This window comes from Lactuca saligna, chromosome 6 (assembly GCF_052625555.1).
Source record: "Lactuca saligna cultivar CGN05327 chromosome 6, ASM5262555v1, whole genome shotgun sequence".
Classification (NCBI taxonomy): domain Eukaryota; kingdom Viridiplantae; phylum Streptophyta; class Magnoliopsida; order Asterales; family Asteraceae; genus Lactuca; species Lactuca saligna.
The window spans coordinates 63578368-63650456 of record NC_136422.1 but is presented as its reverse complement, the minus strand read 5'-3'; the positions used below and the strand labels follow the sequence as shown (position 1 = coordinate 63650456).

Here is a 72089-nt window from a genome sequence, read left to right as displayed (position 1 = left end):
TGAGCCTATCCTTGTCCCCCTCGGGACACTTGCCAGTGCGGAATGCGTTGGCTACGTCTTCCAACCATTTGGTACTACAAATGGGGTCTCGGGGCCCCTGGTAATTAGGAGCTCCACATGCCCTGAACTCCCTTAACGTGAGCTTGTACAACTCCATCATGGCCGACACCTCAGTGCGAAATGCACTCAATCTCTCATCCATCAGCTCCAGAATACCCTCCTTGATCAAACCGAAGATCACATGAGTCTGATCAAGTATGCTACGCGTGATCTCTAAGGAGATGAACTCCCTACTTTGCTCATCTAAGTGCTTAACTCCAGATCCTGAACCTGATCCCTCCTCGGCACCTGAACTGACCACTGCTGGTATAAGGCGCAAAACCACCATTCTGAAAACGTATAATGACAACGCTCACAATACTAATATAACTCAAGGAATCACATCTTATACAAGTTCCCTGGTCTTGTCTCGGCCTTCGTTGATTCGAGTACGGATCCTCTGCTTTCAGTAGTACGGGCCTATACTACCTTCCACATATATCTGTACTTTCCTCAAGAACTGCCTTGACTCCACCGAGTACCTTCTACTACTACTGCTCCCTGCTAATCTCATCCTAGGCTTGCCCTAGGGTAATCACCAACCCACTCTCCGCTATCGGCTGTATAAGAAGTCCCTACTACCTCCCCCTAACTAGCTCATGACTACTATTACATATCACTAAGACTAGATAATTCTTCGAATGTGAGATCCTACCCTACAACAGTTGAACTCAGAAAAGAGCTGCGCAATAGAGCTAGACCTAACCTTTTGAAACTATTTAATCTCCACAATATGTAACATAACATATTCATTTACTAGTTAGTAAGAGATAACTAAGACTCCTAAAAGCACAAAGCAAGTAGCATTCAAGCATCGAGTACACATAGTCAACCATATACTACTCTAGATATCATACTGACAATCTTGTACTAGCATGCGGTTATCATAAAGTTGAAACACATATAACATGCACATAAGGCATCATTCCTAGATCCATAGTCCTAATCTAGCATGTTGTTCTAATAAAGCTGACAATCATAACATAACATAAACTTGTATGGGTAATTTGGGAGTACTTGAGCTTGGCTGATTGCATGCACCACACCCTTTTCTCTTTTCAAAGTTCTTTTCTTTCTAAAAATTATTTTCACTTTTTCTAAAACTCTTTTACTTTGAAAACTTTATACCACTTCCTTAGTTTGAGTTCAGACAAACACAGAAGTGTGCTCGAATCCCTCAAACCAAGGCTCTGATACCAACTTGAAACATCTCAAAATGCAAGCCAAAAATTTTGTTTTTAAAATCATTTGACAAACATAATGTTATCACCATAAGATAAAATCATCAAACATGTATCTCAAAATCTTATAAACTCTGTTAACATATAAATGTCTCATATAAAATATCAGATTAAGCTCCCAGGCTAATAAACTGTGGTGTGTTCCATGCCATCAACTCGAGCCTTTCCCTTTGCTAGCTGAAGTACTTGAAACAAAAAAACTAAAAATGTAGGCACGAAGCTTAATGAGCTCCCCCAAACTACCACATACCATACAAGGCACATTTAACATATAACATAACTCTGAGACACTTCCTAAGTACATCAGGACGAATCTTGGCATCGGCTTATAGAGCATCGGACTCCTTTCCGGCATCGGGCTCACCCCGGCATCTGATCGCATCGAGCATCGGGCTTACCCTGGAACATATGCAGCATCACATATATCATAAACACATAACATAATCACTTATTCTGCATTAGGCTTGCCCCAAAACACATAATATATAGCATAATATATAACATACATCGGGCTTGCCTCGATATCGAGGTTACCCCGAAACATGTAACACATAACATGTAAACTAACATACATCAGGCTTGCCCCGACATTGGACCGAAATACGAAATACATAGCACATATCTTATAACCTGCATGAATCACAAAGACATCACGCATACTTAACTACTTCTCGGGACTACCCCGGCATTGGACCGAAGTCCGAAAACACATAAACTGCATCGGGCTCACCCCAACATGCTCTACTACAAAAATGGGCTGGCATTGGTGCCTTAGACCCGTTTCTACTGAAGGAAAACTCACCTTGTGTGTCTGACTGCCGAAACTCTGGGTGAGGAATCTCTGCCTGCTGCTCCGTCAACTCTCCGACTATAATTTCCATAAAGACACTTAGTCAAAAACTGATAACTAACATTAGGGTAAAGTGACCATTTTATCCCTATCTAAAGTCAACATCCTGGTCAAAGTCAACATCCACTTGACTTGACTCGTTGAGTTGGTATGCCAACTCATCGAGTCCCTATTCTTTTATCTGCCCCCAACTCTGTTGGATTAGTGTCTAAGTCCATAACTATAATTGGTATATACTTGACCCGACCCAACATGGTCCATTTGGGTTGCATGGCATCATGCATTTGGATAGACTAAAATGAGAGAAATAACACTTAAGGTCTATTAATATATAATACGTTCCAATATATTAATAAGATTATTTAATTAGTATTGATCAAGAATTAATCTAGAATTAATTAAGTGATCAAAAGAAGACTAATTAAATATATGGGTTGATTGTGTAAATCATCCATACTTATATAGTGGGCTAATGCTCCATGGATTATCAAGTTGGGATAAAACCCATAGAATGCTCCATGGATAGCATATCATTCTTGTCAAAATCGGCCACTAAGTCTATGTATGGAGGGCAAGCCGATTTTAAAGTGTTCTAATTTCTCTCTATGTTATTCTAAATGCACTTGATGTTATGTGAACCATTTGAGGTGTCACACTTAGGGCACTAGGCTCTCAAGCTATATGGAATCAAGCACCAAACAAGAGGTAAGTAATTCTACTAGAATTTATATTAAGTGTACTTTATATAATGCTAGTTAGAACAATACCTTGAAAATTCATATTTGCATGTATAATAGAGAAAACATAGATCCAAGGTATTTAGGGTTGCATGTACACCATAGGAGTGTTAGAATGCTCAAAACCCAACAAACCCGACTCTACTCATCGAGTCTAGCAAGAACTCGATGAGTTCTCCTTCAATCGATATCGGGACAATCTACTACTGACTCGCCGATTTCAACCTTGAAATCTTCGAGTTTATCTTCATCATAAGTGCTACTAGTCAGTGACTAGCCTAGTTGTATGAAAAACTTGTCGAGTCCGTCTTCATGGGTTGGGAGATTGCTTTGGACTTGATGAGTGTGTTCATACACTCGCCGAGTCCCATGGTTTCCAGGACCATAACTACGTCTACTTCGTTGAGACCTTCTTTTGGACTCATCTAGATCCCTTATAAACTCAATTGGATCCCTTAGGATCATAAAAGGTTGGATAACCAAACCCCCGACTCGCCGAATCCCAAGAACGACTCATCGAGTCTACTAATGTCTAAGTCTATAACTCGATTTCTGATGTGCAGATCTAATCCAAAAGGTAGACCTGGGCTCCTACAGTTGATATAACACGTAAAGTCATGAACTTTACGTGCATACATGGGACATTTGTGCTCAAAGGGCCAAAATTGGGGTTTTATTACATGCATGGGGTTCTCATGGCCATAAAGATGGCACCTTTATGCATTGAGGGCACTTCAAGGTTCCAGATCTGAAGGTGAATCAACTTGGGACGTCTAAGTCCCATGAATAAAGCTTCTTGGCCCAAAAATCCATAAAATAACCATAAGTAGATATAAGAAACCACAAGTCAAGTGTTAAGCTTTATTACCAGAACGTGAGGAGAAGATGATGTTGTTCTTGGATCTGCAACCTCCTCTTGAAGCCTTCATTCTTCCTCTTCTTCACACAAGCTCTAAATTACACAAGATTACTCAAAATTGCACAAAATAGCTCAAAAATGCTCACAGCTGCTTAGGGTTTTAAGGACAGGGCTTGGGGTGATGGAGGCTAGGGTGGAATCCTCATAAGTTGTTTAAATAGGGTGCAAGAGTAAAATATGAAGTTTGACTTGAATTTAAATGCATACCTGAGACTGGGTGTTACACTTTAGGTTCTTCCCTTTTGTACTGGAAGTACCTGAAATCATAAACATCTACTGTAAGCATAAATCTTAGTGAGTTCCCCCAAAATACCACATACCAAACATATAAACTAGGCATATCACTAGGGTATATTCCAACCTAGTAAACAAATATGGGCCCAACCCTAGGGCCCTGTCCTGGGGTTTATTTTAACCCGATAAAACGAAGTGGGGCCTATCCAGGGTTTTATTTCAACCCGATCATATTATCATAGGCCACACACTGGGGTTTATTTCACTCCAATCATATAATAGTGGGATCCTCCTTGGGTTTTATTTCAACCTGATCATACAAACATATATGTTACAGTCACATAACAGCTAGCATTTTACATAATAGAATAATGGGTCGGTATTGGTGCCTTCGACCCATGGATATAGTGAGGACACTCACCTCTAGCTGAAAATAGTTGAATCCTACATTCGATCTGCTACAAACATGGCTCCGCACACTAAACATAATCCAATAATTACCATAATCAATAATTAGGGTTTTAACCCATAATCAATGGACCAAGTTATCCTTTATAATATTAACGGCAAAAGACCATTTTGCCTTTTTGTACAAAACTCAACTAATCAAAGCCTAAAACCCCTAATGGCCCATGGCCCAAAATCAACCCAATGGAATTTCTCGGAGTACACCCGGCGTACTCCATATGATGGACAACGTCCCAACGTGTAGATGGACTTCACGTTCTTGAACATTACCATAATGACCACACATTCCATTATAACAGATGATGCTATAACTATATAAGAACTAATACCCTCGTGTAAATGGACTTCACGTTCTTGCTCTTAATTTCCAGCATCTTATAAAGATTATACATCATTACCTAAATCTTTTTATATAAATTTAAAACACTATAAAGTGATTGAGAAGGCACAAACTCACCTGGTCATTATGATATGTATACTACTCTTTTAATGCCACCATCTATGCTCCTAGTAACTCTTTAGTATTTGGTATCGACATTTCTAGTACCCCCACCATAATTTGCCTCATTTCATCATTGATCTTGAAAATAAAACCAAAAAAAGGAATTAGACCAAATTTTGATAGGAAAAATAGTTTAATTTGCTAAAGTAGGATATATTTATCGAAGAATACAGGAAGAAACAAACATGGACTGTCTATTGCATCTCTTACTGTAGAGGGTAGATTCATTTCAAAGTGGTTACCTGGAAGATTCATCTTTTTCTTTTAGTTTGGGACCTTTAAAAAATCCGTTCAACTACTGAGCTAAATGAACACATATTCTTCACAAAATTGGTCATAACTGGGATATTTCATATATGGAATAATAAACCCAAACAACTGTCAAAATAAATTTTATGTTTGAAAAGAAAATCTGAATACAAAAACATACCTAATGATATCTATTTGTGTCTATGCGATAGACGAAACCATGACAAAATATTAACTAATATTCCCAAAATAACTAGCAATTCCTATGCGCATGCTTTAACTGATTTCAACATGATGAAGAGGATTAAATGAAAAGTAAAAAACCAATTTCCTGCTTGATTTGTGTACGAAAGATGAAGAAGAGGGTGAGGAGCTACAAAGTTGAATTTATAAGGAGAATCAGTAGGTTCAGAAATCAAGGAAGACATTAATGGAATTGGTTTATCAGTTTGACCGACTTTGACATCGGCAACTGATATTGCTCTGCAGTAGGCTGTGGGTAGATTAGGGTTTCCAACAAAGAAGATAGAGGTGAGCAACCAGTGGGGTTTTGAAGGCTAAACAAAGAATGGTGGTGGTGGCGGTGAAGCAATGGCAGATCTGAGGTCCTGGTTGTTGGTGGTTCAGAGGGGGCGGCCACTGGGTCTTTAACTTATTAGCCAGAGGTAGATTACTAGTGGAGAGGGAAGTATGTGGTGTGAAGGTTGGTGGTTAGGGAAGATAGAATGAGGAGAGTGGTTGTGGTTTCCTTTAAATGGTGATAGATATTGTTTTGATTGTGGGACAATGGTCGATGAAGGTGATGATTAAATAACTAAAACATCATTTGTATGATCCAACTAATCTAAGATCGAGACCAACAAATCGATTGGATAAAGAGGAGTATGGTTTGAGAATGAGAGAAAGAATACGGTGGAGGTGGTGAGGGAAGCATGTGGTCGAAGGCGGCAGGTAGTCAACGGTGAATGAGAGAATGGGAGGGTTATATAAATGGTGAAGAAGATGAACTATCATATAGCATCACCAAGCGAAAGAAAGGGTGATATATTGGAGAGGTTGCTGGGCGAGATCATGAATGAGGACCTGGTCAACAGCCATTGAGGTAGAGGCCATATATAAGTGAAGGAGCACAAGACAGATTTTAAGCCAGATCGGGGATAAGAGTCTTAAATAAAGTTTGATTTTTTCAACGGTTACACCTGATAATATTCAATTACTTTGCAATGCATAAACTTGTTGTATATAATATTGATGTATATAATATTTTAAGGGTTGTACCTCTTAAAATTCAATATTTGAGGCTAAATATTTATTAAGGTATAAAAAGATATATATATATATATATATATATATATATATATATATATATATATATATATATATATATATATATATATGAATGTGTAAGAAAAAAAACAAAAAGATAAAAAAAGGTAAAATGATCTTTTTAAATAAATCTGGAATGTGTCATGCAATTTTTTAAACCACATGGATGCATCTTGTCGAATTTTCAAAACTTGGAGTAAAAGTGAAAAACTGACCAAACGACGGGAACCACAACTATAATTTGCTCTACGTTTTATGAAAAAGTTATTGTCAAAAATTTAAAAATATAGCATATTAGAAAACATTGTTTTACATACTTTTTATTGTTTTTAATTGCATATGTCAAACCACATGAGGTTTCTGCGCCACTCTCTCTCTCTTTCTCTCTCTCTCTCTCTCTCTCTATATATATATATATATATATATATATATATATATGATATAGATCCGGTAAGAAATTTTTTTTGGTAGGAAGGTAAGAAGTTTTTTTTCTACATACTTTTTTGACGAACAAAATAAATGAATCACTAGATGATTCATTTGTAAGATGATTCACAAGAAAAAATTCCCAAAAAAAACATCTTTATGATTCATTTTTAAGTAAATTAAGAAAAAATTCATTTTTTTGATAATTTTAGTGAATAACAACAAAATCATTGTATAAATGAATCATCGAGATGTTTTTTTGAGAATTTTTTCTTGTGAATCATCTTAGAAATGAATCATCTAATGATTCATTTTGTTTGTTCGCGAAAAAAATATGTAGAAAAAAAACTTCTTACCTTCCTACCAAAAATTTCCTTCTTATTTGATCTTGACTCTCTCTCTCTCTCTCTCTCTCTCTATATATATATATATATATATATATATATATATATATATATAATCTTGTGTTGATCTATATATAATCTTGTGTTTGTGTTGATATATATATATATATATATATATATATATATATATATATATATATATATATATATATATATATATATATATATATATATATATATATATCAACACAAGATTAATTGTAATCCCATCCTCCAGCTTTTGGTGGGCTTTTAAAGGAGGAGCCACCAGTGTTGATCTATGAACGATGTGAACAACAATGTGATTTCATCCATATGATATTAACTCATTCCATACTAGGCTAGTACCACGCCACAAGCACAAATGTAGAGCTCACTCCCAAAAGCTAGTTTGTAGGATGTAGGATCGTAACACTATCCCAGACAAGGGCTTCATTCGCAACTTTTGATGGGGGCTTAAAGGGTGATCCACCATATGGATTGCTCTTAAGACTCGATGAATATTATGGGGAAAAAAATTCATTCATATCGTTGTATTATATAGTTGTGAAGCTAGACTTTGAACCATCAAAAAATTTGTACAACTTCACGTTTATATAATTAATCAACCATTAGACAAATGACTTTAACATCAATAGAAATACAAATGAATCAATAACAATTACAATACACATTCACAAAGATAATTCAAAGGTTTATCCACTTAATCAACCCTAATATCTTGTAATTTTAAGGATTGTTTGAAACACAATTAAATAAATTAAATGAAAACACCCAGTACCTTGTTGATTCTGGGGATGACATTCCTAAACACATAAACACACTTCGAATTGCTCCCATTTTCGTTTCCATGTTTATATTGGGTACAGTTTCCTCACTATCCTAATTTAGCCATGAAACATTCATAGTATTTATTTCATCAAGTTCATCCACTAGTGAATTCAAATTCATCAAAATCATAACTAGACCCTAAAACATCCATTATAGTTGTTTCTTCAAGCTCATCTAGTGGTGGATTCGATTTCATCGGAATCATAAGTAAATCCTAAAACATCCTTTGTAGTTGTTTTATGAAGCTCATCCACCGGTGGGTTCTATTTTATCAAAATCAAAATTAAACCCTGAAACATCCATGGTAGTTGTTTCGTAAAGCTCATCTTCCTCCCATTTGGGATCGTGATGTGAGTTTCAGAACATAACCCAACAAAATTTATCAAATTCGATGTGACAACATACGATGTGTATGGGTACATGTTATTTTTCATGTTAGTTGTTGGAGAGAGAGAGAGAGAGAGAGAGAGATAGAGAGAGAGAGAGATAGAGAGAGAGGATGGATTTGGGAATGAGGGTGGGGTAGGGGTTAGGGGAGGTGGGAACCATCACTTATTTATAATCTTGAAAATTATAAATTAGTAAAAGAAAAAGAAACAATAAAAAGGGTAATTCATTCTTTTTATATGGACCAAGAGACCATCCGTGTAATTTTTAAAATTAAATTTTCAAAAGTCACAACAATATAACCTATCATGTTTTACAAGTGACCAAAATGAGAAATTGACCAAAGGACCATTAATTCAATTCACTATTATCAATATATAGAACAAATAGTTACAACTCATACCATGAACAACTAATTTAGACAACTTCAATCCTTCACGAACCTCAGGCCGGTCCATTGGTTTATGATGCCCAGGGAAAGATAATAAAATTTTCCTTTATTTTGTACCGAATAGTCCCCACATATTTATAATTAAAAAAACAAATATGCAAATAACTTATAAGAAGATGCATATTAATACAAACAAACACAATCCCAAATGCATAGTGTCATATTGATAAAGTATTTAAACTGATAATGGCATGTATGTGTATATAACGAGGTTTTGAGGCTCATGCGTTGCGATAGGTATTTTAGCAACGTTTTTTGCGATGTAGCATTTGAGTTATGTTAAAATGTGTGTCGCAAATTCATCAATAGCAAACAAAGATAACAAACCCTCAAGAACCATTGTTGTTGTCTATACTTTCTGGTTGTACTCTAGTAGCAAATAAAGATAACATACCCTCTCCATTATTCCGATGTCTTCCTAATTCTCATCATCATCATATTCCAATATATTTCGACCCTCGAATTCCCATTTCCCCACCCCTTATTTTGGCTATTTTCTAGTTTGATTTTGAGATGCTTGCTATTGGAACAATTTGGTTGGTTCTCCTGTAAATACTGCCAACCAATTCTATGCTGCAAGTGAAAACAAGCAAATGGATGAGTCATGATCTGAAAGTTGTGTATGTTATGAAAGATGCCATAGTCTTTGAGAAATCACCTCCAAAACATTGTACAACCCCATTTCATCTTGCATACTTTATGAACAGGAAACAGTATAGGGATCGTCATTTAAGAACCAAAGTTTCTAAACACAACATAGATGATGAAGGGCTCTTATGACATTCTATGATCAACATCTTCCATGGCAAGTTGTTGCGGTTTTCAAAAGAAGAATCTGAGTCACAAACTTAAAAACATGAATTTAAATACAATCACCACATAGAAAAACACAAAATCTTTTAAAAAAAATACAGTTTCAAAAAGTATTAGTATTTGGATATTATCACCAAAAAATTTAAATTTCAAACTTGTTTCTAGAAAACAACAGCTTAATAAAAAGTGGATAATATTTAATAAGGATGGACATAGAGATGCTTGTCAAAGACATCAAATTTGCAGAACAAAACATAAATTATCTTGAAATTACAATGAAGATACCTAAACAAGCAAGATTTACTGTGAGAATTGTCATGAATATTAGTAGATAAAACAAAATTTTACCTGAAATTAGTAAGAGTAAAACCAGCCATGATCAAATTTCAACATCCAATTCCCTTATTGACAATGTATTGCACGTTTCCTCCACTAAAGAATAATTCATGTACCTGATTTCATTTGTCCTTTCATCATCGAATACATAAATTACCATTTCATAGCAAATCTAGAAATCTATCCAAAAAAACATTATTTTTATATAATATTAATCGAACAAGTTACTCTTATGATTAGCAAAATAATTTCACCCAAAATCTGAAGAGGGGTTGACATTGAAAAAAAGTACTCATCCAATGGATTCATGAAAGGTCTGCCCACACTAATCAACATAACTATAGACAATTAGCTAAACATTGATTACTACATAAAGGTAGACAAAGACATTCAAACCGCTGGCACTCGATAATGTCGATTAATAGATGATAGGAGATGAACAAACAAATAAAAAATCACAAAAATTCTCCCAAACCCCATTACTTTCAATCACAATGAGATTTCCAAAAAGAATGAAAGAATTGATAACTTTAATTAGCCTAGGAGAACCTTGCGTTTCTTTAAGATACGAGATCAACGAGACCTTTTCTGAATCATTTTCCACAAACATCAATCTCCTTAGTCGCCTTGTCTTCTTAAGCTTCAATTATTACTTAGTAAGCGTGTTTCTCTGGAGATCAAGAAGTCATAAGCGTGCGGCGGGCAAGTTTAATAGGGTCAAAATTCTTAATAGAGGATAGGTGGTGAACAACACCAAAAAGAGGTCTCTTATAAGAGACATGTCCTCTTTCTGGTGTTGAAATCGAGAAACCTTGTCTTAGTGGTTGGGGCAGACATGTCTCTTATAAAGCATTGGAAGCCATTGAGTGATTGACAGGCTTCAATCCTGTCTCTCATCATAGAAATCCAAATCTCCTTCCTTTAGAGGTTGGATCACTCTCATAAACTTGGTCCATGGTAGCCTCCCATTTTTTTTTAACTTTACCTCTTTAAGTCCCATCTCAATATTATTGATGAACTGGATAGAATAAGAAGAAAGTTCTTATAACGGTTCCCTAAACTCAAAAATCTACGAGATTAGTTGGGATAAAGTTCTCACTCCCAAATCCAATGAGGGTCTCAGTGTCATCAATTTTAGGGAAACTAACCTCTCCTTACTGGGCAAATAGCTTTGGAGACTAGATCCATCATTGCTGTGGGCTAAGCTAATTTTGTCTCTATACAATATGAAGAGGTTTGGAAATTCTTCCCTGTTAGGCTGGGAATCACTGGTGTATGGAAAAACATTATAAGTCTTTCTAAAGACTTTCTCATCTACAACATCCAATTCACTGAGCTATTCAAAAAAGATAAAAAGATATGGGTCAAGGTAATCTGACATCGTTTTTCACCCTCCAAGGTAGAGATCTTTAAGCATGGGATTGTTGTACCTTTGACTCTATGTGTTTTTTGTGGCATGGCAGAGGAAACCGGAATTTATCTCTTCTTATAGTGTCGATGGGTAAAACAAATTTGGACTTTATTGGAGTTTTGGTGTCAAATAAGGATAAATGAGATTAATTCTCTTGAACAACTTCTATGTATCTCACACCGCTTCCTACAGTCCCCATTACAAAAGAAAATCACTCATGCGGTTATTCCAACCACTCTTTTGGTTCATTTGGCGAGCAAGAAACGATCGTGTCTTCAATTAGACTGTAACATCGCCGGTCAAAGTTGTTGTTGAAATAAAATAAAATGTGTTCCTTTGGGGATGGGGTTTACACTTGGTGTTGGCTTGTGGTTGTTAATCATGTTTATCTTGCTTGATCATATTGGAGTTCTCATGCAAACCTGTTGTTGCGTACCTCCGATGCTGTTGATCTTCGTGTTTTTATTTCTCTTCCTTTGTGATTTAGTTGGTTGTTTTCTTTATTATGGATTCTGCTCTAGCTTTTCTTTTTTTCTTTAGTTTGTTGTAATCTTCTGTGGTCCAACTCCCCGCTTTTTGTTGCTGTTCAAAAAACATTAACTGTCGTAAACAAATCAAATTTATTTATAACAAATGTTCCAAATATATTCATTGTTTCCAAGATTCTTTTGATTAAGAGTAAAATCCATAATTTCAACTTTCTCAACCGTCATTCACTTATTCACTAGCAAACATACTTCTCCGAAAAACTTCATTTTTGTAGAGTGTAGCATGTTTACAACATCAGTGATCTATTTGCAACAAAAAGTCATCGACTCATTTACTTTTATCACACGATACATTGTCTAATGTGAACATAACAGAAAAGATAAACATAATTACTTCAAGAAGATGAGCTCTTTGAGTGGGAGTCACGTCCTGAAGAATTGCTTTGTGCTGGTGAACACCTTTTTAAGGGTGAATCAGTGAAGAAAACAACATCCCTTTGAATGTTCTCATCAAATAAAGTGACATTTTGGGGGATCGGAGGCATGCTCACGTCTGAAACCCCTTCAAGAATCCGTTCCACCATACTCATGGCAGGCCTACTCCCTGCCTCATCTTGGATACACCAACACGCAACTTTGCAATTTCTTGTCGCTTCTTCAACACAAGCTTCCCTATTTAATCTACTGTCTAACAGGCTAAGGATATAGCCTCCCTCCATAAGAACATTTGCAACCAAACTTAGGAAGAATGTACTCCTTGAATCTTCACAATGCTTTATATTTCGCTTTCCGTGGACTAATTCAAAAAGCATCATTCCATAGCTATAAACATCTGCTTTAGACGTGATAGCCACCCCGGATATCCATTATGGCGCTAGATACCCTATTGATCCCCTTGTAGTTGTCAAAACCCTACTAAAGTCTCGACCAACAAGCTTTGCTAACCCAAAATCAGCAATTTTTGGTTGGAAATCAGCATCTAAAAGAATGTTATCTGGCTTTATGTCACAGTGAATTATACAGTCTCTGCACTTCTCGTGAAGATAAACCAATTCTTTTGCATTTCCATGTGTGATCTGGTACCTTGTTTTCCAGTTTACAAAAAGGTGTTTTTCGTTTAAAAGATGGCTATCTTGTCACACCTCGGCCGTTGGCGGAAACACCGGGTAGTGTAACGTCATTTTTCGTATCACAATTATATAACATACATTAAACAATACTTAAAGAAAATACACACCTTTATTGATGATTGAAAGTTACATTATTGTTTTTCCTAGTATTTATTACATAATATCCGACTATGACATACTTCTTAAAGATCAGAAAGATACTAGTAAAACTTCTCCTGGACGAATACATACCCGCTTTTCAAGTTCCTGAAAACACATGCATTTTAAAATACATCAACATAAAGTTGGTGAGTTCACAGGTTTTGACTCCATAAAATAATACATTTTTACACATTCAAAAGTATAGTTTTGAAAGTATCATTTTGACTCTCCAAAATTAGATATAATTGTATACTTATCAATTAAGTGTTATATCTAAACATTTCTTAATCTTAAGGTATAAGTAGTTGAAAACTTATACTTAACATTAATACTTGTATACAACAAGGTATAATGTTTCTACAATTTGCTACCATGAGCTTGTAACCGCTGCTATGACATAATACCTCTGATAGAACAATACACTCATGATTTACCATGAGAAAAATTACACTCATGATTTAACATGAGACACAACACTGTACGCTTCATCGATACCAAAACAATAGCAAATAAAAGGATAGTTCATCACTTGTTTTTGGTTGACTGTAGCTAACAGTCACAAGTGGGGTGGTCAGCCCGTATACTAATTATACACGACTTCCTCGCTCACACGGGATTAACAGTTACAGTTCAGAGGATTTCCACTAAGATCCCCAATCTTAGTTGATGAATACAATTACTCATGTAGACTTCGACGGCTTCCTATAGCTCTAACAACAAAAGCATCTTCATGTCTAAAACCTTAAGTTACTAGACTTTGCTTTTAAACATTACTCTTAACTTCATAATATTTAGGCAGTATAACAACTATATCTTGAAGTAAAAACCAGGTTTTATCTTGACCTAAAACCAATAATAACAACATATAACGTTTCTAGTTTTATCTTGACATAAAACTAACAATAACAACATATCCAGTTTTATCTTGACATAAAACTAATAACAACGTATAACATATCTAGTTTTATCTTGACATAAAACTAATAATAACAACATGTAATATATCTAGTTTTATCTTGACATAAAACTATTAATTGCAACATACTATATAATTTAACATATAAAACTTCCGAATATAACTTCGGAACTATATCGCACACAAAATATATATAGAATCCTAAGTATAACTCAAGATCTACATTAATATTAGTTGTATGTATTCAAAATGTTATATTTAGAACAATCATATCTCGATTATCATAACTATATACTATCATATAGACATAATAATAACATATATACAATGACTAACATGTGTTTTCCCCCGAAATATTAGAAAGTGGGGCCGTGAAACTCACCCTAGTAGCGTGATTTTATGATATCTAAGCAGAAACGGTCAGCGTGCGAGATTGTCGGGGCTCGAGATGCAAGAAGGGCTTCAGCAAATGAGAGAGGAGAAAGGAAATGGTGTAAGGAAGTGAATGGGTCGATCTTGCTATTTATAGTAGGATTTTATGACACTCACGTCGTGAGTGTCATAAGGCTCACGTCGTGAATATGGATCCTATCCTCTCGCAGCTTCTAGATTCCGAATTATGACTGAATGTCGTAAGTGTCATAAAACTCACGTCGTGAATTAGCTATTTTAGGGTTTTTAAAAGCTAAATCTTCGGAATGCCATAACTTTTGCATACGAACTCCGTTTTTGATGTTCTTTATGTGCATGAGTAGGTATTTATGAGTACTACAACTCTATTTTATACTTAAATAGCTAATTCTAAGTCTATTTTAAATTCCATTTATTATAGAGATTTATAGTGTTCGGTTTATCATAACTTCTTCATGTGAAGTCAGATTCAGATGTTCTCTATATTTTTGGAATTGTATGGATGTATACTTTGAGTTGTATCATAAAGAAAGTTCATATTTGAATTAGAATCTATCATGAACTACATAACATTCTTACCACATTACTAGGTTAACATAATCACATTACATGATTGGCATAATCACATGTGATTGTCTACTGACCTATTTTGACTAGTGTTACATATCTAGAGAACCTTGTTCCATGTAATCATACACCAATAACTTATTGTTTCCTTTTGCACAAAACCCACGAAGGCGTACAAGATGAACATGTTGGATTATACCCATTGTGCTAACTTCGCTTCTGAATTGCTTCTCTCCTTGGCTAATGCTTTCAAGCTTTTTCAATGCTACAATGGAGGAATCATGCAGTACCCCCTTAAAAACCAAGCCAAAACCGCCTCCTCCTAATTTTTTTGAGAAATTTTTGGTGGTTGTTTATAAATCTCTGTAGGCGAACGCCACCAATGATCCCTCCGTTGTCGTCTTTCCAGGTGAGATTCTCTTTTTTCTATAAATTAAAACTAAAATTAAACCCGCGAGAAAAACCCCACATGCAATGGAACCCATGATGACCCAATCACTCTTTTTATGATATGGAAGATCTTTAGAATCGATTTTGACATAGACTGGTTTCCCGCTATTATTGTCTTCCAAGAAGTTCAAGAGATCTCCATCCAAAGTAAACACTGATTGTCGACAAAAGTGTAAGCATTGCCGGAGCAATTGTTCAAACAGATTGTACGACATTCTCCAACACTCCCAACTGCAATAGAGTTATTCGGAGATGGGTTGTCGTCTTTAATCATGACAAAATCAGCCTTTTCCAACTTGCCACTACACTGCAAATCAGTTTTTCTCACACACCCACCAGAGAAATCACTCTGATCCCAATCAATCTCTGATCTAGGTTTGAAGCCAGTCAAGCAATTACAGAATTGGAATCTAGTCTACCTGCAAATCCCAAAAGCCCCACACAAAGCATACACATCACAACGTGTTTTAGGTTGAGACCACAACAAATTCCAGTCTTTGCCAGTCTCCATCCATGCTAGTTGCTGAACTTGACCAGAAACATCCATTACAAACCTAGTTATAATGGAAGGATCATCCACAAAATAAATGATGTAGCTCTCATTCTCATTCATATGGTAGCTGAAATTTAAAAGGTAATTCAGCCTCATTTCAGGGAGTAAGTCGAATGATTTCCCATTCCAAATCCCAGTCGTCCAATATTGTTGAGAGCCATTCCACTTGCTTAAATACTCGTTACTAGACCGATTAAGCTACAAAGAGAAGAGTCCTACACCAGGATCTTCATTGCTTCTCCATGACGTAAGACGATGGCTCTTTTTTGTTCTATTATCATAACCAAATTTAGCACCAGGCAACCAAGTATCAGTTGGGTGGTCAAAACTTTTCCAAATTACAGATTCAACTAAACTTGAGTGGTCTCTCAAAACTAAGTTTCCATCATCAAGAAGAACAGCTATTGCAGAAGTAGAAGTGGTGGTGATGTTTGTGGACCATATCTGGAACTTGGACTCATTCAAGAGCACTAAGTTACCATTTATGATTTTTAATTATGATTGGAATATATCAGAGACTGGTGTTTCTCGGTTAACCACCCAAACTATGGTGGGAGGATTAGAAAAGACCTTTTTATACCAAATTCCTATGTAATAATTTGAAGTGTTTCCCGCTTTGAAGAACCCAGCTCGAACTTTTCTCTTTCTGATATCATCGTTTGGTTTCCTGGTTGAGACTGGTTTGCAGATATGGTGTTGCCTCTAGTTATGGTAAGAGAGAAACACAGGAGGACCAAAATCCTCATTAAACTGTTACTTTCCGTGGAGCACATGACTTGCACAAAATTTTAACAAGGAGGTGGATAGAAAGAAAAGGAGGTGACAAATATAATATAATAACATGTTATCAGCAATATTAGCTTTTATAGAACTGATATTTGAGGAGTAATTAAAGTTCTTAGAGCTCATGTACAATTGGTTGATAGTGAAAAAGACTCTAACATGCTAAAGCCGCATGGAATAATAGCCATACAAGTCAGTCTATACAAAAAAAAATTGAAACATTCAAATAACTTTAAGAAAATACACAAATTGATCAACGGTGGAGCGGTTCATGATCAATTACCTACATTTCACGTATATGACAAGTCATATCCATGCACCCCTTCCCTCACATAAATGCAAAGTCAAAATTTCTACATGGCGGGACTATACATCCCTTTCTCGATCAGGTCCACGCAAATTTATACCTCGGACAATGGGTCATTGTTTACCACTATATGGGTATAGCAATGCGTTAACCCTCTATCATTAATCTTCAAAACCTTGTTGGGTTAATTGGTTCATCACCAAACAAATAAAAAACATTTTTAGTTCTACGGATAAAATAGGAGAGATTCATTGTAAAGATAAGAAGGATAAGAACGATTAGCTTGAATATTTCAAATATAGTTTAGTGATAATAGTTGTATTATCGGATCCATAAGAATAGGATCATATAGTTGTAATCATATACTATAAATAATATCATCACCCTGAGGGGTAATTCAAGCCAAAATACTCTTTCACCTGGTATCAGAGCGTCGATCCAAAATCGAACCCTAAATTCTCACCCGGTTCTCTTGGTCTCTTTCTAGAGAATTTCTTCCTCGGTTTTCTTCACTCTCGTTTCACAATGTCAGTGCCGGTAAAATCGTCCACCATTGCTACTGCTATTTCCTGCAAACTAACCCGCACAAACTTCTTGCTGTGGAAGGCTCAAGTTGCCATCTCGACGGCACTACACCGGCGCCGCCAGTCACCATTGCCACGAGCACTAGCTCCATAGACAAGGAATCGGTTGAAATTCCAAAGCAATCTCCAAATCCTGAATATAACACATGGGTTATTCAGGACCAAGCAGTAATCGGAGGTCTACTTTCTTCTATGACCGAAGAGGTGCTTCCCCAATTAATTCGGTGTACAAACACTGCTCAGCAATTATGGTCAGCGTTGCATACTATGTTCTCTGCTCAACATCGCGGGAACTAAATCCAAATCCGCACATAATTATCAACCATAAGGAAAGGAGATCTAAGCGCTGCTGAGTATTACCAGAAAATGACGGGTTTTGCTGATATAATGGCAAACATTGGTCAACTAATGAATGATGAAGAAGTGATTGGTTACATGTTGGCAGGATTGGGCCCAGGTCATAGTGATTTATTCACTGCCATTACTGTGCTTAGCAACGAACAAAAAGTCACACTGCCAGAATTTTACTCATACCTGATTGCACATGAAGCTCAAGCCACCGCCATGGGAAGCACGGTGGAGTTCTCGTCCTCAGCAAACAACGTCACACGTCAAGAAGCAAGCAATAACCATCCACCTTGTCGCAACTACAACAATTCTAATGGTTACACCAACACAGGTCACAGAGGCAACTACCAAGGAGGCTATCGGGGACGAGCCAGAGGTCGTGGTTGCAACGATGGAGGACCTCGCTACCAAGTATGTGGTATACCAGGACACACAACTCTTACCTGCATAAACCAATTCACTCATTCATACCAGGCAGAAGACTATCGTAGAGCAAATAGAGTGACGCAACCAGGTCATAATCAAGAATCAAATTGGTGGCTTGATTGTGGAGCCACAGATCATTTGACTAGAAATCTAGATCGTCTTACTGTTCAAGACCGTTACCATGGGAAGGATCAAGTGCAAGTAGCAAATGGTGCAGGTTTGTCTATTTTCCATGTTGGTCATTCAATAATTCCCAGTGTAACTTGACCTCTCCATCTCAAAAATGTTCTACATGTCCCACATATTAATAAAAATTTGTTGTTTGCCTAAAGACTTGCTGCTGATAATCATGTATTTATTGAGCTTTACCCTAATGTTTTCTTTGTTAAGGACATAGCCACAAAGAAAATCCTTCTACTAGGTAGAAGCAAAGGAGCCCTCTACCTAATTCCTATCAATCATTCTAAAAGTATTCTGCAACGTCAAGGTTTAGCAAGTGTCAAGGTCGCATTGTCTCAATGGCACCAATGGTTTGGTCACGCCACATCAACGGTTGTCAAGACAATATTGCATTCAAATAAGTTAGGGTATTCGTCTAGTAATGAGTCTTTAGTATGTGATGTGTGTCAACGCGCAAAGAGTCATCAACTGTCTTATGATAAATCTATTCGTGTCTCTACTTTTCCTCTTGAATTGATTCATACTGATGTTTGGGGACCAACTCAGACATCTAGAAGTGGTTTAAAATATTATGTCAGTTTTTTGGATGATTATAGTAGATACACTTGGATCTATCTTATCAAAAATAAATCTAATGTTGAACAAGTTTTTTATAACTTTCAAAATCATGTTGAAGGAATTTTGAATACTAAAATTCACAGTATTCAGTCAGACTGGGGTGGGGAGTATCAAAAACTCCATCGATATTTCCAAAAAGTCGAAATCTCTCATCGTGTGTCATGTCCTCATACTTCTCCCCAAAATGGAGTCGCCGAAAGGAAACATCGTCACATAGTCGAAACTGGACTTGCTCTTCTAGCACACTCATCCCTTCCACTTCACTTCTGGGATGAGGCTTTTCTCACAGCCTGTTATTTAATCAACAGGATGCCTTCTCGAACTATAGGCAATGTCACACCCATTACACGATTGTTGAAAATTAATCCTGACTATTCGTTTCTTCGAGTCATTGGTTGTGCTTGTTGGTCGAGTTTACGAAAATACAACACTCGTAAACTAAGTTTTAGGTCAACTATGTGTGTTTTCCTAGGTTATAGCTCCATTCATAAGGGGTACAAATATCTAGACAGAAACACTGGTCGTCTATACATTTCACACGATGTTGTTTTTTATGAAACTTGTTTTCCATATGCTTCCACTCATAATCCTACCAATAACTCTCCTAGGTCTGACCCAGTTTCGTTTCCTAAACATGAACCGACAATTATTAATGATCACATGCGAAACTATGACTTATCTCTACTTTTAGCTAATGATTCTGTTGCAGATACAGCTCCACTCGCATCAGCTCCTGTGACAGTTCCTATTCCCACTGCAGCACCGGTATCTAATGACACCATCAAACAACCATGCCCACATCCTTCACATGATTCGTCTCCCACGCCCTCCACACCTGTAGATTCTGTTTACTTTGAGCCAGCCTCACTTTCTCCCACAGTTCACATTGTGGAGCCTGCCACGCTAGCAACCATTTCATCTGGTTCGTCACCATCTACAGATATACAGTCATCCATACAAGTTACTCCACATGCATCTCCTCCTGGTATGACTACTCGCGCACGTGCAGGAAAGTTCTTCCCCAAACAATTCACTGATGGTACAGTTCCCTATGATCTATAAAAAAGGGCCTTTGCTATTGTTACCCCTACTTCTCATCATGATGCAATGACTCACTCATCATGGAAGGCTGCAATGGAGTCAAAATTTGATGCCCTCAAAGCTAACCACACATGGACTCTTGTCCCTAGACCTTCTGGTGTCAATATTGTTGGGTGCAAATGGATATTTAAATTGAAGCAACATCCTGATGGTACCATAGACAAGTATAAAGCTCGTCTTGTTGCAAGGGGGATTCACACAACAATATGGAATTGATTATCAAGATACTTTTAGTCCCGTTGTCAAACCAGCAACAATACAATTGGTGCTCTCACTTGTTGTTTCGTGTGGTTAGCATCTACGCCAAATAGATGTCAACAATGCTTTCCTTCATGGTCTTTTAGAAGAAGAAGTTTACATGCACCAACCCCTGGGTTTTGAAGACTCCACACATCCCAATTATGTGTGCAAGCTTCGCAAAGCCTTATATGGACTTAAACAATCACCAAGAGCTTGGTTCTCTCATCTTCGTGACAAGCTATATTACCTTGGTTTTCATTCCTGTAAAGCTGATACTTCATTATTCATCCTCCAAACTTCACAGGTCTGTATTTACATGCTTGTTTATGTAGCCGATATTGTTATTGTGGGATCTTCGAAGCTGGCTATTGACAAACTTCTTCGTGCGCTGAGTTCTACATTTCCAATTAAAGATCTCGGCCGTCACAATTTTTTCTTGGGAATTGAGGTGCTTTACAATTCAGGGGGAATTCATTTGCTACAGCAGAAGTATGCTTCTGATTTATTAAAGCGAGTTAACATGGAGAATTGCAAAGTCGTCTCAACTCCCATGTTAGTTACTGACAAACTATCAAAAGAATCAGGGACACCGCTTACTGAAGAGGATATTTTCAAGTATAGAAGCATGGTTGGAGGATTGCAATATCTTACTTTAACACGACCTGATCTTTCTTTTGCCGTAAACAAAGTGTGTCAATTTTTGGCGAAGCCCACAAATGTTCATATGGAAGCCGTGAAGCAAATACTACGATATGTCACAGGGACTATTACTACAAGACTTCATATTCGAAAATCACCCTCTACACTGTTGAGTGTTTTTACTCACGCGGATTGGGCAGGATGCCTAGATTACAGACGATCGACGGGTGGTTTTGCATTCTTCGTAGGTCCTAATTTGGTTTCGTGGAGCTCTCGTAAACAACCAACTGTGTCCTGATCAAGTACTGAAGCAAAGTACAAGGCTCTTGCTAATAGCACTGCAGAAGTAACCTGGATTCAATCAATTCTTAAAGAATTAGGAGTGGCACAGCCTCGTGCTCCAGTGTTGTGGTGTGATAATTTGGGAGCCACCTATCTCACCGAAAATCCAGTGTTCCATGCCCGTACAAAACATATAAAAGTTGATTTCCACTTTGTTAGGGAGAAGGTAGCAATGGGTGCTTTAGATGTTCGTTTTATATCATCTAATGATCAACTTGCAGACGGTTTCACAAAGCCTATGACTCGTACAATGTTGGAGAAGCTAAGACACAATCTGAACCTAGTGACGGTTAAGATTGAGGGGGGATGTAAAGATAAGAAGGATAAGAACGATTAGCTTGAATATTTCAAATATAGTTTAGAGATACTAGTTGTATTATCAGATCCATAAGAATAGGATCTTATAGTTGTAATCATATACTATAAATAATATCATAACCCTGAGGGGTAATTCAAGCCAAAATACTCTTTCTGACTTTCATTTTATTAAGTTTGTTTCTATTGTTTGTGTTAGAGTCAAATTTCTTATGTTTTAGTATAAATATGGTACTTGCGTTATTTCTTTAGGTGTACTCAGAACTTGTTTTGCTTAATAAAAGAAAAGCTTATGCAACTTGTATCCTTCTTAATTCCCTGTTTTCTGTTTTTTTTTTTTCCTTTTCTTTCCTGTTTTCTGTTTTGGTTGAAACAGGACCTACACTTCTAAAGCGTGGGGCTCGTGAAAACCTAGGGCAACTGGTTTGAGAGTAGGTTTCAAGAAAAGTGTAGCCCTTCACGCAACAGGAACCTGGATCGGTTTTTATATATACATATTTTCTGGTTAATATTTGTTTTGGTTAACGGTTTTAATCCGTTAATGATTAATATTAGTTAATCATAATGGTACAAAATGATATAAAAATAAAAAATATTTTACTATAAAAACTGGAAAAACATAAAATATCCCTATATTAATAAAGAATAGTTTTTTTTTTTTTTTTTTTTTTTTTTTTTTTTTTTTTTTTTGTCATGTATCAGTCTAATACAACTTTACATTAATATCATGTCATGTGTCAAAGGGATATATTAGGCAAATCATTATCACAGTTAATGAAGTTAATGTTTTAAATAGTAGATTAAACTTTTTATAGAAACATTTACTTTTTTAATTATATATTAAATTTGAAGTTATAACTAACTTTAAAATTTTGATATATCTTTTAATTAATAATTTATTTAAAATAATTGATTAATAATAATGAATTTTTTCTATCAAATTTAATTAATTTGGTAATCGTAGTTTTCACGGATTATAAACTAATATTGTTATAAAAAAGTAAATGATTTAATATTTATAATCTTATTAATATGATAGAAGATTATGTATCCTATTTAATTCCAAAGAAATAACTTTCAAATCTAGACTTTCAAAATCCCATATTATATTAAAAATATATATATTAATATTATTGGTTCGATTTAATTTTTAGTGATTCAGTTTTGGATGAAAACCATAACTGAACCATATGTATTTGGTTAATCAAAAATAAAAACCGTACCACTTTTTTTTAATAATAATTCAATTATTTCGGTTAATTTGATTTTAATTCGATTTTCGGTTAATATTCTCATACAATTTCTATATTTTTTATTTTTGAAATAATTTAAAAAATTGTCTAAGAGTTGGCCTTTCTTACCATATTTTCGTTTCATAACGTCGGATTATAATCAATTTTGTAACCCCCGACCCCAGCACCTCCCTATTCTTTAAACCTTAACGCCTTGTTCCCGAGTTCTACTTAAGGAGAGAAATGAGAGGATACGGAGGGAAAGTGAGGGGTGTCGAAGGAAAATCATGTTCCCGAGTTTCATTAATGGAAGGAAAGTGAGGGGAGGGGAAGGATTTTGGAGTCAAATTTTCCTTCCAAATTTTCCTCCCAAATTGGACGGATTTGGGAAGAAAGTGAGGGGAAGGAAAATTTTATGTTTTATTTTCTTTTTCCTCCTAACTCGGGAACACAAAAACTTAAAATTTTCCTTCCATTTCCTTTCGTTTCCTTCGAACTCGGGAACACGAAATAATGAATATTTTCCTTCACCTCCCTTTCTTTCCGTCATAATTTTCCTTCACTTTCTTTTAATGAATTTACAAAAAAAACTCGGGAACAAGGCGTAACAGATACAATATAAACCCTATCCCGAATCGCGACTGGTGTCTCCTTTTCGACTTCTCTATTCCGATTCATCAAGAACGGTCGCAATGAACCCTAATGAGTTTCCCGATCTTTCACCAGAAGATTTCGCAATATTGCTAGGCCGGCCAGCTGTGAAATATGATTTTGCAGACAGAGAATGGATCGGAAAACCTGGTATAACGTTAGAACGTTATACAGATGAAAGCATCGCCGCATTGGGTAGGGCAGTCATACCCAAGTTATCCACAGGTTTTGATGGGGAAGGATTTGCAGCAATTTTTGTTCTGGCTTATCATCTTAAAGCACCAGGTAGCAGAAGGTAGCAGATTTAGGTCTTTTGTCTTCAACTTAGATGAAAGTCTACGATCGATCATAGATCAACCGTATAACAGCTATCCGATGAAGACGAAGATCACAAATGTGATCACAGCAACAAGTGATCCGACAAGAGAGGCAGCCGTGTACTCATACGTTGGTGCATCGTTGTTTCGGCTGTTCTCCAAACCCGCATCTTATTATGTAAAGACATGGCCTCAAGTTTTGAATGGCTTTTCTAAGTTCTACGCAGAACCAATCAAGGTGATGCTTCCTGTTCCTACTGTGGCTGCAGTTGAAATTTTGAAAATTTTCTTTTCTCAGGATCAAAGATCAAAAGTAACCTTGTATCGGTTTCTTTATATGAGTAATTCAGATGAAAATCACAAGGGTTTCAAGACGTTTTTGTATGATAACCTTCCGAGGAATACTGGTCTTCACATTCTCAGTATCATCGAGCAACTCTCTGATGTTTTGAACTGTTCTTTGGATACAATTGTTGCTGCCATGAACATAGGTGAAATGAGGCAACAAGTGAAATGTTTGCGTGAGGTATTGAAAATACTGAAAGAAAATGATGAGAATCATAGACTTAGTATGTGGAGATATGGGAGGATATTCAGTGGAGGATTTATGAGTGATCTTCAAACAAAATCATGTCTAAAGATTGTCTATATATTAGCAGAGGCACTCAGATCTGAGGCTCCAGAAGAACACAGTGGGATTTTGCAGATTGCTCAATTTGCAGACATTAGCGCGGAAAATAAAAGGAACTACGCAAGTATGGCTCAGCGGCTTTTGATCTATCTCAAAAATCAAAACCCTCGCAGCATTTAGCTTCTTTGATTTCTAGTCTTGAATATGTAGTGCTATATCTATGTCTAGTTTAGTAATCTTTAATTTGCTCTCTTTCTGATGTTTCTCAGTTTTGTCTGATTTTGCCTATATATATATATATATATATATATATATATATATATATATATATATATATATATATATATATATATATATATATATATATATAGAGAGAGAGAGAGAGAGAGAGAGAAACTTTGGATGCTGCAGAAAACCATAAAATAACAGTTTGTTTGTTTGTTTTAGTATCATAGATTTGGAATAAAAAGTAGTATTAATATGTGTGTGTTGTGCTATTAAGATTCTTTGAAGTACATGGCATGAACAGAAGAACAAAATTAATGACTCTTTGATCTGAAATTTCCTGTTATAGATCATAAAAGCAAGCTGTAATGTGAAAAGGTAAAATTGTATTAATATATTACCTTTTTAAAAATAAAAATCTTTATATTTGATTTTGGGGTCGTGAGAAAGAAACACAGCAATTGATGGAAGTGGAACAAAGTTGATCGGGTGGAATGAAAACTTGGTACTGGATCTCTTAATGGTCACCAGAACTAAAAAACTATGAAATCAAAAATAGTGGTAAATGACTTAACAATTTTGTAGTTGTATTTAATTATAATTGCAAATGAGTTTTATAGATTAAAATTTGCAGGGCTAACTTTTACGAATGGTAAATTATTTTACGTATAAATTGGTCACCATGCACCAATATAATTATAAGATAACATAGATGTATATTCAATTATTTTGTTAAAGAAATTGTGTGTGTTTTTAAGAGAAAATAAGCTGAAACTTTCAAGATGGAAAGATAATAGTTTTTCGAGGAAATTACACGAATTGTCAATGTAAAAATTTAAATACTTATGGGCTAGTTGTGACAAAAATAACAGGGGGGCCCATGGCCCCTCTTGACCCTCATAAAGATCCGTCCCTGGGTTAGCAGGGGCGGAACACAAAAATTTGTACAGGATGAAACTAAAACTTTAAAAGAAACACTAAAAAAATTTATTCGATTCAACCTAATAAAATATGAAAAAATCAAACAAAAAAAATAATATAAAATAATCTAACATTGCTCAATAAAGTGGATTCGTCTATCTTTTACGTCTTTAAAGTCTTGCACAATCGTCTCTAAAGTTGTCGTTTTTGCTAGCTCCCTTTCGAAGTACAAAGCTAATGAGTCGTTCAAAAATTCAACTTCCATTTTATTTTGTAGCCTTGTTTTAACAAGATTCCTTACTAAAAATGATCTCTTTGTTGTAGTAGTGGAAACAAAAAGAGTGAGTATAAGACTAACTACTCGATAAATAAGATAAAATTTGGTTGCTCTTCTAATCTTTATCAACCATTGACACAATTCTGAAATAGATATCGATTGTTTATAATTTGCATGTTGAACGACGTCCACCTCGTAATGTTGGAATTGCATCTTCAAAAGATTTTTCACGGTTTCATTGAAATTTTAAGGATAAAACTTTTCACCTAATTGACATACATCACCATTCGAAAAAGCTCTTTATAATTTTTAGGATCTAAAGTTGTTGAAAGATGGAGTAACTCCATCGAGCTATCATTGGATCGATGATCTAATTCCATTAACTGACAGTTAATCGCTTCGATGAAAATATCTACTCGATAATGATGTTCAAGTTTATGATCGCTATGCTCATTGCGAGCTCGAGCCCCTCTACTAAAGTAAGAAGAAGACAAATCAAGGATATCGATGTTGCGTTCAAGACAAAATGACTTAACATGAAAGAGAGAACTATCCCATCTTTCATCTTTCATTTTTTGCAATAACAATTTCGTGGATTCAACTAGCGTCAATGCATTCAAAATATGCCATTTGTTTGGCTTGTGCATCTTTTAGTTGGTCGGAGCGCTTGGAAGAACCACCAACAAAAGATAATTTGGTAAAAAACTTTTGCACTACAATAACTCCTTTTTAAACTGCCATTAATGCTAATTGCAATCGATGAGCAAACCAATGAACATAAGTTGCCATTAAACTTGTTGTTTGGTGTTTCTTTTATAGAGTTTTAGTTTCTTAAAATTAGTATCCTAATTTTATTAGATTTGTTATTCGTTTTTTCAACAAATTTCTGCCTTCTGTTAGAACGGATTTACGTGCCTAATAATCAATAATAACCGATTTGCTGATTATGCATTGTTTTTGAAATATTTTTTTTCAATAACATATATATCCTTCAAGAAGTTTATTAAACAATGAATCTATTATTGAATATATAATATAGGTTTCCAAAAATTAAATAGGCTCCAATCCCGGAACTTAGGGTTTTCTCTGCCCAATACCTACTCGGCGAGTCCATACTTGGACTCGTCGAGTTCGCTCATTAAATCCTCGTGATCAACTCGACATGACTCGACAAGTCAAACCTACGAATCGTCGAGTCCATCCTAATTCCTCACAATTGAGACACGCACTTTCATACCCGAAATTCCGGATGTTACAATATGTCCCGAGGTTATAGTCGTATTTCCTAATGAATTACTAATTCTCTATAACCCTTATGCTATGATACCAATCTGTCACACCCCCGGCCTGGTGGCGGAAACATCGAGCGGCATGACGTTTAGGATGTTGACTCATAGATGAGGCTTTTGCATTGAGTTTTGTCTTAACCACCACCCTCTTTGATAAACAGTGAGTTATCCATACCCTTTGGCTGAAAGATCTTTTGTCTCTGTTAATGACCTAGGAATACATATGAGTTTTTGAAATGTCAACATAATGTTGGTGTGTTCACAAGTTTTGTATGCATGAAAAATACTTTGTCAAGTTTGTTAAGTCATCTCTTGTTGTGTTCTTAACCTATGTCAGTATGTTAATGTACTTCCTAGAATTTTGGTATTGGGATTCAAACAGTTTAGTGACTGGATATGATCTTGATTTTTCTGGATAAAGGTGTATCATTTTGCTTTTATTGGTATTTCTAAATCCCTTGATGGTATTCTGGTAATGTTCATCTAATATTTCCTTTAAGAAATTGTGTGTACTATTTCTCAAGGGTTTCCTTGGGGATAGTGGATTTGTGTTTTATGAGTGTAATTTGAGCTTGTATCCTCGAGTTTGGGTATACTATCACAACTTGATTTATTAGTAGTATATGATAGTAAATTTTAGTTCAACAAAGTTATGATGAGTTCCTATAATCGATCTATGACTATTGATCCCAAAACCACGATGCTTCATCGGATGTCACAAACGTGTTTAGAAAGTTATGCCTACTTCGACTTTCCGTCAAGTTGTAGCGAGCAACCACATGTAGGAGTGTCAATCCCATATAGATCTATACATATCTCTCCCACTTACTTAAGACTTAACGACTATAGGCCAGGAGCTAGCTGAAAATTTATCAACATGTTGATGAATCGTGTCTCGTCAACTCTTATGGGCCTCCCCTGCTCGGTCATGTTGTTATCCGTGTTGTATTTATATGGTTTTACTTATTTTATATATATATATATATATATATATATATATATATATATATATATATATATTATTTATCTTATATGTATATATAATTAGTGTGTTTTTGCATAGCCGAGCATTTAGGCAAATTAACACTAGGTACTAAGCTTATCCAAAGGGTGGCTATAACAACGATTCGAGTATCAGCGTTTCTTGACAACTAGCCAGCGTAACAACTAGTGATGATCTTATCTATCATTGTGATTCGGTATAACAACTATGCATCATATTAGATAAAATATTATGGCAGAGTATCTACTAGGCATAATATCATCCTAATATTATAAGCATAATTATCTAACTATAGTTAGTAATAACTATGTGTAGTTGCATTTTTAACGGTCGTAAAATCACCTATAATTCATGAAATCGTTGATGTAGGGTAGAAAAACAACAAGTTTGGCACTTTAGAGGTGCTCGGGAGTTATTGACACGAAATTTAAGAGAAAGTGAGAGAAAGAGAGAGAGAGAGAGAGAGAGAGAGAGAGAGAGATGTTGAGGGGTGAGAAAGAGATCGACTTAAGCTTGTGTTTATAGAGTTTTTGGTCTACACGTCACGCATTACGTTCTGCGCAATATACATACGAACTATCTGACACATGTCCTCTACCCATGGTGTCACGTCATCCGTGTCTTGGAGGATCAAAATGTGTGTTGCGCGTTGCGCACAAGTACACATGAGGATGTTTTCTAATCTTTGAAAATTCGTAACTCTCACGTACAAACTCCGTGGTATACGAATCTTATATATCTTTGTAGGTCTCATCGTTTTCTACAATTTTCCTTTTGGTCGTTTTGACCAGTTTTGACTTTTGTTTTTCGACTAATTTTTATTACCCATGATTTATTTAAAATCAAACCTTTTCTCATACGATTTCTGTTTTACACAATCTTTGTTCTATAGTTTCTACTTTAAGTAGTACTACGATTTCCTACTTAACGACTTTTACAAAAGCCAACCATTCTCTTTTTAGTTTTTGTCATTGTAACTTTTGAAGTACGGTAGAATTTTATTTATTACAAAAGTAATATCTCACTCATACTGTGTCGGGTTTCTACGAAGTCCACATCCTTGAAATCACGATGACGATTATATCCTAAAAATGTAAACCAACTTTCAAGTTGACACGATTTTTTATGCTTATATTTTTTAGCCTAAGCTTTGACGTCAATAAGGGTGATAGTCGAATATATTGACATATACTAGGTATTTACAAGATCGTTCTTATTGTATTATCGTGTTTTGTTGTTAGCTATTAACGATAGTGGATGAAGTATTTTTCGGATTGTCACAAACCAGTCCTATCCGAACCCGGTTTGGAACCAGAATCAATTTAGACTGATAATGAGAACTGATAATTAGGACTACACTGATTCCAGTTCCAATCCTGATTTTCGGTCAAATGCCTAGTTGGAACCGGTGTTTATGTAGTTTATATAATTAGTTAACGCTTTGAGTCAAAATGATTAGAACAATACCAAATCAACCAACAAATGTTAACTCAATATATAAAGAAATAAGGTGTTTATATAATTTAAAATGAAGTACAACATAAATTCAACTTTGATAGCCTATGTCTCGACCGTTACACGTAGCTTAATAAATATATAACCAAATAAGATGTTTATATAGTCTAAAATGAAGTACACACAGTAAACTACATGTTGAAAAAATCATGGCATTTCGACTTCAAACGAAGGAGTTTTAGCAGTTTAGAGAAGATGAAAGATTCAATAGGTTTAGGCTCAATCTGAAACACCTATCTTACGAGCTAGTAGAAATACAGTTCAAACAAATTCATAATGATGTAATGTGAACATTCCAAACAAGTTAAATGACAATATATGGACAAAAGTAACTTAAGGGACTAAATATGAACAAAATCTAAACTATGTCACATATACCAACCGGTCATATGATGTAATTTGAACCGTCCAAACAAATTCAATGGTAGCATATAGACAAAAAAACTAAAATGACTAAATGTGAACAAAACTTAAACTATGTTCATTTAAAAGCTCCTTCAAAACACACAAAAATTAATAAAAGTAATTAGATGTGACTAGTATCTCGTAATCAACAATTATGGTCAGCCATCACTCAAAAGCTTACTTATTTTCAATTAACCCTACTCCTAGTTTTCCCCGTTAGATTCACACAAAGAGTCGTTGGTTGGGAATCGAACTCAGAGACTTTTCGATAATTAGATTTAGATTGTAATTATGTTGATGACGATGGAAATTTTGAAGACGAATATCCAAATCAATGGCTTAACATTCTTGGAGACTTCATTAACGGTGTTTGGATTTTTAAGTTAAATTTTTTAGTCATGAAACTAGGAATTAAAAGTTGTGACCTTTATTGACAATGCCTAGTGTGGGTATCATTTGGGTGGTTCCTTATAGTGTTAGCTATTATCATCGGTTAATCAGCGTTTTCTATGTTATTTCAAACGTTACAGGAAGACCAAATAATAAAATAAGACGTCAAGGTAAGATCAAAATGAAACAATCTCGGTCGTTGTGACGAGGTAGTGCAAGCCATGTGGACATAGATGAAGAGAAGAAGAGTATCTGAGAGGATAAAGAAATAAGGCAGTTGGGTATCAAACACGACTCGAAAAAATGTTATAGTGCTATAAGATTATACATAAAATATGAATACTCTTATTTTATGATTAAGTTTAGTTCATTAAACTTGTAGTCATAAAATGGCATAATAGTCGATAACAAAAAATTAAAAATGATTATAAAATATTTAAATATGTTAAAATATATTTTTAGATAAATATGATATTTTAAAATTTGTAAATAGTAAATATGATATTTAGATATTTGTTTACGATATTTTAATGTAAAAAAAACATATACAAAATTTTCCTTTTGTTATTATTACATGTGCAAGTTGTTGCTTGCTTAATTTATTTTTTGTTTAAGAAACAATTTAAAATTCTAAAACGAGTTTTAAGTTTTAAGTTAAAAAGGTATTTTAAAATTTTATTATTGTTTTAAATAAAAACGTGTTTTGACGAATGTATTGTATGCATGCAATATTTTCGCAACAAAATTTGATTTTGTAAAATCATATCATATTATGCAAACATTAATTGGGAAATTTTCATTCATATCCTTGTAAAAATGAATATTACATCAATATCCTTTTAAACTTTAATATTAATATTATGTGTATATTCTTTTAAAACTATAAAAATTATATCAATAAACAAAATCAACTTTTAATTAGAATTATATCATTTTTTATTAATTTTTATCTAATATTCAAAATTATATATTAGTTTAATTTACCCTTTCCTAATTAAATCTCAAATTAAATCGCTCTTTCTTAAGTAAATCTCAAACTAAATCACGTAACATATTACAAATGCCTTTGCTTGCTTTTTCTTGGAGATTTTCAGAAGTAGCAATTTACTTGTAGCAAACTTATCATCTTCTCATTCAATACATTTGCTTGCCTCTTCTTGCATCTGTGAGAAGATTTGAAGATCATTTTTGACTAAACCGGAGTGACTACAAGCATATAGAAGTGAAAGAAATGTGATTTTGTTTGGTGTGATTTTGTTTTTGCACATGATGGGGAACAATTCAAAGTGCTTTTTTTTTCCTTGACCATGATACCCGTAAGTTGAAATCATTGTGCTCCATGTTATAACGTTTCTTTGTGGCATTTCATCAAACACTTGACGTATCTATGCTTCCACATTTTGCATACATGTCTATCATCGCAGTTCCTAGAATCACGTCTGGTAAGCGTTATTATGTTCTTATAAGTTCATGGATGAGTTTGGCTTTATAGATAGCACCTAATTTTGCACAAGCGTTTACAATTATCACCATGGAGACGTTATCCGACACTAAGCATGATTCTCGCATATGATCAAATAAAACCAAGGACTCTTTGGCTCTAACATAGAAACTAAAAACCACATTAAACATACATTTTTTTGGTAAATAAAAGAACTGTACTGATCATTTAGTATGATAGAAATGGAGAATGAATAGAATTGGCGATTCCATTTGAATGAAAAAAACTTAAGGGTGCATTGGTTGTGGAAAACTGTTTTCATTTTCTAAGAAAATATTTTCAGAAAATAAAGTTGAGTTTGTATTTTCAGTTTTAAATTAAACTTTTAGAAAACGCATTTGGTTGGTATCGATTGAGTTTTCATTTTCCATCTTAAAAATTTAGAAAACTTTGGAAAACTGTAAAAATCACTTTTCTAATTTACATACAATTTTGAAAACTGAAAATTTTCATTTTCTTAGAAAACTTTGGAAAATTGAACGAACTAAACACATTTTCAAAATTTCCGTTTTTCTTGGAAAATTTTCCTAGAAAACTGGAAAACTTTCTACAACCAAACACACCCTAACGGTTTCTTTTTCCATTCCATGATAACATGAAATGATAAATTGCAATATAACTATTTCGATTCATCTTGTTGTGATCATCATGAAGATGTAGCGATAGAGAAGAATCAGAAGATGTTATTTGATGCCACCTGATGCGATTAAGAAGAAGAGAGAGACCTGATGCGATTAAGAAGATGCCCTGTGATTTATTTTGGGATTAAATTAGAAAAAGGGTATTTTGGTACACTTATATGTAATTTTGAATTTCATATAATTTTATTAATAAAATATTCATATAATTCTAATTAGAAATTGATTTGGATATTGATGTAATTTTTATAATTTTAGAGGGATATACACGTAAATATTAAAGTTTATAAGATATTAAGACTGTGTTTGACGCGCCACAACTAGCTGATAAGCTAACTTATTTTTCGAACTTTTTTATGTTGTCGTGTTTGGCAGGCCAAAAAGTAGCTTATAAGCTAGCGTTTTGAAAAACTACTTAGACTAGCTTTTTATGAACTTTTTTAAAATTTTCCAAATATACCTTTTAATTAATTATAGAAACAAATACTCTTAAATGTACTTTTATGTAATTTTATATATTTCAGTTAGCTTTTCAGCTAGTTTTACCAAACATCATTTTTTATCAGTTAGTTTTTCAGCTATTAAGTTAGCTTTTTATTTAACAGCTAGCTTTTCAGCTATCAGTCAGCTTTTCAGCTAACAACTAGCTTTTCAGCTAGTATGTCAAACATAATCTAAGTAATATTGAGATTCTGAGAGGATACTAGGACGTGAATTAAATTTTCCCTTAATTAAATACTTAGGAAAGAGCTGTGGATTTGCCTGCTCCGAATGAGAGGATACTGAGTCTGTTGCATGTTGCAAGCATGCAGACTCAGAGAAACAAGTTGACGCAGACCACTACATTCGGTGCAAAGAGTTGAAGACATGACTGCAGACCTGTTAATACTACAAAAATTCTTGAAAATGGATATAACTTCTTGATAATCACAAATAACTTTCGATAACCATATTTTGTCATCTTATCCATTTCAAGTTTATTAATAGAGGAAATACTCCATTGTTTGGGACTCCAATTAAACCAAACATTGTAGACTCTCCTGAAACATTGCTTCTTTTTATGTTTGAATTGATAGTATTTGGTGGATCATATCATGATTAATTTTTATGGAACCTAGACATATAGGATTAAAATTTGAATGAACTCACACGATCCATCAAATATCCAAAAACTTGCTTATTACCAAACCGATCTTGTTTTGAACCTGTAATTTGCTAATAATATACAAATGGGGTATTCGGTTTCGTACCTAAGTACCTTTAGGTTGATTGTCTAGTTTGAACCAAACTAGTTTATATAGTTCAATACCATGTTTTAGGTTTATATTTTCAATATTTAAACAAAATCCTGTTTTTAATCCAACAAAATCTAAATAAAACTCTTAACTGAAGCAAACTTTTGTATATTTCAAAACCATGTTTTAGGTTTATATTTTCAATATTTAAACAAACCTAAGTACATTTAGATTGATTGTGTAGTTTGAACCAAAACTAGTTTATATTGTTCGGTTCCATCATTTCCGATTTTTTTTTTTTTTGGTTGCTTCTTACCTTCTTGGTCTAATCCGGTCTTTTCATACTGGATTTTGAGTTTTGACCCAATTAATGGTTGTGAAAAATCGTTAACAACATTTATATCGTAACATTTTATGTGTATATATATTTGTGTACTTTAGGTGAAAGTGAATACCAAAAACAAAATGAAAAAATGTTATTATGGCAAAGACGAGATGGAGTTTTCAATGATTGAATCAAGTTAGTAGAATAGTAGCGTGGATTAAAAATATGGCAATTGATCTCTTATTTAATTATATGTAGTAGTTATGTGTTTCTTTCTCACAAACCCAAAACCAAAAATTAGAAACTCTTGAAGATATAATAAATTCACAAATCTCGTTTATTTCAAATTAAAAACAAAGTACAACTTATCTTGCAAAAGGTACAACTCAATTTATAAGTAAATTTCAGGAATTTATGTTTTTTTGTCCACAAGCCACAGTCCAAAAATGGTTCTGTTATTTACATTATAACAACCACGACTTTTGGTCTTCTCTTCATGCTATATCACATGTCATGTACTTCCAAAGAATCTTAATAATACACCACACACACACGTTAATACTACATATCATTCCAAATCTATGACATTAAAACAAACAAACTGTTTTTCTATGTTTTTTGCAGCATCCAAAGTCTCTCAAACTGTTCTTCACTCCTACTTTTCAACCAAAAAACTTCATCACCTTCGTCTTGGTCATAATTTTGACCATTTCCGTTCTTTCAATTCCCTTTTTCTTAACATCCAAGTTATGAGAATTTCTTTTCTTTACTATTTTTTCTTTTCTTTTTTGGGTGATTTTGACCAATTAGAATGGAGAAAATGAGAGGATAACTTCCTACAGTAAAGTGGGTCAGCTTCTGATGAAAGGTTAATTCACTACCTATTCATAAATCTCATTTATTTTTTGTATAATGTAGGGATGTGTTCTTCACATAAAAAGTGTATGTAAAGGTGACTCCATCCATGAAATTTGATCTACCAATTCAAATCACGAAAGGGTTGATCATCTTTTATAGTTTCTTTTTTCAATCTTATGAAGATTGAATGATGGAATAGCAGATGAAGATGAAGATGAAGGATACCAGGAAATCTTTCAAGAGTTTATCCAAAACAATCCATTCGCTTTTGGGATTCAAGAACGAAATTAATTCTTCATGGGCTAATACAGTTTGTGACATCATCAAAAGCTTGCCATCAACAGCTGACTATGAGAACGAGAATGATTATGATGATGATCTTGATGATTTTCTTGTTTCACAAATTCATGGTAAATTGTCTTTCAATCAATGGTTCATATGCAAAAAGATAACAATGTTCTTTCATTGATTTGTTTATTATAGAATCCAATTAGAGCATTAACTAACTGAGTAGATTATTCAAAGTATCTCATCTTAATAAAAGAAATTGAAAGTACAATGTTGTCATCAGGTGAGCTTGCCACCATGAATGAGGAGGTTTTTCGATTGAATGCAAAAAGAAGACAAGTTCTCAATCAATATCTTCAATTAAAAGGTAATAAAAAAATCTAAATAATCAATTATAAACACTTATGTATATTTATAATACTCTACTTAATTTCCATTTTAGGAAACATTCGTGTATTTTGTCGCATCAGACCAACGATAAATGGCGAGAAATTTAGCCATTTAAAGCCCGTTGTACCTCTCGATTCAAGTGGAATTCTCCTCAATTTAACTGAAAACAAAACAAAATTATACAACTTTGACAAGGTTTTTCACCCTACTTCATCACAAGGTGCTTTAAATTCTCTTTCTTGTGAATTATGATCCCTTCCCTTCTATCCACATTTTAAAAACCTAACAAATAAACTCTCTTTTTATTAAAATTTCAGATGAAGTATTTTCAGAAATTGAACCCGTTATTAAATCCGCTTTAGATGGATACAATGTTTGCATTCTAGCATACGGGCAAACAGGCACCGGCAAAACTTTCACCATGGTAACTCCTTAAAATAGCTATAAAAGTCGCATATGGTGTTTTATATTTTCTTTTTATCTTTTTATTTAAATAAGTTTTTTTAAAAAAAAAAAAAAACCATTTATAGGAAGGAAATGAAGATTTTCCAGGCGTAGTACCCCGAACAATTGAGGCGTTATTCAAACAAGCAACAGATAGCAACCATACGTATCTATTTAGTTTCAGTATGCTTGAAATCTACCTTGGTCATCTCAAAGATTTGTTAATACCTCATGCAAGAAAAACAAGTGACCCTATGCCACCTTGGTATTTTTTTTTCCTTTAACATAAAGAGATTTAAATAAGAGTTTGATATGCCTCTTACTGGTCTGGTAAGAGGTTAGGTCTGATTCAGGTTGTTAGATACCACACTTAGAAGCCTCTGACTCAGTCCTGACTCCTCTGAAATGTCTCTTACTCAGTGAAGATTCATGGTTGAATCTTGTTCAGTCAGACCTTGACTCAATCAGATCTGACTCAATCAGCAACTATCAAACAGCCCCTAAATTGTGTAATTTGAAAAGTTGTTACTTGCAGTCTGTCAATCCAAACGGACCCAAATGGTGGAATTGTGATAGACAATCTTGTAGCTATCCAAGTGAGCAACTTTAATCATGCAATTAGTCTTTATAGGCTCGGAAGTCAACTTAGGTCAACTGCTTCCACGAATTCGAATAAAGCTTCTAGTAGATCTCATTGGTAACAAATTATGATCCAAAATTATGATCCAATAAACAAAAATAAACAGAGTTTTTCAAATACTTTGTGTTTGTTGCAGCATGATACGTATGTCAATGACGTGTTGTGATGACACCGAGAGACGAAAGATTACAAACAAAATTTGGATGGTTGATTTGGGAGGAAGTGAGCGTGTGTTAAAAACTAAAGCATGGGGAAGAAGATTTGAAGAAGGAAAAGCTATCAATCTTTCCCTTTCTGCCCTTGGTGATGTCATCAATGCCCTTCAAAAGAAAAACAGCCACATACCTTACAGGTAAATTTAACATGAAAGAATGCTTAAATAAATGTTGTTCTTCATCTCCACCATTGAAGTTAAAGTACGAATTCTTGTGTTTTACAGGAATAGCAAGCTCACACAAGTTCTCAAGGATTCATTAGGTAACTTCATAGCTATCATAAAATCATAAATCAAATCATAATCTCTTAATGTTATTCTAAGATCAATTGTTTTGTCATTTTAGGAGAGGATTCCAAAACATTGATGCTAATTCATGTGAGTCCCAAAGAAGATGATTTATGCGAGACTGTATGTTCTCTGAATTTTGCATTACGATTGAGAAGCATTCACTTAGGGAAGACCGAATCAAATGTGAGTCACTCAATAAATAAATAAACTCTAATTTACGCTTTTTTTTTTAAATAAATACTTCAATTTTCGCTTATACAGGAAGCGAGAACAGTTAAGGAATTAGCCATGGCTGACCTGCAACATGAGATGGTAGAGATCGAGCACAACCGTGATAGATTCATGAAAGAAATCAAGAAGTTGAATCAGAAATTGGATTCTCTAACAAAGAAATCATCAGGTTCGATTGGGAAATCGGAAATTGAAGATGTAATTACGAAAATCCCATTGTCGACGTCGAAGATGCCGAGTTTTATGAAGCCTACAATCTGTAGTACACGAAAATCAGGAACAGGTTATCAGAATTCGTATAAGAAAGAGATTAGACATGAAAGAAGGAAGAAACAATTACCGATATCTCGGGCAGAATCTGTGAGTTTTCCTATAAAGGGCCTGACCGAAAGCTACTCGGGCAGCAGTATCTCAAGAGCAAGCTGCTTGGTGGATTTGAATGAGACAGAATTCAGCCATGAAACATCACAATGTAGCTTTAGAATTAGAACGAACATAAACAAACAGAAAAATTCTCTCAAGAACTCAAATGATAAGCGTGTTATTTCAATCCCGACTCCTGTAAACAAAGGAAAGTCTACGAAAAAGGGGGAAACTACAAAACAAATGATAGGTGTAGATGATTCATCTACTGAAGGAGATATATTTTGTCAAATTATGCCATGTGATACCATTAATGACACCTTTCATCAAGATGATTGTGTTAATGGAGTTGAAGGGGTAGTTATATCAAAAGTGTCAACACAAGAAACAAGGTGCTTAGAGGTTTGTAAATTGAAAGAAGACCTACCTACCAATGTTCCTACATCAGATTTTGATACTAGTGTCGAGAGTTCAAAAGTTTCCTTTTTGATATCAGAACTGAAAGAATATATTCTGATATTCTACTACAGTGTTCTTGTAGTATTGGGATTCGAAAGCTTGGGTTTTCAAGATGATTTCTTCCGATCTTTAATTAATTAAAGTTGCAAAAATGCAAAAAGGTTATTGGAAAAAGATTCATGATGTATAATGTATTAATGTAAATATATGGAACATATTGTATAGTGACAAGTAACATGTACATTCATTAATAAATTTTGTTTTTCTATGCAGTCAATTCATATTAAAATTCACATGATATGTATCTAGATATAGATAACTTCTCATACAAATTCATATTTGTAGGTATGTGGATATATCAAAGAAAATCAAGTTGCAAAGATGAAATAACTCTTAAAATTCAACCCTTATTAGTCTATTTAACTCAGACAAAACTTCATGTATTCTTTCATATTGAGGATGCAAACTGTTTCCAGAAACAAACTCATGAACTCTATTATTCAATTCAATGCAACTCACACCTGATATCTTCTTCACACCAGTATCTCTCATCACTTTCCTTGTGAATCCAGCTTCATTCCACTGGCCCACAGAAGAATATATATTCGAAAGTAAAGAAAGGTTTCCACTATTATGTGGCTCCAATTTGATCAAATGTTTTAAAGCTCTTTCCCCAATCTCCACATTTCTATAAAGTCTAGATGCTGCAAGAAGTGAACCCCAAATAGCTGCATTTGCTTCAAAAGGCATTGAGTTTAGTACTTCTTGTGCCTCACATATGCATCCAGATCTTCCTAGTAGATCAATCATGCATCCATAATGTTCAATCCTTGGTTTAATTCCATATCTTGGAAGCAAATTGTTGAAATACCAAAGACCTAATTCCACCAATCCCCCATGGCTACATGCTGAAAGAACTGCAATCAGTGTAACTTCATTTGGCCTAACATGAGCTCTTTCCATTCTAGAAAATATTTCAAGAGCTTCTTTTCCTAAACCATGTGAAGCCAATCCAGTAATGGCAGTTGTCCATGTTATAACACATCTATCTTTCATGTTTTCAAAGACCCATATTGCTTTCTTTATGTTCCCTGATTTTGCATACATGTCAATAAGTGCATTGTTGAGGGATGTAGTTTTGTGTATATTGTTTTTATCTATGTAGTTATGAATCCATTCACCTAGCTCTAATGCACCCAATTGGGCACAAGCTGAGAGTGTGACTAACATTGTGACTTCATCAGGGAGCACTCCATCTGTTTGCATTCTTCTAAAAAGAGCAACAGCTTCACAAGGCTTGTTCACTTGAGCATAGCCTGAAATCAAAGATGTCCAAGAGATCACATTTCTTTCAGGCATAATCTCAAACAAGGCACAAGCTCTCTCCACCTCATCAACTTTACAATACGCAGAGATCATTGCGTTCCAAGTTGCCACGTCTCTTAGGGGCATTTCGTCGAACACCTTCCTTGCATCGCGAACATACCCACAAGACGCATACATTTGAACTAACGCTACTCCTACATGAACATCGGTATCAAAACCAGCACTAATTACATGACAATGAATCCATCTTCCGAAACTCAAACCACCCTCACCCAAACGACTCACACCCTTTAACAAAAAAGGAAATGAGTAAGAATCAGGTCTTAACCCAATAAATCGTGCTTCGTTGTAGATAAAGACAGCGTCTTTGACACGAGAATTACTCGAAAGAGCTTTGATCATGGTGTTGTAAAGGTATATATTCTTGCGAGTCTTATGAAAAAACACCGAAGTAGCATGGTCCAAAAGACCTTTGTCAGAGCAAGTGACGATGAACCGACTGAGAAGAAGATTGTCTTGATCGAGACCTCGAACAAACATGAACCCATGTATTTGATATACGTGAATGATGCTGGAGCAGTTGTATAGCAATGAAGATAATATATCATGTGGTGTTGCTGCAATGTATCGGCGTTTATGCTTCAGGAGTAATGAGTTCAAAGGTGATCCAACACGAGACAGCATTCGAGTAAACTGGAGCTCCTTAACGCCGTTATGGCCAGAACACCACCCCCCCCTTATGGCGTTATGCCATTATGTTAAGAGGCGTTGCAAACGGTCAAATTCAAACGGTCAACAATATTAATTTTTTTTTACCTATAAATACATCATCTCCTTGGTTTTTATTCACATTATTATTTTTTTATATTTTATACAATTTCAAAACCTCTTCAACCAAAAAATGGAACAAAACTCAAACGTTCATCAGCCAGACTCACAACTGAACACAACCTTTTTGACGTTTCAGACGCAGAATCTCACATCGACCTCAACACCGATTCTGATGAGATTTCGGATGACATCGAAGAGATCTCCCCTCCACGAGGAGCAGCAGGACGCAAGAAAGCGAAGCATGTGGAAAAAGTTGACAGAAAAGCAAAACATTAGGTTAAAATTAGAACAATATTCCAAGAGCACATACAACTACAACAAGAAAAAAATGATTTGTTAAGTGAGTATTGGAAAATACTTCGGGAACAACATGAGGCAAAAGAAATGATGAACGACTTGGCAATTGTTAATAGTAGCACCGAAGGTTTGGCGCCCAAATATGAGAAAGTGGTACCAAAGGTTGAGGCATTGAAGGAGAAGATTGAAGAAAAATATTTGGGCAAAAATTTGAATTTTATGATGGTTTAATGTTTTTAAGTTATGGTATCTTTTCTTTATGATCTTGTAATGTTTTTGTTTTCAATTTTAATGTTATGGTTTTACTTAAATAGTATGCTTTATACAATTGTATTTGTTTTTTGTTTTAATTATTAAACAAACTGAAACTCAAAAAAGAAAGAAAAAATGATATGGAAATTATTTCTTAACAATCTTTTTATTCTCTTCGATTTTCTCGAAGGTTCTTCATCAACATGTTTTTCAGACTTCACAACTGTTGGTTTCCTTTTGTTAATAGAGCAACATCAGCTACATGGCCTCAAGAACTTGGCCCATAAACAGAATTACATTGCTATTTCCATCTTTATATTATGATTATGTTAGAAACACAATCTTTATAACCCGCAACCCATCATGTAAAAAAAAAAAAACAATCACCTTAACAATGTATGAGAAACAAGAAAATTGCACCCGTATCGACATATCGATGGGTTTTTTTTCTTCAAGAATACAATGACAAAATCCGATTGAGCCAAAATCTAGGAGATATTTCCTAGCACAACAATGGCTAAATGCAAGAAGCCATGAAGCCTGAATTTGTGAAAACTTAACAATAAGATTATACGCGAATACCCAACTCGGAAATCCGCATTATTTTTTTATTCATAGCAAGTCGTTTCTGTTTCAAAGATGATGCCATGTTGGCAACCTGGTGGATAAGTGGGACCCAAAGTTTAGTTTTAAATTTAACTTGAATTAAGTGTTGTGAATTATGATGAATGTGGGAATTGGATTTACCTCTCCTCGTAGTCGCAAAGCATCTCTACCAGGAATTTCTCGCAAATCATCCACCAGATCTGTTTAAATTCAAGACATATAAAGTAAGATTATAATAAATAAACAAAAATCTTGTAATTTTAGACAATAAAATGATAACTTATGACTTTCCATTCCATTCCTTGATTGAATGGGCAAATACACCCCATTATAATGCAATAAAAAAAAATTATTAAAATGGAAGGAATCAGGTTTCAGGAATGGTCGATTCCATTCCAACCACTCCATTCCTTCTTCAATCTATTTGATGTGACTTGTGATAATACCTTTAGCTTGACTTTCAGCTTTATGAACCGATTTAGCAAGACTTTTGATCTGGCCTCCAGCATTCCTTCATATAAATTATCAAAAATAAGCTAATATTAGATTACTGTATGGATAATAAACGATGCTTAAAAGGTTTTTTTACATCAAGTCAAAAAGAAAGTCATGTCTCCATTAGGTCAATTAAGTCAAAAAGAAACAGCACCTTAGTTCACCGTAGCCATAAGTCATCTCTTTCTCAGCAAGAGCAGCCCTTTCAAGTAATTTTTCACTCTCTTTCTTCATTAACTGAACTGAAATGGTTAAGTGATTTACGTTGTTTGCAGCTTTTATTATCTGTGCCTATTGCAAACAAAAGAATGTTTTAGAAGAAAAAGATAAAACCTCAAAATGACCATATTTGTAAAACTGATAGATCATAAGCCAGTAGATGAAAAGAGTTAAGAGTAAGTAAGTACCTCCTCAGTCTGAAAGCGACCCAATGTACGACGGAATAAGAACCTTCTAGGGCCTTGAATGAAATAATAATCACTTATAAAGATCAAAAAGTATATAGAAACTTTATTCATGGTTTTATACAGAAAATGAATTGAAGATCAAATTGAAAAAAAAAAAAGATACTTTCTTTACCTCTCATGAGGAGAAGAGCAGCTGTAATTGCAATTCCAGCAGATAAAGTTGGGTGTTCTCTTGCAATTGTGAGTTGATCTGTTAAGACACAAAAGTATGAGAGAAAACTAATCCAAGAAATATCAACTTATCAAGTCTCTAAAATATGGCATCACCGTTGATTTTTTATCATGAAATAAATGTTTGGTAGTTGTAAAAAAGAAAAATTCACCTTTGATCTTACTGAAAACCAAATCTTCGTAACTCCTATACTGTGCTGTGTATTGAACTACATGATCCTGGAAATGAACATGAAAAGTAAGACTTAAAACAAGTTCAAACAATGCTAGTAAAAGGGAAAGAAAAAAAAGGCATGATCCTGTGATCCCCATTAATGAAGATGAATCAACTCCAAGTGATAATCATTATCCCGACCTTTCCCAAATTTTTAACCTTAAGAACCGGAAAAGTGATGGAGAAGCTAGAAAAACGATCAAGAGCAGAAATCAAATGCCAAATACCATTATAATAAATTGATGTACGATTTTAACTGATAATCACACAGAACAAACTAGAAGGGTAATAAAGTTAACAATCAGATTGCATAAATGAAGGAGAAAGAACTAATTTGGCTCCAACTTATGCTGCATAAAACTTATATTCTTGAGAAGGATTGCCAGTGTCTTATGTTAAATTCATATTCTAGGGGAACAATTCTGATAATCTAATTGAGTATTTAAGTCGTATGCTGAAAAGAGCTTCTAATGTGCACCATCTTCTTAACCTACCCGAAATATAAGCATGTATACACAAACTTGAATCATGCTTGATCATTTATGTATCAATCTGTCTCTGGTTTACATATAACGGAGGTATGTGATTACATTAAGCTAAGTTTCATACTAAAAGCAATAGAATCTCAATGACAAGCAATCATCCCATAGATGAAAAAGCCACCTGAAATAGCATGCAAAGAGATACAGATACGCATTAACGCATACGAACAGCTAGACTATGCATCAATATACCAATTTTAAATTATCATACTAGTCCTTAATAAAATCCATCATAGAACGCACGCAGATAAACAGTCATCGTATATACGGAAGCCCTAACTATAAGGAAAGCTGAATAGGAAATGAAACGCACCCGAACATGAGACATAGATATAAATAGAGTACCTGAAGAGTTCGAATATGAGTGGACGAATTCTGCTGCAGCGACCGGGCGGAGCGAACGGCGGAATCGGCAGATTCCTGAACCGTACGAGGTAGATCCTCGTAAATGTAGGAATGCCATGGCTTTTCTTGCTGTTGATTCTCCGCTGTCTCGTCTGCGGTAGTGGACGGTGAATTAGCGGCAACGTCGCCGATCATGTTCGCCTTGCTCCTCCGTTTCTCGATCTCCCAATTTTTTTCAGCTGATTCCTTCTTCAACCTTTTGCCCTTTTCTTCTTAGTTTTAGGATTAATATCATCAAATATTATTTCACGTCCCAATTACCCCCTTAATTTCATTAAATAGCTAAATAAAGCCCAAATATATTGATATTAGTGAAAAATATATTATTTTTTATTTTTATTTTAGAAAAATTACACCAATAACTTCGGGGTAATTTATACGGCTGCTCCATATTTTATTTAACTCGGTTCATATGGTTTGGTTTTTTACTTGGTCCTTACCACCTTAAAAAGATTGTTTCCCTTCCTAGATTTTTTATTTTTTTTTTTAATAATGTCATTAACAAAATTAGTAAATAGATATGACGCCCTAGCCCACCCCCTCCCCTCTACCTCTAATCCCTTCTTTTTATTTTATTTTTTCTCTCTTGTAAATTGGGCTCTCTCTCTCTCTCTGATTTATGGGTTACAAGATAAAGATCTCTCTCTCTCTCTCTCTCTCTCTCTCTCTCTCTCTCTCTCTCTCTCTCTCTCTCTCTCTCTCTCTCTCTGATTTTTGGGTTACAAGATAAAGATTTGCACAGTTGAATTCACATTAAACAATTTTTGGGTACATGTAACCTAGAGATCCCTGACTTCTCTCATTATAGCAACATAGTTATGAAACAATGAACTCATCTATGTATAATCAAAATTCACAAGGATTAGAATACATAGATTTGTTATAATCGAATACAATAAGATAGATCTTTAAGTCTTCCTTTGAAAAGCAAACACCAATAGTGTGGAATTTTATAATAACTCACACCCAGTACACTAGAAACCTTAGGAACAAAACGGGAGAGAGGAAAGAGGAAAAGGTTTTAATTTCTTGCTTGTAAAGGCTAGGGTTCAAAATGGTTAACCAAGGACCCTATTTATAGTTGGTGGAAACTTTAATTTGAATAATAAAATAATAATACTTTAAACATATTTAAATTAGTTTTATTATCAGTTATAGGTGACTTCAAGAACCTGTCTGGATCCACCCTAAAACCATCCAAGTTATAGAGGTTCAAGAATTGTCTCCCTTACTCAACAATTAAACAATTACAATTCAACTACTGCACTTAATTAATTCTAATTAATCCAAAATTAATTTCCAAATAATTATGATTAATTTTAAACTAATATTTAACCATTTCTAATTTATTTATCATATAATAAATTATTAAATCATTTCCTTACTCCTTTAAAATCATTTCTAACTATTTCTAGTTATTGAGGAAACACAAAAAGGACTTTGTTTTTATTTTATAAAATTATATCAATTTAGTTATGACCTTAGATACCTAATCCAACAGTCTTCCACTTGGATAAGTCATAAAATACAATTGTAAATATAGACTTCATGTAACACCCAACCAAATCAGGTAATTTCCTTTCTTGACTTAAAATGTAAATTTGTTGCAAAAATGGTCCCTGCATTGAGCGTACTTGGGGCGTACGTTGGGCGTAGGTCATTAAAAGGTAACGTCGATGCTTTTGAGAACATAGGGTACACTCAAAGGGTATGCAGGGCGTACTTGGATGATATGCAAACCCTAAATTCAAAGTCTTGAGCCCTGTTTAAACACCTTAACCCTCGTAAATCCCTTCCACCTTCAGCCTCCATCCTCCTAAACGAACCCTTGCAAACCCTAATATTCATTTGAGAGTTTTTGAGCTATTTAAGTTTTTTGTGTTTGTAACACCCATAAAATTCAAGCCAATTTAAAACTTTTTAAAACATTTAAAACCATTAAGTTATTACAGTTTGTTTTCAAAATAATTTAATCGTCAGAGTATCCCCATAATCAAATCATAAAATCATGAAATGTGAGGAGTTGTACGATCACGCCTTCGCCTTCCCGCGATCATCAGAAGTACTTGAAACAATAATCGATAAATGTAAGCTCGAAGGCTTAGTGAGTTACCCCCAAAATACCAACGTCATACAGATATAATCATATCATATAACATATAAGCAAACAACATGCATAATGAGCCTTTAGCCTGACTGGACCGCCTCACAGATCTTCAGCCTATCTGGACCGCTCTCCACGCCTTCAGCACGTTTGGATCGCCTCGCAGGGCCTACAACCTATCCGAACCGCTCTCTGGGCCTTCAGCCTAACTGAACCCCTTTGCAGGACCTTCAGTTTATCCAGACCGCCCTGGGTATGTTAGCCTTCAGCACAAAGCAGGACCGCCTTAACACAACCCCAATCACAAACATGTGCACATACATATCATACATATCATACGCTAGCATATATAACAGTCAAACCGATCTAACCAATCACTAATCATAGCAATATCCTATTACCAGTATACAAACCTAACCGGTCACTAACATAGCATATGACCATCCTAACTACCAGGATGTAAATCAATAAGCATATCATGAAATAAACCCGAATCCAAATCCGATAAGGGCTGACATTGGTGCCTTAAACCCAGTTGATATAGTGAGGATAACTCACCTAGCACTGCTGAAGTCTCGTGGATAAAACTCCAGCTGTTGGTTGACAGATTCCCCATTTATCAACATCAAACAATACCCAATTAATAATTGGGTTCCAAACCCAAGGTCCAACTCACACACCAAAGGCCCAAAAGTCGAGTAATGGGTCAAAGTCCAACATATGGCCTAATTTTCCAAATTGGGCCCAAGCCTCTACATGGTCTTTCCTTAAAGACCATTCAATTATTCTAGTCCACTCCTGGTATTCTCATGGCCCAATATCACATAATCATTAAGGCCCAATTATGGTCTATCTATGGCCTAATTATCCAAACGGGGCCCAAGTCCTTCACATGGGCCTTATCTTAAAGCTCATCCAATTGTTTTAGTCCATTTACTTGTTCTTGGATAGCCCATCACTGACCCAATCACCAAGGCCCAAAAGAAAAGTCCCAAATCAAGGCCCAAGTGAAATTAGGTTTTTCACATGAAATGACGATTAGGGTTAAGTGTTTCTTACTTAACCCATTAAGGACTTAGTCCATTAAGTCCAATATTGTCTTAGGTTAATTGCAAATGATTATTAATTACCTTTTCAAGCTTGTTAAATAATTCTCGTGCGTGTCCCGATCAATCCCCAAAACTAGGGTTTCATGACATTAGGGTTTATCAAACCCTAATTAGGGTTTCCAACCCAACACTAACCCATTAGTCACTTGGTTGGGCTTTTAAGTCAAATCGGGCTTCATTGGTCCCATTATGGTTTTATTAGGCCCATTACAATTTTTTTAGGCCCACTAGGGTTTTATTAGGCCCATTTTTCCAAGCATCCCAAACGAGTCCAAATGCAAACAAGGCACACCGCCACCCAACACGGCGGCTGTCGGCGGAAGGAGGTGGCAACCACCACCTCAAGGTGGTGGTTATGAGTTTCTTTTCATTATTCCTTTACTAATTACAACATACAACACAAAAAAGACCAGTTAAACACACACACTAAATTAATCACACACACATAACCGTTCTGTGGCAGTAGGTGGTGGTCGGAGGTACTAGCCACCACTTCACGGTGGTGATGGTGACTCATTTTTGATTCCAGATTACACAACCCACACATAACACCCTAACAATGGAAACAAACCCAAAAACACTTATGTTTGTGAAATAGACCCAACCACCCACCTAGTGGCGTACGACGGTGGTGGTAGTGACTGAGCTAGGCGGCAACAACATCGGTTAACTGCAACAACTTCATTATCAGTGGAAGCCACCCTAGTCGGCTGCTATAGTGGTTCTTCATGCCTTTCATTCGACAGAACCCACTCCCACACGCAATCACATAACAAACCACAAACCCGACCACCATGTCATGGCAACATGCGGCGGATACAGGGCATCAGTGGTGTTGAGAGACCTCCAAACGGCAGCAGTGACATAGTCATATAGAGAGAAATGAGGAGAGGAGGAGGTTCGTCGTCGTTAGTAGCAATGAGAGCAATGGCGGCGTCATCTTGGTGATTCTCAACTTCAACAGTGGAGGGGCAGTGGTCCAGTGACATCACTGCAACAGAAGAACGGGGAGTAGAAGGGATTACAACCCCGACCTTGCGAATAGCAGCAGTGGCAACCGCAACTTTGCTTCTTCCAACAGACTTCACAGTCACGATTTCGGCTCAACTCGTTCCTTCATCGGTGATGACCTCAAAGGCTTCAATGGTCCACTAAGGTGTCAAGATGTTGGCGGCTACCGGAAGTGAAGAAGGAGTGTGGCGGTTACCTCTCTTTTCAGGGTTAGGGTTTAGAACCGAGGGTGACAGGTTTATATACCCCGATCCCCCATAACTTGTTTCCTTAATAACTGAAATGGTCCCTCCAACCCCCATTTCTTTCAAAATGAATCCTTAATTTACCATGGGAACCCCTCCTTTTAAAAATCCTTACAAATCAAGTCTGAAATATTTACTAAGCAGCCCCTGCTTGACAAATTCATTTCAACTTAAGGTACATAATTTACTCTTTAACCCTTGTTTCCATAAATCCTCACATATTAAGTCCAAATAATACCAAATACCCCCTGACCACTGAAAATCTTTACAAAATAAGTCCTGAAATTACACTTTAATCCTTGGAGATTCAAATCTTATCATTTGGCTTCCCGAAGACAACACCCCACCTTTTATTATTATTTGATCTTGGACTATAATAATATAAAATAATAATAAAATTACTTCTCGGGGTTTCGGGTTTATTATTTAATTTTTCTATTTAAACGGGATGTTACAATTCTCCTCCACTTATATTTGATTTCATCCCCGAAATCGCTTCTTATCCTTCCTTACCCGCCAGGCAACTTGAACTACATGGCCACAACTACAAGCATACCCCAGCCTTTCCAAGACAACCGCAACCAACCCTTGCAGGGTTCTAAAATCTGAAGATAATCGAGTTCCTTGTAATATGATCATAATTACTCAATCCCAAAATCTGAAGTCTCAAGATGGTCTAGCTCCCTGACAGACCGCCCACACAGAATCATTGTCGAATTCGTTGCACTTATCTCCCAACTGGTTACTCAACTTCTGATAATATGGGGTTTCTACTAGAAGATAAAGTTAGGGACCAAATTTCCCTGCAGTACACTTATACTTGATAGAAAACTCATCCAGAATACCGGTTTCCTGCCCAGTTGTTGAACCAATGAGCGATCTTACAGTCGCCCCACGTGATTCCCGAAGAAAACTTCGACTGGCATTAACTACTATAGCTAAATCGCCACTCATGGATCCATCAATCCTTCTGCTCCATTCGACCATAAAAGTCTGACAACTTGTTTCCATTGAAACAAATACGAAAAGTGAGCGCTATCAGATTACTACATTCTTACATCATGTCCGGTCTCCAACGACCTATAGTTTTCTGATTCCAATCATGACGTGGTCTACCCAATATCTCACGAGCTGGCTAACCCTGGTCTAATCATCTGGAAGAATTTGTGAATGCTACGGTTAACCCCGCAGTCTTACAACACTTTCTTCAAAACACAACCGCAACCCGATGCCTTACCCTCAATCTATCAATCCAAATACCCTTAGAGTCGAGCACACACTTAACCGAACACCCGAACTGAACTCTATACATGACTAGAACCCCAACCTGATTCCCTAAATTCTGCTACCAACAACCAAGAAGATGCGATACACATGCTAAGGAGTTTTACCGAACTCCCAACTCATACAACCCCTAAACCAAACAACCACTTGGGCCACCATCCTACTTAACGAAAATGTGAAACTTATTCCAGTTCCAAAGTCAATACTGCTTCTGAATCCCGTGATAACTCTCCCCTACTTAGATTCGAATAAGTCTTCACAATACATGAAAGTTGGAGAATTACCAATCATTCTCACTTTCCAACAATCGATCTAATGATAACCAACTCTTCCCAACTAGCGCTCCATTACCAGCCAATCCCAAGTGATCACACACTTCTAAGAACTAGCTGAACACTTCTTGAATCCCAGTGAAACCGATAGTCTCTATTACCTGAATGATCACACACTTAAATCTTGAAGACCTAAAAATAGGTGCTCCAACTAATATCTCAGCAACGAGCTACTTCCCTTGGTGCTCTCATCCGCCAATCAATAACGGTTACTAAAACCACTGAATCCTGACAATGCTGAACAACTATCCTGTGGGACCCTGCCCACCAACTTCCCACATAATACCCTTCTTCCCAAGGTGCTCCAAACTAATCTCCCATTCTCGGCTCTACAAATCATATCATTCAGGGTCTCGTACCCTGGCTCACTCACCAACTCAGTCGTCCACAGCTGAACTGCAGTAACTGAAGCAACCTCTACCCTATACCAGGCTACAAACTACTCCCAAGACATAGTCTCCAAATCAAATGTGCAGTAGATCACACAATCAATCATTACGGCCCAATACAAAAGATCCCAGACGAATCGGATCTCAACTCCCATGGGTCAGAACGGTAGTCATGTACACCTCGTAAGATACTCATGCCACATCAACCTACTTGTGCACTCCAGTGCTAACATGTCATCGCCAACCATTGCGACTAACAGTCCCCGAGCCGAAAATACAACCTAACCACAGAAAAAAAAATTGTAAGGCACAATCCTTGCTCTATAAAACGAAATTCCAATCTATCAATCGACCATTCTACTTCTAGCTGCAAAACTCTAGCTGAACATAATCATCACTCCTTTCCGGAGTCCCCGCGACTCGCATTCTGTCCTCTAGAAACCCCACCCCCACCCCGAAGCCTTAAATCCCAAAACTCTTGTGCTAGCCTCTCCCACTCAACTTGCGGAATATAACGAGTACAGATCATCTACCTGATCCCAAATAATTGAAGCCCTCTGCTCATCAGAATATGTCTCAGTAACAAGTCTCGGTACTAGGTTGTGACTTATTTTATATGTGTATGGGTCCTGTGCTTTCAGTAGCATGAGCCCATACTACCTTCCACACGTACCCATATTTGTCTCAAGTATCATCACAACGGCCTAACTATATACATAACATGGCGAGTGCGCAATCCTCACTCCTAGAGGAATGCTAAATATCTCATAACTGGTCTCCTGGCCTCACAAAACTCACCCATGAAACTTCCACCAACCCTGCAACACTCATGTATGCTAGCCATACATAACGTTGGACCATATAGACTTTTAAATACCTGGTGCTACCCTAAGCCCTTCATCAAAAAATAATAGTAAATAAGGCCAAACCAAACATTCTTAGGCTATAAGATCTTAATTATGTACAACCATGATGCATACACAAGCAATTAAAATACTGATGTCAATTTCATGTAAGAAAACTCTAGGCTACAAGCATCATGTAATCAGGCAGTTCAATCATGTAATTCCCGAAGATCCCTAGCCTAGTACTAGCATGTTGTTCTAACATATCACAATATCAAATAACCATATGGTATTTTGGGGTCTACTTACTAGCTCCGACTGATCGTACACTCTGCATTCTCCTTTTATAAATCAAAGTTAAGTCAAGGTCCACATTCCTGATCCCAAGCCAACAATCAAACAAGAACATGACAAGAAATTGAGCACATGCCCTTAACCCAACTCTTTTTATTATTATTTATTTTTCAAAAACATTTTGTAAAAACTCTTAGATCCTTATTTGAGATTGGATGCACACAAGTGTTTATCAAATTCACTCAAACCGGGGTTTTGATACCAACTTGTAACATCCATAAAAATCATGCCAAATATAAATGTTTTAAAACATTTAAAAACCAACAGTTGTTACAAATGTGTTTTCAAAATAATTCTATATCAGAGTCTCCCAGAAACAAAATCATAAAAAAATGAAAATTTGTACGATCATGAATTTGCCTTCCCACAATAATCTGAGGTACCTGAAATCAAAACTGAAACTGTAAGTCCAAACCTTAGTGAGTTTCCCCAAAATACTGATACACTACAAATAACACACATACAAATAACAACATGTATTGGGTCCATAGCTTTATAGATTGGATTACCCCTAGGCCCAAAGTATGAGTCTGGCTTGCCTTCCGGACCCATAGAACACATCTGGATTGCCACCGAGCCCACAATACGAGTCTAGTATGCCCTATCCGTCCCTCAGCTCGTATCTTGAATGCTCCCGAGCCTACAATATGATTTTTGCATGCCCTACCTGGCCCCCAGCTCATATCCGGAATGCTTCCGAGTCCTCAGTATGAGTCTGGCATACCCTTCCTAACCCTCAACTCATATCTGGAATACTCTCGAGTCCTTAGTATGAGCATGACATGCGCCGCGTGGGCCTCAACTCATATCTTGAATATTCTAGGGTTTGTTGGCTACCGCACGGAGCAGTACAACCTCAACCCAACCCACATAATATGTCAACATATAATATAACTAATGCACATACAGATAATTAGATAGCAACACATGTAGTCCTACAGATCTACCTTCTAGCATAACGAACTAGCATACACAACTAACACATACTCAACATATCAATAACTACTAGGATATCAAATCCTATGGGACAAACTTGGTGCCTTATACCCCTTAGTATAGTGAGGACACCTCACCTCACACTACTGAAGTTCCGCGGATAAACTCCAGCTGCTGGTTGACAGATTCTTGAGTTGTCAATCATCAAAATAACATCCAATTAATAATTAGGTTTCAATACATAACCATAACTCCATGCTTGGGGTAAAAGGATACTTTACCCTCATCCTAGCTTGATTCAAGCCTAAGGTGCAACTCACACTCCAAGGCCCAAAAGTCAAGTAATGGGCTAAAACCCAACATATGGCCCAATTTTTCAAATTGGTCCCAAACCTCTACATGGTCTTTCCTTAAGGCCCATCCAGTTATTCTAGTCCAAACTCTTGGTATTCTTATGGCCCAATATCATATAATCATCAAGGCCTAGTTATGGCCCACATATGGCCCAATTTTCCAAATTGGGCCCAAGTCCTTCACATGGGCCTTATCCTAAAGCTCATCCAATTATTTTGGTACATTTACTTGTTCTTGGATAGCCCATCAATAGTCTAATCACCAAGGCCCAATAGGAAGCCCCAAGTGAAATTAGGGTTTTCACATGAAATGATGATTAGGGTTAAGTGTTCCTACTTAACCCATTAAGGACTTAATCCATTAAGTCCAATATTGCCTTATGTAAATTTGCAAAATGATTATTAATTAACATTTTCAGTTTAGTAATTAATTTAAGTGCGGGTCCCAATATATCCCCCAAATTATGGTTTCATGTCATTAGGGTTTTTTCAAACCCTAATTAGGGCTTCCAACCCAATACTAGCCCATTAGTAACATGATTGGGCTTTTAGGTCAATTTGGGATTCATTGGGCCCATTAGGGTTTTAGTGGGTCCACTAGGGTTTCATTAGGCCCACTAGGGTTTCGTTGGGCCCACTAAGGTTACGTTAGGCCCATTTTGTCTAAGCATCCCAAACGAGGCACACCGCCACCCAACACGGTGGCAGGAGGCAGCAGCCACCACCTCACAGTGGTGGTTATGAGTTTTTCTATGGATTACTCCGGCCGATTACAATTTTACAATGAACTTCCAATTAACACACACACACAAAAGGATACGCACACAACCACCACTACGTGGCGGTCGTTGGTGGTAGAACAGAAAAGGTGGCGATAACCACCATGGTGGTTTTCCATGGTTTCCGGCCAAAGGGCACAACCACCCTCGTGAAGTAACACCCAAAACGCACACAACATGAACTGGCCACGTAAAACATACCCATCAACAACTTGGAGGTGGCAAGCGGTGGTAGATGGTGGCATGAAAGCGACAACAGCAGCGCCATCTGCGACAGCCACCATGGCCGACATCCATGGTGGTTTTCTCGGGTTTTCCTGGCCAAATGAAGACATACACACGCCTCCCATCTAACAACAACGACAAACACACACACACCCGACGGCGAACTCGAATCCAGTCATTCTTCACGGTGGCTTGCGGTGGTGCCTAACGGGAAGAAGCAAAGGAGGTGGTGGCGTAGCCGCAGCGAACTTCTGGCTCCTCTGGCTTCAGTAGATGGAGAGTCATGTGCGATGACGCTTCCGGTGGTTCTATGGTTCCAATACGATGGCAGCTTCCCCATCTAGTGCTCATTCAACTGGTCACTGTGGTTCTTCCACCAGCTACGCACGACGTCCGACGACAGAACGAATATTCTGGTGCTCCTCCGGTGGTTTGTGACCTTGACAGAGGGGTGGCGGGTAGCAAGGATGGTGACCAACTCTTAGCAATGCAATGATGGCTGAAGGAGCTCTCACTAATTATTCTTTGATTTTGGACAGTAATAATATAAAAATAATAATAAAATTATTTCTCGTGGTTCTGGGTTTATTATTTATTTATTCTATTTTAGACTATTACAGACAGTTTTAGAATGAGACTCACAAACCATTTTTCACAGAAAATATCAGATTTTTTGGAGTCTTACACATTTTTACAAATAAAGATGTTAAAACATTTTCTTAAAAAATGCTTATGAACTCACCAACATTCTATGTTAATGCTTTTCAAAACGACTTGTATTCTCAGGGACTCTATGAGCAGGTACTTGGGCCATAGATCTTGGATATTTGTTGCATTTAGAAATTTTATACAGTATGTCATTTTTGTGTAATTTCATGAACATATACAACTTGTAAACAATGTAAGTGTGTGATCTCAATGTATGATGTTTGGTTGCTATGCTTCATTCATATTCCTTTTTTTGTGGTACTATATAATGATGTCATCCTCCCCCGGTCGTTTCCGCCGTCCTGGTTTGGGGGTGTGACATATTGGTATCATAGCATTGTTTATAGTGAACTAGCATATCTAACCATACAAGATATACAACTATAAATACAATGGGACTAAAACACTCTGACAAAAAGTATGCTTTAAAATATAAGTATTTTATAAAAAGTATACCTGCATGTGAGTACATTAACAGTAGAATCCTAATACAAAAAAAGTCTTTTGGAGCAGTTGGACATCGCGACTAAACTTAGATAGTTATGTAGTCATATGTAGGGTAAATATAGCCCGATCAACTATTTTTATTCAAGATATGACCAACATGTGTTTCGGAGTGGTCGAGGTGGACAACAAAACCTAAAGCTTACCAAATTTAAATCAAAAGGGTCTAAGAACAAAGCTAAAAGAAATAAAATACTATAGGAGTATTTTGGGTATTCTATCTATTTTCCTATGCTTATATATTCTCGTACAGACACCATGGTGGACTCCCACCAACCCGGAGACCCTTTTCCCCCAAATCAGGAAAATGGGGGATGCATTGAGGAGGATCCCGAGGATGATCCGGAAGAGATCGAAGAGGAAGAGATCAAGGGGGATGAGGTAGACGAGGAGATTGAAGATGATGATGATGAGGAGGGTGACTCGGATGAAGAGTCCGAAGTCATCAACCCACCCTACATGGCTAGGGTTTCGGCGCATCGATGGGGCTACAATGACCCTACGCCCCCTTGGGCATTGGATCTGGAGAGGTGGAGTTGACACTAGGGGGAGTGTCCACCCTTCGAAATAGACCGAGGGTTTTATAATCTTCGCCATGGAGTACCTGAGTATCGAGAACTTCCCGTCATGGTCTGAAGGATTTCAGACATTGGTGATCTGGCCCAGATAACATCGAAACAGGTCAAAGAGATGTGGGATTCCCTAAAGGTCACAACTGCACGCACTCAAGATCTTCAGATGGATCACTACCCAAGGGAGCAACTCATCAATGATCTTACCATGACGTGAGCAGAGGTAAGGGAGTACCGACTAGCCGAGCACCGACTAGCCGAGCTTCAGGGCGCTTCTACCTCATCACAGGCACCACCAGGGATCACTCGTCGTGATTAGGACTTATCCTACCCACCACTTGCTGTGGATTTAGTTATGGGTATGCTTTGTTGCTACCCCTTTTCTTTTCTCTATGTATGTAGTATCGACCCAACGTTTAAGTAATTACACTACTTGTAGGGTCGTTATGCTGTCAGATTTAATCCTCGATGTATGGTAGACATTTTCAAAGGTCAATTTTCACGCATTATGTACTAAAATTTTATCATTTTTGAAACAAATATGTGTTTTGTTTGTGATGTTGTTATCTACTATGTTCTCTATTTTCATTTTTATTTGATGTAATACAATTGCAACTATATGTACAATCGAATCACCGTAACCGTTAGAAAAAAAGGGTTTCCATAAAGTTATTGTCATTCCTACTTTATAGCAGGAAATGCCTTGAAAGAACAATCGCAAAAACAACACAACAACGCCACCACTACCATCACCACCTCCACCAAAAATAGATTTGGCCGCATTCCAAGTGGCAGTTTCAGCTGCAGTCACTGCAGCACTGGCACACATCAACAACAACAACGCAAATAGAGGAGGAAATGGAAATGGCTCAGGAAGCTCCAATCACGAAGATAATCTAGGACATCAGAGAACATGTATATATAACGATTTCACCAATGCAAAGCCAAGGCCATTTAACAGGAGTGGAGGTGTGATGGCTCTCACCTGATGGTTTGAAAAGATCGAATTTGTCTTTGAAATTTGCGGCCATCTTGAAGAAAGTAAAATGAATTTTGCAGCTTGTACATTTTCCGACTGGGCCCTCTCATGGTGGAACGAACTTGTCAAGGCTCTAAGTCTACCAGTAGCAAAATCCATGGTGTGGGAAGATCTTAAAACCTCGATGCTTGATGAGTACTGCCCTAGGGGAGAAGTATAGAAGCTATGGAATCTTACTGTAAAGGATTCCGACATTGAAGCTTACATTGCTAGGTTTAGCGATCTGGCACTCGTTGCCCGGGAATGATCACCTCTGAGAGTAAGAAGATTGAACGCTTCATTTGGCGGCTAACTCCCCTGATTCAGGGAAATGTGATTACTGCCAACGAAGCACCAAAAGCTATATACAACTTCAGGGACTGATAGAGGAGCTACGTGGAGAAAAGGTGAAAGCCTCTGTAATTTCAGGTAGGTGATCGCGTGCTGCTCAAGGTCTTTCCCTGGAAAATGATGATACGCTTCGGGAAGCGGGGGAAATTAAATCCTAGGTACATCGGGCCCTTCTAAATCCTTGATAGGATTGGTCTGGTGGCTTATAAACTCCAACTACCACTTGAACTCAACAATATACAACTTTTCTTTCATGTGTCAAACCTGAAGAAATGCCTATCTGACAAAACTCTCGTTGTTCTGCTCGATAAGATTGAGGTGAATGAGAACCTTCACTTCGTCGAGGAACCAATTGAAATTATGGATATAGAAGTGAAACGAACGAAACAAAGCCACAATCCCATTGTGAAAGTTAATGGAGTGCCAAAAGAGGACCAGAATTCACCTAGGAGCACAAAGATTAGATGATGTAAAAGTACCACCATCTCTTCTCTAGTTCTTAAGGGCTACTCTCGAACGAATTTTGGGAAGAAATTCCCTCTAATAGGAGGATGATGTCACAACTAGAAATTTAGGGTTTGAGATGTGAAGCTTGTTCACAAAAAATTCCTCTATGTAACCTTATTGCATCTTATTAATAAAACTCAAACTACAATGTTATTTCTATTCATATGTGCATACATTGTGATTTAAGTTAAGATAGCCTCATGCAAGCCCGTAACTCGATTCAATAGCAAAGCCCAATTAATTTTGGGCCTTGGTCCAAGAATTCTCGGCCCAACACCCTATTGGGCTGAAAACTCTCTCTTGGGCCGTATTGGGCCGAAACTACTTTTGGGCCTTCCATTGCGCCGAAAACCCTTGTATTGGATCAAATGAAACCCAATAGCCCATACAATCGTCAAAACCGCAAACTCCTTATGGAGTTAGGGTGTTTTCGGCCACCCTAAAAATCGAAAACCCCCTCAAAAGTTTGAAATCGGTTAAGGCTTGAATAAAAAAAGAGAAAAAAAGAAATGGGAAAAGGGTGTGCCACCTCCCTTTACAATAGAAAAGAAAGTACATGCATGCAATTATTCACAGTTTTAGAACGAGACTCACAAACCATTTTTCACAGAAAATATCGGATTTTCTGGAGTCTTACAAAATTTTACAAACAAAGATGTTACAAACTTCTTTTTTTTTTTTTTTTTTTTTTTTACAAAAACGCTTATGAACTCACCAACATTCTATGTTCACTCTTTTAAAAACGACTTGTATTCACAGAGACTCAGTGAATAGGTATTTGGACCATGGATCTTGGATATTTGCTGCATTTTGAAATTTCATACATTATGTAATTTTTGTGTAATTTCATGAACATATACAACATGTAAACAATGTAAGTGTGTGTGATTTCCATGTATGATGTCTGGTTTCTATGCTTCATTCATATTCAATTGTTGTGGTACTATACAATGACATCATCTGCCCCAGGATGCTTCCGCTGTCCTGGTTCGGGGGTGTGACAACTGATATATCTGGGGCCTAATTTGCCCCTCTTCTTGAATCAGATGACACCTTTACAAGTTGACACCTTTAGGAGAACCATATACGTAACCTGGAACTCTAGATCTAATCGACGTTTGTTGGCATAACTCTTTTTCCGACTCTAAGCTATCTGAACTCTACTCCAAACCTGCTATATCAACTCAGTGGTCTGGAGTACCACCTCGTTACTCCTCATGAATCGCTGATCGACCTCACCCCAACAAATCGGGGTCCTACATTACCTCCCTTAAAGCGTGTAAAAAAGGAGGTCAATCGATGTTGGCATGATAGTTGTTGTTGTAACAGCCCGAAATCTCAAGTATTGTTAAAATTACATTTTGGGGTGTTTTAAAGGGGGGACTCGGCGAGTTGGAGCCAGACTCACCGAGTAGGATCGCAGACCTGGTCGCGGGTTTGCGACTGGACTCGACGAGTCAGATAGGGACTCGACGGGTCTGCGCTATTTAGCGAAAACCCTAGCCGTTTAGGTTTGGGACGTATATAATGAACTTATAGGCCGTCATTTTCCGTCTTTAGCCTACTGAGAAGAACCCTAATCGGTTGTGTGCATCTGGAGCAAGGATTGAAGGCCATTGGTGATCTTGAAGAAGTTATGGTGCAAGGAAGAGAAGGGTTTGGCTAAAGGAACAACAAGGGAATCACATTCTGAGGATTGGAGACACAGAGAGCACATTATCCAGGTAAGGATTCGTGTATACTCTGCTATGGTGATATATTTAGAGAATTAGGGTTTATGGAACCCTTTTATGGATAGATTGAATGTTACCCTTGTTCCCCAAACGATTGTAACCCTGTATTAGGGCCCTTAGAGGTCCATAATATCCCATGTCTGTGCATTTCGGGAATTGGTGAAGGTTTTGGATTGAAATCCTTATGCCTTAGGTCAACATGTAAAGTATAAGTTTTGGGGTGTAGCAGGAGCACCTAAATGAAGACCTTATGTAATGGACCAGTCGAGGAAGGCCAGACCTATGAATGGTCGGAGCAGTTATGACCTTAAGAAGCAGTTTGCGCGACTGCATGGCATGGACTTGCCGAGTCAGATGAGCAGACTCGGCGAGTAGCTTGAAGAATAACTGGGACTCGTCGAGTTGTTCATCAGACTCGGCGAGTGGAGTCGGGGTGGCCCCGCGATTCTTCTAGGAGTAACTCGTCGGGTCAAGGAGGATACTCGACGAGTAGAAGGGAAAACTTAGAGGATTGGAGGACGACTAGACTCGCCGAGTCGCCTGAGTACTCACCGAGTCCGGTCGAGTTGATCGTGGACTGTTGACCAGAGTTGACCTATGTGTGATTTCTTAGGGCCAGTTGTCTTGAAAGATGAAAGTATTAATAAGAGAATACATTATCCAGGGAGTTTGAAGCTCGGCGGATCAAGTACAAGTGATTTCAGGAGTTGCTAATTTCCAGTATCCACGAGGTGAGTCTTCTCACTATACTGTACCCGGAAGGGTTTGACTGTGTGACCGGAAGGTCGGACATGATATGTGTTATATGTGCTATAAATGATAAGATAATTGCTATGCGTGCTATGTATGTTTATTTGGGCCGGAAGGCAATATGTTATGTGATCGGAAGTCGAATATGATATATGATATATGTGCTATATGTGGTAAGTTAAATGTATTATGTGCTGTGTATGTGTATGGACCGGAAGGCAATATGTTATGGGCCGGAAGGCAATATGTTATGGGCCGGAAGGCAATATGTTACGGGCCGGAAGGCAAATATGTTATGGGCCGAAAGGCGATTATCTCATGGGCCGGAAGGCATTGTGCAGTGGACCGGAAGGTCAGGGCCTGGAAAGGCGTATGTGCGTAAGGTGTATATTGGGGAACTCACTAAGCTTCGTGCTTACGGTGTTTTATGTTTTGTTGTTTCAGGTTCTTTCAGTAACGCGGGATGGCACCGGCTCGATTGTACACACCAAAGAAAGAGTTGTATTTTGGAGGATCCTGGTTTTCTATTCAAGTGAAAATGGAACTATGTTTTGTAATTCAAATATGAATAAGATTTTAAACAAGTGTTTTAAATTTTAAATTGATTATTTAAATGAAAATTTTGCCTTGAAAATCTCGGTGTTACAAATTGGTATCAGAGCCTTGGTTTGAGGGATTCGGATACGCCTTCGGGTAAATCTGGACTTAAACTGAGGAAGTAAGAAAAAGTTTTCAAATAAATAGTTTTCTAAAAGTGAATAAGAGTTCAAAGAGAAAGCAAGAAAGAGCAGTGTGTACAATCAGCCAAAGCCAAACGGTGATTTCCCAAAATACCCTTACTTTTGTGTTATGAAATATCTATGATGCACTTTATGAGATATTATTGCATGCTAGGGACAGGCTAGGTATTTCATATCTTAGGACTAGAATGGCCTGATTTGTGATGCCTTAGCCTAGGGTTTGTTGTTATATGTGCGTTATGCTTTTGTGTGTATGTGATGAGTGAGGGTATCTAGTTAGAATGCATGAGGGGTAGAGCTACAGAGTTCAGTGGTACTTCCGAGGATGAGCCGAGAAGGTGGAGCTATCACAGATAGGGAGTCCTATGTATTCTTCGATGCTCGAATGCTGCTTGCTTTGTGCTTTGTGGAATTCTCGATGATGGGAGTCAACTACTAAGTGAGTATGATGATATTCAGGAGGTAGATGGCTGGCATCATTAGGAGCTCTTCAGCAGCTGATAGCAAAGAAGTGGGAGGACGGCGGAAGGGACTAGGGAGTAAACCTAGCCAGATGAGTGCGCTAGTAGAGTAGAGGATTTCGCTGGGAAGCGAGCACGCGCGATGGGATTAGTGAAAGAGCAGGTCGATCAGCTACTTAGGAACTCTGGGATGGTCCGTGTGGAAAGTATGGGTAGATGTGGCAGGTAGTATGGGACCGTACTACTGAAAGCAGAGGACCCATACTTGATACAGGGAGCATTCTGAAGGTCCTGGGGAATGGGATGAGGAGTGATGTTATGGTTCGAGTACCATACATTGGAGCGCATTGCGGAGTGATGTTATGGTCCGGGTACCATACATCGGAACAGATTGAGGATAGATGTTGTGGTTCGAGTACCATACATCGGAGCAGATTGAAGAGTGATGCTATGGATCGGGTACCATACACCGGAGCAGATTGAGAAGGGATGTCATGGGATGAGTACCATGGTTCGTAGTGGATGATGCTTGTGACTATCTTGTTATCCGGTCATGATCGATGAGGTAGAGATCGGACACTATGGGTTTTAGGCCTGTAGACCATGATTGAGTATGGATAGGCGTTCCTCGAGGGGAAAGGCGAGTGCCTATCAGAGTATTTTGGTAAGGAGTTAAAGACAGAGGAAAATTTCGGTTGAGTCGAGCAATCAGTCGATAGAGGAGAGGTCACCTTCTAGGTGGGTGGTGCCATTATGTTCGTGTGCAAGACACGAGAGGCCTGATGTTTCAGTTTTGGATTGGGAATACACCCTGCAGGTCGTTATCGATAATGATTTCCCTCAGAGTATCAGGTAGCAGGTGTGCCGCGAGGCAGTGACTTATCGTGAGTAGACAGTCAGTTGGGACTGAGGTAGTCGAGGACCACACCACACCTAATTGGGAATAGTAGGTTGTGTTATAGTGGTAGCAGTGGGGAGTTCAGTCGAGTTTTGCAGTGCAGAGAGTTTTCGTCTATGTTGGGAGTGGGTCCCTGTCCTTGGGACAATTCCGGGTTGGAACATTGGTTGATGAGTTGAGGTGAGATGAACGATGATTTTGCGGTGTAGTCTATGAGCCAGAGATGTTATCGAGCAGTTCAGATGCTTAGTGTTAGATTGGTATGGGATTTGGAACGATTAGAGGCAGTCGTGATAAGAAGTTCTTGGAGAGTTAATCAGAGGTTCAGGGTATAGAGGGTTGATTGACTTCCTTAAGGGGGGAATTATCGGGCGTTGCATAGCACTTCCTCTGAGCAGGTGCGATTTCACTGGTGAAAAATAGTCGTGGGTTGGTTGAGTGCTAATTGGTGATGGTTCGAACTCTAAGTGGGGGAGAACCGGGTGCAACATGTAAGAAAGTAAAGATTTGTCAAGAGTGGTTATAAGTGAAGTATAGAGATATGCTGTAAGAAATCATGAGACCAGAGGTGTCGGTGATCGAGAAAAAGGGTTAGAGTGAGTTAATGCGGGAAGTACTCGAGGAGGAGAACGAATGTATCCATGATAGGTGTTTGGTGTCGTTGCAAGTAGATAGAGAATGATTGGGTCGGTATGCGCATCCTTGTTTGGATTTTGAGTGTCGGGGAAAAGGGATTCGGAGGATTATCAGCATATTTCGTAACGTCGGCGTTATCTCGTATTCCAATCGAGAAATTAGATGCACCGAAGTTGTAAGGTGGGAAAAATACAGATTTAATTATGGGTTCAGAAGGAATGTATTTTGTGTTTACATGATGTTTGAGGCAGGAGACCAGTGGTTGTGGCAGTATTCTGGGATATCCGGGTATGATATCTTTATTTCGGAGTTACTCGTGAATCTTGAATTGAATCGACTTGTGGTATATCAAGTATCTATGAATCCAGTAGGAGCCCTCGAGTATGGAAATTCAGGGAGATTATTTGAAAGAGTGGGTTTTCGCAAAGGTGGGCATTTGTTATGTTGATTGCCTCCAGGGTCTGTGATGGATATTCGAGTCGCAGTACTCACTAGTCAGAGGGTGTTGTGATACTGCGTGGAGTTGCAGTACTCACTAGATGGCAAGAGAATTTCGACGTTGGAATATTTTCGAGCAGTGTATGAGGTGGAAGAGTTTCGAGTTTGGGTAGCCCTGGTATGGAGTTTTTGGAGCTTGGATGTTGAGTCAGGGGCGAGACGGGGGTCTCCGTCTCTGTCGGGAGATGCGGTGAGATACGCAAGGAATATGCGCAGCAGTAACCACAGATTTGAGTCGAGACGATCCTCGGTTGGATTATATTTTCTCGCACGAGGAAAAGTGGATTTGGTGACTTGCGTGTCACTGGGTCGGGATAGTGGTCACGGGGAGAAAGTTAGTGGGATATTTGGGTCACGATATGGGTGACCGTTGGGGGCTCAGATGTGGAGCCAAAAGTTGATCTGGTACTCAGTCTTGAAGAGGAACATGGGAAATAAGCTTATCATGATGACATCTGAGGACACTTTAGAGAGGGTGAATGATTCAGACGCTCGAAGACATGCTTCGGGCATGTGTATTAGATTTCGGAGAAAGCCGCGGTACGTATTTATCATTGGTTGAGTTGTCCCATATCAACAGCCATCATTAGTGCATTGGTATGTCGCCCTTTGAGCTGTTGCATGGAAGGTGATGTCGGACCCTCATTCGCTGAGGAAAGGTAATGCATGGACCCGAGAGTCCTTGCGAGCAGATCCAGAGCATGTGTGATACATGGAGTAGTGGCAAGGTTGTCAAGCGGATTTCCCTAGGTAAGGGAAGAGAAAGGTATGTTGGGGCTAGTGCAGCATGTGTATGTTTTTGCAAGAGGAGAACTCGTGAGAGTTGCTCTGAGAGTGAGAATGGATCTCGCAGTCGTTCCGAAATGGATAAAGTGGGCTTTGGATCGGGGATCCGGTGATTCATGGTTTCCTAACCCTTATGAGTCGAGTGATCGTGGAGATTTGGAGCAGAGTTGCATTGTGGGTAATTCTCGGTTACAGGGAGTGGTGGGCAGTACAGAGATCGTGCTTTAGTCGACAGAGCAGATTCAGCGGGTTAAACAGAGGTTATTGATCGCCTAGAGTTGACAGGAAAGTTATGCAGACAGACGCTGTTACGAGCATGTATTTCAGGTCGGCGACTTTGTACTTCTGACGGTCTCTCCTTGGAAAGGGGTGATTCGATTCAGGAAGAGGGCAAGTTGGGGCCCCGGTATGTTGGGTCTTTTCGTGAAAATGCGAGGGTAGGACGGGTGGCCTACCGTTTGGAGTTGCCAACGGAATTGGGATGGATCCCTGACACTTTTCATGTGTCGCAATAGAAGAAGTGTATAGCCGATGAGTCAGCAGTGGTTCCACTAGAGAACAATTAGGTGGATGCGAGCCTGAGTTACGCTGAGAGGCCAGTGGCCATCAGGGATCGGAAGATCAAGGTTCTGAGGAACAAGGAGGTACCTCTGGTATTGGTTCGGTGGCAACCTCGGAAGGGATCGGAAGTGACTGGGGAGCCGGAACGTGAGATGCGGGAGCAGCATCCGGGACTATTTTCAGAGTGAGACTTCGAGGGCGAAGTCTGATTCTAGTGGGGGAGAATTGTAACAGCCCGAAATCTCAAGTATTGTTAAAATTACATTTTGGGGTGTTTTAAAGGGGGGACTCGGCGAGTTGGAGCCAGACTCGCCGAGTAGGATCGCAGACCTGGTCGCGGGTTTGCGACTAGACTCGACGAGTCAGATAGGGACTCGGCGAGTCTGCACTGTTTAGCGAAAACCCTAGCCGTTTAGGTTTGGGACGTATATAATGAACTTATAGGCCGTCATTTTCCGTCTTTAGCCTACTGAGAAGAACCCTAATCGGTTGTGTGCATCTGGAGCATGGATTGAAGGCCATTGGTGATCTTGAAGAAGTTATGGTGCAAGGAAGAGAAGGGTTTGGCTAAAGGAACAGCAAGGGAATCACATTATGAGGATTGGAGACACAGAGAGCACATTATCCAGGTAAGGATTCGTGTATACTCTGCTATGGTGATATATTTAGAGAATTAGGGTTTATGGAACCCTTTTATGGATAGATTGAATGTTACCCTTGTTCCCCAAACGATTGTAACCCTGTATTAGGGCCCTTGGAGGTCCAGAATATCCCATGTCTGTGCATTTCGGGAATTGGTGAAGGTTTTGGATTGAAATCCTTATGCCTTAGGTCAACATGTAAAGTATAAGTTTTGGGGTGTAGCAGGAGCACCTAAATGAAGACCTTATGTAATGGACCAGTCGAGGAAGGCCAGACCTATGAATGGTCGGAGCAGTTATGACCTTAGGAAGCAGTTTGCGCGACTGCATGGCATGGACTCGCCGAGTCAGATGAGCAGACTCGACGAGTAGCTTGAAGAATAACTGGGACTCGTCGAGTTGTTCATCAGACTCGGCGAGTGGAGTCGGGGTGGCCCCGCGATTCTTCCAGGAGTAACTCGTCGGGTCAAGGAGGATACTCGACGAGTAGAAGGGAAAACTTAGAGGATTGGAGGACGACTAGACTCGCCGAGTCGCCTGAGTACTCGTCGAGTCCGGTCGAGTTGACCGTGGACTGTTGACCAGAGTTGACCTATGTGTGATTTCTTAGGGTCAGTTGTCTTGAAAGATGAAAGTATTAATAAGAGAATACATTATCCAGGGAGTTTGAAGCTCGGCAGATCAAGTGCAAGTGATTTCAGGAGTTGCTAATTTCCAGTATCCACGAGGTGAGTCTTCTCACTATACTGTACCCGGAAGGGTTTGACTGTGTGACCGGAAGGTCGGACATGATATGTGTTATACGTGCTATAAATGATAGGATAATTGCTATGCGTGCTATGTATGTTTATATGGGCCGGAAGGCAATATGTTATGTGATAGGAAGTCGAATATGATATATGATATATGTGCTATATGTGGTAAGTTAAATGTATTATGTGTTGTGTATGTGTATGGACTGGAAGGCAATATGTTATGGGCCGGAAGGCAATATGTTATGGGCCGGAAGGAAATATGTTACGGGCCGGAAGGCAAATATGTTATGGGCCGGAAGGCGATTATCTCATGGGCCGGAAGGCATTGTGCAGTGGACCGGAAGGTCAGGGCCTGGAAAGGCGTATGTGCGTAAGGTGTATATTGGGGAACTCACTAAGCTTCGTGCTTATGGTGTTTTATGTTATGTTGTTTCAGGTTCTTTCAGTAACGCGGGATGGCACCGGCTCGATTGTACACACCAAAGAAAGAGTTGTATTTTGGAGGATCCTGGTTTTCTATTCAAGTGAAAATGGAACTATGTTTTGTAATTCAAATATGAATAAGATTTTAAACAAGTGTTTTAAATTTTAAATTGATTATTTAAATGAAAATTTTGCCTTGAAAATCTCGGTGTTACAGTTGTTGTAGGAAAATTTCATTAACGAAAGATACGTATCCTAAATCCCACCGAAATCCAAAACACACGCCCGAAGCATATCCTCCAAGGTCTGAATAGTCAGCTCGCTCTGATCATCAGTGTGCGGATGGAACATTGTGCTGAAATGAAGGCAAGTACCCAACTTATCATGGAATCTCTTCCAAAATCAGTAAGTGAAGTGGACATCCTTGTCTGAAACCACCAAAACCGGCACCCCATGTTAGGCTACAACCTCCCTGATGTATACCTCGGGCAACTTCTCCATAGAGATACTCTCCTGAATTAGGATAAAATGCACGTTCTTGGTCAATAGATCCACGATGACCCAAATCGAATCCACTATGTGTGTAGTCTGAGGAAACTTTGTAATAAAATCCATGGTAATCTTCTCCTATTTTGAAACGGGATTATCCAAGGGGTGTATCTTGCCGTCAGGTCGCTGATGCTCAGCCTTGACTTTCCTACAAGTCAAGCACCTCTCCACATACTAAGCCACATCTCGCTTCATGCAGGGCCACCAATAATCATGACGAAGATATATGTACATCTTCATCGCCCCAGGATGAATGAAGAACCTCAAATTGTGTGCCTCCTCCATCAAAATCTAATGCACACTAGAGTCATATAACCCTCGACTATCATAATCAAAGGAAGCCAACTAACCCACAATGTGCTCTCTCTTCTGGTGATCTTCCTTCATACCCTCGATTTGAGCCTCACGAATCCGCTCCAAAAGAGGAGTAATCATGGTTATCCTGAAACAAATATCCCTGATCAGAGCTGTGACTGCCTTGAAGCTGAGAGCATAGGCCACCTAGTTGGCCTTCATTAGATGGTAAAGGATCCCACAATCATAATCCTTCACCACATCCAACCACCGATACTGCCTCATATTCAGATTTGGTTGATCCATCAGATACCTCATGCTATTGTGATTTGTGTAAATAGTACAGCGGGCACCATAGAGGTAATGTTGCCAAGTCTTTAGTGGGAAAACCACAACCCCCGGCTCTAAATCATATGTCAGATAGTTCACCTCATGAGGCTTCAGCTGCCTTGAAGCTTAAGCGATCACACGACCTCTCTACATCAAAATTGCCCCAGACCCGTGATTGAAGCATCACAATAAATCACGAAGTCCTCAACACCCTCTGGCAGGGTCAAAATCGGCGCCTCACACAATCTCTGCCTTAGGGTATCAAAAGATTACTTCTTCTTAGGCCCCCAACGAAAAGTGACAGTCTTCTTCGTCAATTGGGTCAGGGAACTGCTATCTTGGAAAAATCCTGGATGAATCTCCAATAGTAACAAGGTAAACCAAGGAAACTCCAAATCTCATATAGATACCTCGGAACCTCACACCTCATCATGGCCTCAACCTTGGTCAGATCAACCAGAATGCTATTTTGGTTGACAAGGTGCCCCATAAATTGTACCTCGCATAACCAGAACTCACAGTTGGAGAAATTTGTGAAAAGTCTCTCCCTCCTCAAAGTCACCCCAAGGCCCTCTCAAGTGCTCCTCATGCTGCTCCTGGGTCTTGGAATAGACCAAGATATCATGTATGAATACAATCATAGACCGATCCAGCATCAGCCTGCATACATGGTTCATGAGGTCCATGAACGCGGCTAGAGTATTGGTGAGTCCGAAGGGAATCACCACGAACTTGTAATGACCATAACAAGTTTGGAGCGCCATCTTCTGCATATCCTCCTCTCTGACCCTCATATGATGGTAACCCGAACACAGATCAATCTTTGAAAACCAAGATGCACCCTGAAGTTGGTCAAACAAATCATTAATCCTTGGGAGTGGATAACGACTCTCTACCATTCACTTATTTAGCTCCTGATAATCAATACACATCTGATGAGACCCATCCTTCTTTTTCACGAACAGGATTGATGCTCCCCATGGTGAAATGCTCGTTCGAATGAACCCTTTGTCTAATAGCTTCTACAGTTGTGTAGAAATCTCCAACACTTATGAATGAGCTAATCGATATGGATCCTTGGCTATTAGAGCCACACTAGGAATTAGGTCCATCCTAAACTCCACCCGCTTCTCCAGAGGCACCCTAGAAAAATCCTCCGGTAACATATTTGGGTACTCCCGCAGAATCGGTACATCATCCACAGTTTCCCTACCCTTATCCCGGGTATCCAAGACATAGGCGACAAATCCGAAACAACCATGATGAAAATAGTGTCTAGCTCTAGCTATTGAACACAAAATCGGCCCATGTTGAGCTCACTCTCCCTGAATCTCCAACTCTCCCCCACTTGGGTTCCGGATATGCACCAGCTAATGCTCACAATTGATCACCGCCTCATTAGGACTCAACTAGTCGATCCCTATGATAATCTTGTTCCCGCGCAAAGGAATAGGAACCAAACCAATCGGATACTACTCGCTGAATATATGAAGAACACAACCCTTATGAACCCTCGATACCGAGAAAAATCGATCATTTGCAATCCCAACTTCTAAAGGACAATCCAGCTCCCCCGGAGCTCCAGCAAACCTCTTGTTAAGCAAAAGAGATAGAAAATATCAGGTAGCCCCCGAATTAAATAATACCAAAGCATAAATATCATTCACAAGGAACGATCCTAAAATAAAACACATAAATATAAATAGGAAATTCAATACAAATAAAGAGATAAGGAGTAGATACATATTCTTCACCACATCAGGTGTTGCACGAGCCTCCTCAACCATCAGATGAAAAGCCCTACTCTCCACCACAGGTGCATCCGCCTTGCCCTAGCAGCCACCGGTGATCCTCAGCATCGTTAGAGCGGGTTCTATCATTGGTCCCACTATTGCCAAACTTAGACAATGGGTCTTCTTGTGGCCACTATGATTGTAATGGAAGCAAATCAGATCAGATAGTAGGGTGGTGGTCGTGGTAGCAGTACAATCCCTACTAATAAGACTCGTCTGGCCACACTCGAAGCAACCAGAACCACCCACCATGCATGCCCCATCGTATGTCTTGCTGCACTTGCCACAACGACTCCCACCCTGTTGGCCTCTCAATCTTGAATCAAGTACCTTGGGCTTCTTGCCCGAAATCCGTGAAACATGAGCTTGATTTGGCTTCCTCTTCCTCTCAATCTCAAGATCAATCTCCTCACTATCATATCCTCTAGTGTCCTGCTATTGGATCAGCTCACAAACTGTCGAATATCACTCCTCAACATCTCATGATACCTCTCATTCTTCATCTCCTCTTCCACCACATACTGCTGAATGGACAGTTCCCTCTTACGGAGCATCACGGTGATCTCAGCCACTATCTGAGTAGTCTGGAGAAGGTCCTGAAACTCCCTCACCATTTGCTACACCTCAATCACTGGTGTGAATTCAGCTTAGAACCTGGTTATAAAATCATCCCATGTCAACCTCCTCTCACCAGTCTCAAGCTCTGTCTTTCAGAAGGCAGGAAGAAAGTCTAAAATTTTCCCCGTCAGGACAACTGTTGGTGCGGAAGGCATTAGCGATATCCGTTATCCAACGCCTGCTCCCAATCGGGTCCTTCTCCTCATAGCAGTGCTCGAAACTCCCTGAAGTTCAGTGAATGTGTCCCAATCAAATCCACCATCTCAGAACGGAAAGAGCCCAAACCCTCCTCCAATACCTCCATGATACCCTCATTGATCGTAGAAAAGATCACAGGAGTCTGCACAAGTATACTATAGTTAATCTCATACAAAATAAACTCCCCCGTCTGATCATCTAACTGCCCGACTCCAGAACCTGAGGCTGAGCCCTTACTAGCACCAAAACCACCAACCGGTATGCCTCAAAGAGTCACCATGCTAAAAATAAATCATATAAACCATCAAAATATCGAGAAGTCTCATACTCTATAAGCTCCCTAGATACATCGCAGTTCTCCTTGACTCGAGTACGGATCCTCTACTTCAGTAGTACAGACCCATACTCCTTCTACATCTATATGTACTTTCCTCAAGGATTTCTTTGAATCCTCCAAGTTACTCATTATCCAAACAAATAATCCTCCATCTGACAAGGCTCCCAAGAGTAAATCCCTTCCTAGGTTTTCCTAGGGAAACCACCACACCACTCTCCTTCATCAACTGCAGAAGAATTCCTACCAACACCCTGTAACTAGCTCAGAAATACAAATACATATTATTGGGACTAGATAATTCTTCGAATAAAAGGTCCACGCTACAACGGTTGGACTCAAACAAGAACTGCACAATAGAGTTAAAACCCAACCTTCTAAAATTATTTAGTTTGTAACTTAACATATTCACTTACTAGTTAGCTGAAGTTAGTGAGAATTCCTAAAAAGCACAAAGCAAGCAACATTCAAGCATCAAGTAATCGATACTAGCATGTAAGTCTACAAGCTCATACAATAGACATAAAAGGCATATCTCCTAGCAGTCTATCATGCAAATCCTGAGTAGATCCTTAGCTCTAAATAGCATGCGATTCATAGTTTCATAAATGAAAGCATATCATAAATCATGTATGGGTATTTTGGGAAAACTTACCCAAGATCTGTCGATTGCATGCACCACACCCTTTTCTTTTATTAGAAACTCTGTTTTATAAAACATTTCTTTTTATAAAAAAATTTACCAAACCTTAGTTTGAGTTCAGACATACCCGAGAGTACATCCGAATCCCTCAAACATACGCTCCGATACCAACTTATAACGTCCAAAAAGTTAAGACCAAAAGGTTTTGTTTTTAAATTAATAAAATTGTAATCCAAACATCATCATAAAACCAAGATAGAACAAAGTTTGTAAAAGACATC

The 72089-nt window shown here is 37.6% G+C and overlaps 4 protein-coding genes, 1 long non-coding RNA gene and 1 pseudogene across 12 annotated transcripts; 1 reads left to right on the top strand and 5 right to left on the bottom strand.

Moving 5' to 3' along the window:
• Positions 1-1376: 1376 nt before the first annotated feature.
• On the bottom strand, positions 1377-6466 carry LOC145000758 (uncharacterized). Of its 6 annotated transcripts, none has more exons than XR_013661350.1 (7): positions 5481-6464; positions 5222-5292; positions 5006-5128; positions 4054-4103; positions 3796-3879; positions 2143-2208; positions 1377-1739 (listed from the first exon to the last, which is right to left on the bottom strand). It is a non-coding gene; the product is annotated as an uncharacterized LOC145000758 (long non-coding RNA). The 6 variants fall into 6 exon arrangements; XR_013661349.1 differs by having other exon boundaries at positions 5236-5292; positions 5481-6462; XR_013661348.1 differs by having other exon boundaries at positions 5006-5292; positions 5481-6466.
• Positions 6467-12546: 6080 nt separating this feature from the next.
• LOC145002656 (G-type lectin S-receptor-like serine/threonine-protein kinase At2g19130 pseudogene) lies at positions 12547-17065 on the bottom strand (annotated as a pseudogene).
• Positions 17066-26254: 9189 nt separating this feature from the next.
• LOC145002655 (uncharacterized) lies at positions 26255-27103 on the bottom strand. The gene is made up of 3 exons (XM_078961883.1): positions 26741-27103; positions 26312-26669; positions 26255-26259 (listed from the first exon to the last, which is right to left on the bottom strand). Exons 1-3 carry the CDS (start codon positions 27101-27103, stop codon positions 26255-26257), a joined length of 726 nt encoding a protein of 241 aa, XP_078818009.1.
• An 8232-nt stretch (positions 27104-35335) lies between these two features.
• LOC145001814 (kinesin-like protein KIN-14T) lies at positions 35336-39212 on the top strand. 3 transcript variants are annotated; one of them, XM_078961159.1, is made up of 11 exons: positions 35336-35625; positions 35818-36025; positions 36187-36270; positions 36346-36513; positions 36611-36717; positions 36824-37002; positions 37273-37434; positions 37514-37729; positions 37817-37854; positions 37938-38065; positions 38144-39212. In XM_078961159.1, the coding sequence occupies exons 2-11, from the start codon at positions 35818-35820 to the stop codon at positions 39074-39076; spliced, it is 2223 nt and encodes a 740-aa protein (XP_078817285.1). In that variant the 5' UTR covers positions 35336-35625; the 3' UTR covers positions 39077-39212. The 3 variants fall into 3 exon arrangements, with proteins under 3 accessions (XP_078817285.1, XP_078817286.1, XP_078817287.1); XM_078961160.1 differs by having other exon boundaries at positions 35798-36025; XM_078961161.1 differs by lacking the exons at positions 35336-35625; positions 37273-37434 and having other exon boundaries at positions 35658-36025.
• Positions 37851-41801, bottom strand: LOC145001815 (Pentatricopeptide repeat (PPR) superfamily protein). Its single transcript, XM_078961162.1, has 2 exons — positions 38454-41801; positions 37851-38370 (listed from the first exon to the last, which is right to left on the bottom strand). Exon 1 carries the CDS (start codon positions 40943-40945, stop codon positions 39329-39331), a length of 1617 nt encoding a protein of 538 aa, XP_078817288.1. The 5' UTR covers positions 40946-41801; the 3' UTR covers positions 37851-38370; positions 38454-39328.
• Positions 41802-42042: 241 nt separating this feature from the next.
• Positions 42043-44770, bottom strand: LOC145001816 (chromosome-associated kinesin). Its single transcript, XM_078961163.1, has 8 exons — positions 44482-44770; positions 43533-43599; positions 43322-43399; positions 43150-43202; positions 42897-43033; positions 42694-42758; positions 42389-42447; positions 42043-42299 (listed from the first exon to the last, which is right to left on the bottom strand). Exons 1-8 carry the CDS (start codon positions 44674-44676, stop codon positions 42210-42212), a joined length of 744 nt encoding a protein of 247 aa, XP_078817289.1. The 5' UTR covers positions 44677-44770; the 3' UTR covers positions 42043-42209.
• Between the last annotated feature and the right edge of the window lie 27319 nt (positions 44771-72089).

Bases quoted from the DNA above. Each gene is read 5' to 3' on its own strand.
- LOC145001814 (XM_078961159.1), top strand. From the start codon at position 35,818: ATGAAGATGAAGATGAAGGATACCAGGAAATCTTTCAAGAGTTTATCC. The intron at 36,271-36,345 runs GTAATAAAAAAA...TTTCCATTTTAG, and splicing joins TCAATATCTTCAATTAAAAG to GAAACATTCGTGTATTTTGT. The intron at 37,003-37,272 runs GTATTTTTTTTT...TGTTACTTGCAG, and splicing joins AGTGACCCTATGCCACCTTG to TCTGTCAATCCAAACGGACC.
- LOC145001816 (XM_078961163.1), bottom strand. From the start codon at position 44,676: ATGATCGGCGACGTTGCCGCTAATTCACCGTCCACTACCGCAGACGAG. The intron at 43,400-43,532 runs GTGAATTTTTCT...GTGTCTTAACAG, and splicing joins GGTTTTCAGTAAGATCAAAG to ATCAACTCACAATTGCAAGA. The intron at 42,448-42,693 runs GTATTATCACAA...GAATTTAAACAG, and splicing joins AGCTGAAAGTCAAGCTAAAG to ATCTGGTGGATGATTTGCGA.
- LOC145002655 (XM_078961883.1), bottom strand. From the start codon at position 27,103: ATGCACAAGCCAAACAAATGGCATATTTTGAATGCATTGACGCTAGTT. The intron at 26,670-26,740 runs GTGATGTATGTC...AATCTTTTGAAG, and splicing joins ATAAAGAGCTTTTTCGAATG to ATGCAATTCCAACATTACGA.
- LOC145001815 (XM_078961162.1), bottom strand. From the start codon at position 40,945: ATGCTGTCTCGTGTTGGATCACCTTTGAACTCATTACTCCTGAAGCAT.